Source organism: Rhagoletis zephyria, unplaced genomic scaffold (assembly GCF_001687245.7).
Source record: "Rhagoletis zephyria isolate East Lansing unplaced genomic scaffold, Rhagoletis_zephyria_1.1 Rzeph_scaffold_00039, whole genome shotgun sequence".
Taxonomy (NCBI): domain Eukaryota; kingdom Metazoa; phylum Arthropoda; class Insecta; order Diptera; family Tephritidae; genus Rhagoletis; species Rhagoletis zephyria.
In genome coordinates, this window is record NW_016157123.1 from 160,754 (window position 1) to 232,842 (window position 72,089).

The 72,089-nt window shown below is 39.5% G+C and overlaps 1 protein-coding gene across 1 annotated transcript; it reads right to left on the reverse strand.

Annotated features, from left to right (window-relative positions):
• Nucleotides 1-18,732: 18,732 nt before the first annotated feature.
• Psc (Posterior sex combs) lies at nt 18,733-54,040 on the reverse strand. Its single transcript, XM_017620602.1, has 5 exons — nt 52,670-54,040; nt 40,795-42,123; nt 37,127-37,217; nt 24,310-24,513; nt 18,733-23,091 (listed from the first exon to the last, which is right to left on the reverse strand). Exons 2-5 carry the CDS (start codon nt 42,050-42,052, stop codon nt 18,912-18,914), a joined length of 5,733 nt encoding a protein of 1,910 aa, XP_017476091.1. The 5' UTR covers nt 42,053-42,123; nt 52,670-54,040; the 3' UTR covers nt 18,733-18,911.
• Between the last annotated feature and the right edge of the window lie 18,049 nt (nt 54,041-72,089).

Consider the following 72,089-nt stretch of genomic DNA (forward strand, 5'->3'; position numbering starts at 1 on the left):
ATATCGCTCAAAATAAAAATCGAATAGTTGGCAACCCTAACAAAAAATATTTTCAAACTAAAGTTTTATTAAAACTCTNCCAAAAAGGTCCAAGGGCGTGAAATCGCGGCTCCGAGGGGGCCAATTGACTTAATCGAGACAGCTGATAACACAATTACCGAACTATATCGCTCAAAATAAAAATCGAATAGTTGGCAACCCTAACAAAAAATATTTTCAAACTAAAGTTTTATTAAAACTCTTTCTTTTGCCACTCATATTTTAATATTTCATTAAAATTGTGTAAAAGCTAAATAAATTAGGCTTTTCAAACAGGTGGCAACCTTCGGCGAAGCATTTTCAAACTGAAATCTTTTAAAGCTCTTTCGCCTGATACTTTGATACATAATTCAATTACCCTTAGAATTAAATTGAATTAAATTTTTTTATCACCTGGCAACTCTCCTAAACAGTTCAGATATAAATCCTTCTCATCATGGGTTTGATTAAATTACCTCTTTTAGTAATTTATTTAACTTAATAATTCATTTAAATTTAAAATTTTCAACAGCTGGCAACTCTCTTCAAACCATCAAACAAAATTTTGATGTTTAAACTGAAGATTTCTTAGCACTCTTTCGTTCAACACCCATATTTTAATACTGCATATAACTAAATTCGGATTTTAAAGCAGGTGGTAACGCTTTTCAAAAAATTTTCAAATTACTACCTTCTTAAACTCCTTTAGTCTGGACTCCTGTGGGGGAACATTTTGTAAATGACCTATGTAATTTCCCTGTTTAAAATTTAATTTGATTTTTTAAACAGGGCAACACTCTCACAGTATTTTTGAACGAACTTTGCAGATATTTATATACGCCTTCGCGTATTATTTTGAACTTAATTTTTTAAAAGGTGGCAACTCTTTTCGAAAAAGTTAAACCTTATTGCACACTTAAAGTCAGAGGCCTTTAATTTGACACCTCACTTTTGAAAATCGAACCAACGGTGTGGTTCTGATGGCATTGATTATTAAATTATTTGAATGCAATTTTTTATCAGGTGACAACTCTTTTCGAAAAAGTAAAACACTATTGCACATCTACAGACCAAGCGCTTTAATTTGACATCTCATTTTTGAAAATCGGGCGAACGGTACAGATCTTTTAAGCTGCACAAAAGATCCCCTCGCGTATTATATATATAGATTATATATATAGATGGTCAGATGAACGCATGCCCGACGACTGGAATTTAAGTGTGCTCTGTCCAATCCACAAGAAAGGCAATCCGGCCATACGCGCCAGCTACCGCGGGATCAGCGTTCTAAGCACAGGTTACAAGGTCTTATCGAGTGTATTATGTGAAAGACTGAAGCCCACCGTCAACGAACTGATTGGACCTCATCAGTGTGGCCTTAGACCTGGCAAATCCACAATAGACCAGGCATTCACAGGTATTTAAATCTTGGAAAATACCCAAGAGAAAAGGTTCGACACTCACTACCGATTTGTCAAAGCCAATTTCGATAGCACTAAAAGGTGCGGCCTATACGCCGCGATGTCTGAATTTGGTTTCAGACAGGGCGACCCCCTTTCATACGCATTCTTTAATCTGATGTTGGAGAAGCCGCAGAATTTAACCACTCCGGCGCAATACTTTACAAGAGCGTACAATTGCTGGCGTATGCCGACGACACCGACTTCATCACGAAAAACAAGGACTACGTCGGATCTGCCTTTTCGAGGTTGCATACAGAAACGAGACGAATGGGTCTCGTGGTGAACAAGGACAAAACGAAGTATCTCCTGTCATCACACAGTCAGATTATTAGCCCAGTTATGCATACTTTGCACTGCTATGCCATTTTTACGTAAAAATTAAAACCCAACAGAATTATACATACGGCACACCGCATCACTATCGGCTATAAGACTTAGAGAACTAGGTATATGGAGAGAAAGAACGATCGGGCATAGCAGTATAATTTCCCGTTTGCCACCTAAGTTGAGGCTGGCAACCGATTACATTCGACCTGAGGTAGAGTTTCACAGGCCTTTCGGGGCCATTCTTCCATCGAGAGCCGACTGGGACGGGGAGCTTGATATCTCTACCTGGACACATCATATGTACACCGATGGCTCCAAAATGGAACGCGGAGTTGGAGCAGGTATTTACTCTGAGTCACTGGGAGTAAAAAGATCAATTCATCTGCCCGATTTCTCGAGTGTCTTCCAAGCAAAAGTATTCGCTATAGCCGAAGGCTGCCGTCTCTTAGAACCTAGTGGATTGCGTCACGGCGAGCAAGTAGCCATTTTCTCAGATAGCCAGGCGGCCATTAAGGCCTTACTCATTCGAGGTATATGGTATCAAAATGGCACTTAGCTGCTACTTGGGCGTAATAGTTTTCCGCCACCATTCTAACCTAACCTATACATGTGAAGTGCTATGCGTTTGGGTAGCCGCTTACACGCAAAGCTCATTTAAGAAATTCCTTATGTGACAACTCTCATACAACGCTAATTATACATAACTGAGCTATAAGCGTCTTTGCAGCCACGTCACTGTTGACAGTTACAGGTTTCATTTTCTAAACACTCTAGAAAGACTACTAGATATGAATGCCGGGCGAAACCAAGATCACAAAAAGTAGCCAAATTTTTGGCATGTTCCTTTTGTTCCAATCGGAATGTAAAGTGTAGCCACGTTCTTATATTGCCGCAGCGGATATCGCGTTAAATACTTTCAGGGCTTTAGCCAGCGGGTCTATGTCGTTGTAACGCTAATACACGTCTTCGGTATCCGCCGTCGAATAACAGCAGAGATACTTATAGGCCACTGCCTATAGATGATCACAAGAAGTGAGGCTAAATTGGTTTTGAAAAAAAAGGTTAGAAAAAGTTATACCATATAAAAAACGAAGTTAAAAAGAAGTCAGTTCCTTTAAATAAATTTTTAAATCCTTCCCAAGAAAACACAAATTACCATCTTGCAGGTTGATAACGGCTACATTACTTCAAGGTATGCAAAATGGATTTCAGTTAAGGATAAGAAAAACTAAAAAATTTGCGAATAGAAACATGATTGCTTTCTTCATCAGAGTGCACTAGTACCCTGCAAAAATCGCGACTACTCCATGCATGCGTGTAAAGAGTACTCCCTAAGGACCAAAGAGTACTCTAAAATTAACCACAATTCATATAAAAAATATGGTCCAATTAACATTGCGATGTCCTAGGGCAGGACCATATACTCCATCCCTGCATTACATCAGAGTAGCACAAAACTACTCCAACATATTAACAATGGCATTGTTGTTATATTTTTTCGTTTGTACACGCTTTTGTTCTTCACTTCTCAAATGCTTTTTCGAAATTAATAAAAACCAAGACAAAAATTAAAAATTACATGTTGCCTCTGACGGTATTCGAACCCGAACATGCTGGGAGCTAAGAACTAACAGCGAGCATCTCTACACGTTCAGCTACAGCCAGACATGCAAATGTGCTTTCAAATGCTCAACTTCAATCACATTTCGTTAAAACACGAGCAGTGATCAGATAACAAACAATAAGCTGGCGCAGAGACACGAGTTGGTCCGCTACAGCATCACAGAGGAACACTTTTGTAAGTTTTCCAATTTACCACAAATAGACTACATGGTCCAACGATTTTTGCAGGGTAATACGCCACCAACTCAGTTGTTTCAAAAATACAGTTTAAAGTATTCTTGTTTACAACCTAAGAAAAAGCTAAGAAAGTACGTTCTCAAAAAAATTATAATTTGCACTCTTATTGTAATATTTCAACAGTAAACAGCAGTTTCTGAAATATTAAGTATTTTTAGTATGGTAATTATTTTCCAATTGGCGTCAGTTGGCATAGAAGAGAAACGACTGGCGTGCTCTGTTCAACTCTGCGAAAATCGCTTAGGCGGTTACAACGCCAAATAAGTAATGAATAGTGGCGGTATCAGCTATTTATATATCAGCGTAATGAACCAAATGCTATTGCACTCGATACTGGCCAGGCAATGTCTGACCTCCATTTCATTCAGGTCGGGCTACTGCCTTATAATGTTCTTTTAGCGAGGCTAAATTAAAAATATTTTGGCTCGCATTTTACGCAATAGGCAGCATTCGTAATCCGTTCTCGAAATTTCACGATTAAGTAATGGTAACTATCGCCTAAATGTCCAAATGCGCCCCTTATCCGTGATAACCACCGTAACTTAACCACGCTTTTCTCACACACGTATTTCGGCTTCTCTTATTCTATTATGGGGCTTTCGCACGAGGCGATTTTTCAGACAACTTTTGTCTTCAACTCACGCAGGGTCGCCATAAAAAGGCGTTTACATTGTTAGACTTTGCATTCTACTTTTGGTTGAACGGCCTTTCAACTAATCGCTTTCAGCAAAGTTGGTCGCCAGTCAACATTTAGCCATTTAACTTTTTTTTTTCGTGCAACCCTGCGTAAATTGAACGCAAAGTTGAACGCAAAACCGCCTCGTGCGAACACAGTTTTACGGAAATTACTTCTCGTTTACCTCTTGAGCTCCCTATACACAGCTCGCGTGGTACCCGATCGCAGCTTGGACCTGTAAGTGGGATATTTTATCTCTTCAGCTCGGGATAGCTGAAATTCTACTAATTCTTGAGCGGCGGTGCGTTATGAGTGCGAAAAGTGGTTCTATTGCTCAAATATGTGTGTCGATTTCTTGATTTGGTCCGAGTCGATGTTTGGCCTTCTTTCCTTCGAAACTAACAATAAGTTATCAAATCTTACAAACTACCATTAAATTGAAAATTTCTGCGGTAATGCTTAGACATTTTTTATTTTTTCATACGTATATATTTATTACAGTTGTTGCGGCTGTCGGAATGGACAAGATTCCGAGCAGCAGGTTCGCTGGATATATGTTCCAGAGCCGAAATTTATATATTGCGATATCGAAATTTATTATATTGCGCATCATTTGATGATATCGGAGAAATCCTTTATTTTTAGTCTTTTTGCATATCTCGGGCTAAGTAGATCTCTCGGTAGTCGATTTGGATGGTTCATTAACCGTGCTGAGTAACTGGTGCTTAGCCCTCTTATGTCCTCATGCACCGTATTTATGTACATTGAGATCTTTGTGGATATTCGTATTTTTTATGTACCACGGTGCTCCGCATATGGCGCGTAAAATTTTTGACTGCAGTCTTTGAAGTCTGTTCAAAATGGAATTGCACGCTGTGCCCCAAAGCCCGATTCCATATGCCCAACATGGTTTAATCAAACGGGGAAATGCCCCAACTTTAGCATGTTATTAAAAATATGTAACAAAAAATGTACGGCAGTTTGTGGAAGCTCCTTTATCATTTCACCTGTAATCCTATCGTAACCAGGCGCTTTATTCTTCTGAATACCATGAACCATTTTCTTAATTAAATCTTTCTTTTTAACCCGAAGCGGCTTTGTGGTAAGGCTACTGAGGGGTAATGAAATATTGGAAGGATGAGACCCTTCATTGGGTCTAAAGACTTCTGAAAGATGGCAGGCGAAAGCGTTTGCTTTATCCTCATCATTCCTCGCCCCGTTCTGAGTACGTAATGGTGCTTCTCGAAGAATGGGCCTCTTCGCATGCTTCAGTGTTCGCCAAAGGGAGTAGTCAGTCTGTTTCGAAGCAGACAAGGGCTGAAGGATTGACTGGGTACTTCTTTCTTTTTCTACCTGCAACAACATACGTAATTCCTTTGTACACGCATTTAGTCCCGGTTTAAACTTAGGAAAGCGAATTATTTGCCATTCCTTTCTTAATTTGCGCTTTCTACTTATTATTAAGTTAAGAATGTTTGGGGTGTGTAGACCAGGGCAGTAAGAACTGCGATGTTTAATAGAAGGATTTGGTGTTGAAATTTCTGCGGCCTTAACTATTATATCGATTGGGTCCATATAGTGTTTTTTTTTTCAATCATATGTCATTTTGACAGTGACAGCTCTTTTTCGCTGCAGCATTAACACCAATAATGATGTCCGCCTCGGAGAATCACTCGTGCCAACAAGTGCTACTTTGGGCTGAGTAGGCTATTGAGAAGTAAAGTCCGCTCTCGTCGTACAAAGATCACACTCTATAAGTCACTCATTATGCCTGTGCTGGTGTACGGCGCGGAGGCATGGACAATGAAAGCATCTGATGAGGCAGCTCTTGGAGTTTTCGAGAGAAAGATTCTGCTGAAGATTTACGGACCTTTACGCGTTGGTGATGGCGAATATCGCAGACGATTTAACGATGAGCTGTATGAGCTTTACAACATAGTGCAGCGAATTAAAATTCAGCGGCTCCGCTGGCTTGGCCATGTCGTTCGAATGGACAGAAACGCTCCTGCTCTGAAAACATTCAACGCGGGCCGCGATGCTGGTAACAGAGGAAGAGGAAGGCCTCCTCTGCGTTGGAAAGACCAGGTGGAGAAGGACTTGGCTTCACTTTGCATTTCTAATTGGTGTCAGTTAGCACAGAAGAGAAATGACTGGCTGGAAATAAAGAAAAAGAAGTGGTGGAAACGCCACACAGCCCATGCCACAATCGATCTTTTGCGCGCCACTTTCGGTAATCTTATCTTATCAATTAAAGAATCGGGCCATTAAAGCGAATATCGAGCAAGCCATTTATGAGATAGAGCCAAGGTCTTGAGCTGTTGGTTCAAATTACCAATTGTTACTTTCAAATTACAAGTTTTTTGTTACTAAAACTAATTTTAAAAGAGTTGGGACAAATGACTCTGTTCGTCTTTCGGGATATGTAGATTTTTCAGTATTTCTTGTTTTAAACGGGACACGTCGGAGTCACCCCACTATCTTTCGGTCATGACCTAAGGCTGCAAACGGGTTGGTTACCGCATCGCGAACGAAAGAGGACGAAGGAGTAGGTGTTTGCATTTTTTTTTTTGCAGCGCATGGCACTTCCTAAATCCCAGGGCCGCGGCAACTGTCGGGCTCTCCTAGCCTAGAACCGGTCCTGCACTCACGTGTATACAAATAGCATGAAGCCGCACATACACGTAATATTTAACCAAAAAAAAAATCACCTTGTGAACGCTTGCATGAGTAACTGAGTAATCGCATATGCACCTTTGAATTTGGCAAAAATTTGTTAGGTATTTTTGTGTTCAAGGGGATGAAATCTTCGTGTATGCACACGACAGCCCTGTACTCATTCGAATATGTACAATGTACATACGTATGTACATCGTACGTATGTCTATATGTACCTTAATCCATAAAATTTTGTGTGCTTGTAGCAGTGGTCGCACTTCATTAATAAACGATTGCATTAAATTAATGAATAAGCTGCTGATTAAGCACATTTATATACATATGTATGGTATGTACATATATTGGTGGTGGATGTTATGTAGGCATCTACATACACCTGCCCGATTATCGCTTCAATTACTTGAAAATTATTTTGTTTTCAAAATTGAATGCAAGTATGTAATTGGATTTCATATCTTTTTGTAAAAATTATTTATTAGGGGAAATAAATACATATGTATGTATACATATTACGTATTCAATTGTAAGGGGTTGCAATGGGATAAAGTTATCCTTTTGGATAAGCGTCCCCGTCCGTGCACTTTGGCAACATGTGCAACCTCTGTGTGGGTTGCTATAAACGAAACCGGGTAGATAGATCCTTGAGTCTCAGAAGAAGAGACTTCTTGTACATATAGGCACTATTGCGAAGTTACATCAGTTTTTCACAAAACCATACATTAATTTTGTACTGGTACCGCGATCGATCTTCTCTCATTGTCTATTTGGCAACTGCGAAGGTTAATACTGTCCAGAGCCCATCGCACAGCAGCTCAGCAGCAGCACAGTTGCCTCTGCGTACCGTACAGTGTCCGGCGAGGCAATTCTAGTGATAAACGGAGCGGTTCCCATTGATCTACTAGCATCCGAACTCAAGAAAATGTGGGAGCTTAAGGCGCACAAGAATCCAAGTGACAACAAAAGGGATTGAGTAAGAAACGAGACACTAAGACTATGGCAAGATAGGTGGCAAAACGAAAGCCGCGGCAGATGGACGGCCAGGCTAATAAAAGACCTAAAACTGTGGACCCATATAATCTGCAAGACCTGGTAGGACCAATTAGCCCAAATAACGTCATCCAAGCCGTGCTACATATCGAAATTAATTGGAAGTACATAGCTAAATATGCAGAATACTTACTTAGAGTCAAAAAGCGGGACCTGGACGCAGGTGCACCGAGGGAACTTTAGTTAAAGAGAAATATGGAACGCCACCCTGAAGCAATGCGACTAGTGGTCCCAGGGACATATCATTGTTGTGACGACAGCTTTGATGATGCAATAGACATTTCCCACCCCCTGCCCGCGAAAAAAAACTGTGAAGGTTATGTAAATTAAAATAACCATCATGTTAGATTATTTTATAAAAAAAAAGTTCCGGTCCGATTCATGCATTCGCAATATTTCGCGGCAAAATCTAAACCTCGCCCGGTAATCACTCTGTTATACAGCTTGGACACTTTTAATGTGGTAGGGATGAAATTGATTGTATTTTAAAGATGTGAACAGTGCGTCCGGCGATCATTCTCACTGAAGTCGATGTGCCTACTTTCATTTCCTCCAATACAACTTCAATATCTGCCGTTGCAGGATGTCCTGTCACGCAGCCACGCTATCCAGATGTGCGAATTTAAGAAAATGAAAGTTAGAATTAGACAGAATTTAAAGAAGAAACGTCTACAAATTAACCCACATAATAATGCCACGTATACTGCGTGTTCTCTGTCAATGTTCAAGGGACTTTTCCAAGATTTGGCGTATTGTGAATACCTGGTCTGTGGTGAATTTGCCAGATCTAAAGCCACACTGATAAGGCCCAATCATTTCATTGGCGGTGGGCTTCACTCTTTCACACAATACGCATATTCACATAAAAGTTGATGCATGCACCTTATTAAATCCTCGCCACCGTACTTGGCAGGCTGTAAGCTCCAGCAGCATTGTTGTTTTTTTTTTAGCCGCGTTACTGCTATACGTACCTCGTCATAGTCAGGCGGTGGAACATCGACTCCGTCATCATCGACTGGGGGCTCGGGTTCATCTTCTCCGCAACTTTCCGTGCTGCTACCATTCAGTAAGGTGGAAAAGTGTTCCCTCCATAATTTAGGTACGTTCTGAACATCGGTAACTTGGTCGCCATTGTTTTTCTTACAGGAGTATGCCCTGGTCTTGAAACCTTCCGTAAGTCGCCTAACTCTCTGGTAAGTTTTTTGGGAATTCATCTTGTCATCCAGCATTTCAAGCTCTTCGCATTCACGAATTTCGACCTCTCTCTTCTTATTGCGGCAAATACGTCTCGCTTCCCTCTTCTGTTCCCTATAGCGGTCCCACATAGAGCGCGTGGCGCCATCTTTTTTCTCTGCAGATTCCTGACACTCCTCATCGTACCAGTTGTTCTTTCGGGCTCGCTGAAATCCGGCTACTTCTTCGGCGGCGGTACTTAACGAGCGGAAACTGTGGTTCCACTGCTGGCATATGTCGGTTGGTTGAAAAGTGCTCTCTGAGAGCAGGTGTGAGAGTCGAGTAGCGAATGCAATGGTTGTCTGTTGTGATTGCAGCATTTTGAGTCGATGATTGGGTTTCGGAGTGTACCTACGTCCAAAACAATGGAAGCGTGCCTTCCGTCTATCACAACATGATCGATTTGGTTTCTCGTTTTTCGATCCGGAGACAGCCAGGTAGCTTGATGGATCTTTTTATGCTTGAACCTAGTACTGCATACTACCATGTTTCGGGCCCCGGCGANATTGCAGCATTTTGAGTCGATGATTGGGTTTCGGAGTGTACCTACGTCCAAAACAATGGAAGCGTGCCTTCCGTCTATCACAACATGATCGATTTGGTTTCTCGTTTTTCGATCCGGACACAGCCACGTAGCTTGATGCGTCTTTTTGTGCTTGAACCTAGTACCGGCGAAGTCGATGCGGATTATGGCTAGACGCTCGTCCACCGGGGTGAACGTCAGTACTCGGCGACGGAGTCTCTCCCTTACCAAAAATCGAACACCGAATTTGCGCTCCTTTATATGGCTGTAGTAGTAGACGACGCAAGGCCCCAGATATTTTTGCCTTGTCCCGTCCAACGCATTTTTTGAAGGCGGTGACCCACTGCTGGGACGGGCGTGTTTTAAAAAGCAAATGCACATTTATATAGCGAGCCGCTTGCTCCAAGGCATGCGACCGCTTGCAGCCGCGCCCACTGGTGAACAAACACTGCAGACTTCCGTGAGTCCTTAAAACGAATAAGTCGGAGTGGCCCCACGGAAGCTCCCTGTCTTTCTGCGGTGACCCAAGGGTTGGTTATCGCATCTCGCACATGGGTTGCTCACGTTGCCCAGAGTATGCGTACGAGGACGCAAGAGTCGGGATGGGACGACTATACCCCATTGCACTCAATTGCAGTAAACATTAAATAAAGAAATGTAAAATAGCCAAAACTTGTTAAAATGTCGCATCACTAGTTGTTTGCCAGCCACTGTATGTACCTACATATATACATATGTATGTGTAGTTATCCACTTGGCATGCGTGCAATTGTAAATTCAATGTTTCACCACAAATAGCGCGTAAAATACAGACCATTTTAATATCCGCTTCCATTTATCAGCGACATCAAATCGAGCAATTTATATTATGTTAAAAACGGCGAAAGTCCGCAATTCCGCAATTCAGCAATTTACTGTCACACAATTCTAATTGCAAACCATTACTCCAGTGCAGTTCAGAAACGTTGCTTGCCTCATCGCTTGCCTCGTCGCCCGCCTCAGCGGCTGTCATACATACGTCGTCGACACTCGAACTGGCTACCCACTTATCTACAATTTCCACGTTTTTCCATACACGTAAGTGCTCATTAGCATCAGAGCTCCCCCGCCCCGCTGCTCCATCCACAGCAAACATACAGACATGCACATACAAGCATGCCACATTTGTACTGTTGTAAGACAGAAAACGAGTCAGCCTGCCAACCCGGCTATACTGCCGCGTTTATTTATTCAGTCTCGACGCTAGTCAGACCCCAGTCGCTCATAGCGACAAGAAAACAAGAAACAGGATTCATGCGCACATGATTTCACAATCGCGCCACCGCATAAAGTACTCATAGCTTGGCTGTTTGCTGTTCGCTGTTCGCTGTTCCACGCAGACTATACATATACTGCTTCTGATTCAGCAGCGACAGTCTCAGGCACAGCTTCAGCTACGGTTTTCAACATCACCCATTCGACTTATAAATTTATACATGCATACATATGTATGTACATACATATAAAAATGTACTTACTTGGCAATCGACCCGTACTGGTAGCGGCACTGGCACTGCTGTTGCTTTTTACGTTGACTGAGATGACTTCCGGTTGATGCGATGCGATGCGATCACAGGTCCACCATGTACCAAAAGTGTACCAACGCAGCGCGATACCTTGTAGAAATACATACCTATGTATGTGTGAATGCGAAGACTTGGTAAACCGGTGAGTAGGCTGGTGAATGGCTAAGTGTTTGCGAATGGCTCTTGTCCCGAATTCGTCTAATGATGCCCCCGCCACGTACACTGGGCTTCCTTTGCGCTCATTATTCCCACATACGCGTACCCATTGCTCAAGTTTCGATTCGCTCCTTGTTATTGCTGTTTTTGCTTTTGTTGTTATTATTTTGTCTTCTTGCCTCTCCTTGTTAATATTATACATTCGTATCCATTAACTTACTATTCGCTTCACCATTCCATCACGAAGCTTTAATACTTTTTGTGGCATTAAGAGGTTTGCTTGAACTTGTACCTTTAATGATTGAGATCCCCAGATGGTATCTCGTAAATATTCTTGGTACGTATGTATGTACATACATACATACATACAGCATAAATGTTTACTTGTTTCCAAATCTGTTCTGTTGATACGATGCGAGGACAAGGCTTTATTTTATGTATATCATTTATTAAGTAAATCACGAAATTGCTTCGTAGAATTTCATTCGTATTGGGTTTCGTCCTGAATGATTAGCAGCTTCAGCGGACATGAGAAAGCCTAAAAGTTCAATCAAACAATTCCTAAAAGAAAGGAATCAAGAAGAAATATAAAAGCATTTCCTATAAGGCCAGTATGCAGCTCTCAAGAAAACGGGCAAGAAAAAAAAATTGCCATTATTTCGGGTGTGTGTCCAAGGAATTTTGACGTCTGATGCAGACCAGACTCACTCTTTCCTCAAGAAATAATGGAACAGGCATATATTTCCGTTGCAATCATGGGTTGCCTTGAGCTCTTTTTTCACAAAAAAAACTTTAGAAACCCTAGTGGAAAGCGTAGCAAATTTCTTAAGAACTGCGTACTGCCTCAAGAAAATGTTTCATAAGAAAATTTCTTAGCCATTTCTATTTCCAATTACCTCTCTCCTGTGCGAATTTTCGCCAGTTGCTCTTCCCGAGTGCAGACAGATCCTTCTGCACTTGGTCCTTCCATTTTGTTTGTGGGCGCCCTTGCTTTCGTTCTACCGAGTCGAAGGACCTTTTCACCAGCCAACGCTGTATCGTTGTATTTTTCAAAGAGTTCATCATGCCATCTTCTCCTATAACCATCGTCCACACGAACGGGGCCCAAGATCTTGCATAGAATAGTTCTCGGGAAAGCACCCAAAGCTTCTCATCTTTGTTGCACATCGTCCAAGTTTCTGCGCCTATAGAAGAACGGCCATGACTAGAGACTTGTAGAGCGTAATTTTTGCTCGTCGAGAGATGGCTCTGCTTTTCTATTGTCTACCGAACCCAGAGTAGCACATCTTGGCAAGAGTTATTTTTCGCTTGATCTCCAGGCTGACGTTATTGGTTCTGTTTAAGCTGGAGCCTAGGTAGACACAGACCTTCACTACTTATAGCTGCCAACGGTTTAATCACCGCTAGACCAACATCGTAAGCTTCTTTTTCTAAACTGGAAAATGCTGCGGTTACGTCCCTTTGTTTCAGACCGACGATGTCAATATAATTTGCATACACCAGCAGCATCGTGCTTTTGCTTTGCATATGATGCCGCTGCGATTCTGATTGGTAGCTCTTATAACGCTTTCCAGCATCAGATTGAAAAGATCTCATGAGAGTGAATCGCCTTGTCTAAAACCTCGTTTGGTCTCAAACGGCGCGGAGACCTTCTTCTAAAAATGGACGGAGCTGAAAGTTGTGGCTCAACGTTATTCTACATAGCCATACTAGTTTTGCGGGGATACCAAATTTAGACAGGTCATCGTAAGCTTCTCTTCGTGTTATCAAGAGCAGCTTTACGATCGACAAAAAGAGATTAAAAAGATGATTTGCATATCAAGTGTAGGTCGATGCATGCATTAAATGTTAACTATATACATACATATGAATATTTCAGCTTGGAATACTCTGCAGTAATCTGTGAGTCTTGAAAACTCTATCAAGGCAGTTTCTGGAAAAATATTTTCGATTCATCTGTGATGGCCGAAATCTCGTTATCGCTTCGTTCCCAGTCGCTTCTGTGGGGGAAATGGAATCACAATTTGCTGTCACAATCAATTGCCGTGATCTAATAATCGTCACTTTTTGAGGTGAAACTTCTATAGCGGCGGTTGGTTGGTAGGGAGTAAATTGCCAAATTCAACGGAAATTGCACACGGAAATAGTGAAACGCAAACTCCACACGGAAATGATTGGGACGGAATCAAGTGCTTCTTAAACGTATGCAAATGGTATTAATTTGACAAAAACGTGCTAATCAAAGGTTAAAGAATAAGACTTAGATAAAGACCAATATAAGAATTAAAGTGAAGGTGAGTACGTAAACAGATAAAGAAAAGGATAATAGCCCAGTTATGCATACTTAGCTTTGCATGAGAGTTGTCACATAATAATCTGTTAAACGGGGTTTGCGTGTAAGCGATTACCCAACGCATAGCACTTAACATGTAGATATCTGTTGGGTTTTGATTTTTACGTAAAAGTTTTTTAGCAGTGCAAGTATGCATAACTGGACTTTAAGGGCAAGGGTAAAAATATAAACAAAAACAAAGTTGCGTAAAGATAAATGCAAAAATGAAGATGAAGGTAAATTTAAACACTTTACTCTTATAAGGGCAAAGGGAAATATGCAAATGAACAAAGTGATAAAGATAAACGTAAAAACAAAGATAAATATCAGGAAAAAGATGAGGATGAGGATACCGATAAAAGTAAAGATGAAGATAGAGGAAGAAGGATTAAAATACAGGTAATTCTATAGAAAACGATAAAGATAGAGACACAGAGACTCAACCTTGGGAACTATTTCGGGATTCTTTGAACTTATCGATATAATAACCGATATTTTTATCGATTTTAATATAGATTTTGTTATCGATTTTTCTGTCGACATTTTTATCGATTTTGTAATCGATATTTCTATAATCGATTTTGTTATCGATATTTCTATAATCGAATTTGTTATCGATATTTTTATTCATTTTGTTATTGATGTTTTTATCGATTTTGTTATCGATATTTTTATCGATTTTGTTATCGACATTTGGCGATATTTTTATCGATTTTGTCATCGATATTTCTATATTCGGTTCTGTTATCGATATTTCTATCGATTTTGTTATTTTCATCGACTTTGTTATCGATGTTTTTCTTCGATTTTGTTATCGATATTTTTATCAATCTTTTTATCGATACACATGATGTGATATCATTTGACAGAACATCACATGATATGACATAATTTGGCATGACACTACATCCTATCACATCACTTCACATTACGTCACATGAAATCACATCACATGAAATGACATAACATTCCATCTTATCACGTCATCGAAAAGATAAAAACAAAGATGAAGACCAAGGTAAATTTAAACACTACATATGGATATATTTTGGTTATGAGGCAAGCTAGATATGTCCCGTAAGTTTCACTTCTCCAGTGTGGCCCAGGCGCACCTACTTTTTTTTTTACTCTACCCCGACTCTGTTCAGAATGAAATTATGTTATTGCCAGTTGTTCGCAGCGTGATAAACGCCCTAACGTACTTTTCATGAAGATGTCTTTAGGTGGAATGTTAAGTACTAGTTGCTGAAGTGGCATGCTTCAGTATTTCTTTTCCAAGAAAGCAAGAATCGAGAGATAACAAAAATTTTTTAAATTGCTGGAACGTTTTAAGTAACCTAGTTCCCAGAGTCATTTTCTGTACAGGGTTACAATTTTCCTAGCACCCGGAAATTCTCAACTTAGACATAAAAAATCATTTTCACATGACTTCGTGCACTAAATCATTTCAGCTCAGTTATTTGTAAAGCAACTTTAAGTTTAAATCTGATTTTAGGGGAAGAAATATTTTCCCTTCTATTTAAAATTTTTCGTATTCACACTTCACACCCTTCAATTATATAACTACATTTTTGTTTCAAGTCATCTGAATGGACTTACCGAATACACTTAATTTTTAAGTAATTTCCTTAAGTCTCCTCTTCGAAAAGTTTTGCTTTAATGGTATGAGTACAGACAAATGACTCGCATTATTGTCACGGTAGAGCGGCAGCATTTTATTTATATTGAAGTCGCGTTTATGAAGGAGCAGTCTCCCCTAATCACTTCGCGAGCGTCACAGCTCAAATACTTTGTTCCACAGTTGAGTGTATGGATTTATGATATAATGCTCCCAGGAGAATACAACAAATCCATATACATATATGTATGTATTTCTCCAATACATACGATGTACAAATGAACGCGCAGTTGTGAAAGACATTTATTTTAATATTTAATGCAATTGAGAAAATTTATGTATGTACATTAAGGTGGGGCTTATAAGTTACTTAAAAAAATTTATTACTTTTAATGGGTACTCTCTAGTGTGGTTGCAATCTGTGAAAAAAGGGGGAACTTTCTTTTAAGGCCGATCGTTGTGTGCCGTTTATAAAAATGTAACTCCCGACTGCCTAGGCCCCTTACAGGTCCTTCTGGGGACTTTACAAAAATGGGGAAAAATAGCAATTTTTATTTGCGTTTTTGCTTGGTTGAGTAAATGAGTAATGAATTTTTTACTAGAAAGCGATCCCGTACTTTTCAGTGTTACTCTCTCGCTCTGAGCGAATTTTTATTTTTTGACAGTTTTACTAGTCCGAGTCCGAGGAATACGGGATTGCACCTTATGACGCAGCTGATGGTTTTGCGTAACGTCATTTTTACACAGCCGTATTAGATGCGCGGGGATATCAAATTCAGACACCGCTACATATAGGCCGTCGGGTAAAATTTTTTACTAGAGCTCCATGATACCATGTCTAAAGTCAGTTCGTTGGCGATGGTCTTTAGCCTTTCACACACAAAATATGCTCAGTAAGACCTTGTAGGCAATGCTTAGAAGGCTGGTCCGTAGCGGTGTCGCCCTTTTTTTGGATTGAGCAGATCAGACTTTAATTCCAATCGCCGAGCCTGTACTCATCCGACCATATTCTGCATAATAGTTGATATATTCGCCTATCGATTTCCCGCCACCATACTTCAATAGCTTAGTAGGCAGTTCGTCACCTTGCCATTCGTTTATATGGACAATGTTGAAAAACGATAAATAGGCTTCAAGGGCTTTCCACAGAACCATTCACCGAAAGATATATTGGTCTGTTTCCGTGGGCGACAGAGGTGCCATGGTTAATAAACCGCTCACCGAAGAGCGATCGCATGTTTTTGTTGCGGCACTACTAAACCCCACCTATTTTGGTTTATCCATTAATCATTGTCATCGAGGTCAACTAACGGTAGGCCCAAGAAACAGGCAGTTTCAACAGGGTCGGCCTAATGGATAGAGGTGTTAGATGAGTGATATTGAGCAGGCATGTGAAGAGGTGGAAGATAGCTGTTGAGGTGGCTACAGTTTCCAGAACGTAACTGGGCAAGGTAACGCAGGTCTCTCTTGGCAGTTGAAGCTGCATGTCGGAAACAGGTGGAGATTGGCCTCCGATCACGGTATTCATAGGCCGGGAGTCATGGTAGATGGTGACCGACCCCCTATAAATACCATTGATTTCTCGTCGGTACGTCGTCGGGTCCAGTGGTTGGTCGATGTATTTCTAGACCTCGTTCTTGTAAAAGAATAGATGCCCTCTGCCATGCCTGGGTGGAGTCTCCTCCTCTAGCAAGGGTCTGTTTGGGTGTTCATGTCTCGCATAATATGTTCTAGCTACAGAACCTGAAGTTCTGCGGGAGACTCTGAAAGGCTTCAGACCTTATCGACTAAAATTCATTCAGAATTCTTTCAGAAAACGTTTGACGAACCACAGAAAGGTTGTGGACCACATAAGCTCGGATAAGATCCACGTTTTTCGATACCTTCAGCTCGGTCGGTACATTAAAATCCAACATATTACGGTGCCACCCAAAGGGTTCAATAGAGTCCAGAGCTTTTAATGCTGCTGACACCGGGACCAGCATAGCCATTCTAGAACATACATCCATTAGTAGTCTATTAGACTCTGCAAGTGTTCATTTGAGGAACTAATACCTTGTAGGACCTGTTAAAGGATAATTTTGCTGGCATTTTGTCTATGAGTTGTATGACAGGATTCTCAAAGCATAGATTTAAACCATCAAGCACCCATAAAGTCTTGAATTCTTAGGCTAATTAAATTGCTGGGACATAAAGCGCTCCATCAAGATTCATTGTCAATTGCTTTTGGTTAGAGGTGGTATGCCTGTCAGGAATCGTAGTACTTTCGTTGGCCAGGTGAGCATGGCTCCTGTAATGGCTACACAGACTAAGCGGTGCTTGACTTTTGGCCTCTATTTTTGCTGATATTACTACACATCTAATAATCGGTAGTTAATGACCAAAACATCAGTTTGGGTGATATCCCCCATGCTTTACTATAAAGAGTCTGACAGCCTTGTTGTTAACAGCTCGGAGATGTGACTTTCAGTTGAACCCCTTTTACAGGATTATTCCTAGACAATTCGCCTCTCGTGATAATTCAATCTCCCCAATTTCCGGTGGTAGGCTTGTAAAGCCAAATAAAAAGATGACGACGCTCGAGTGAAGGCTCTTCTTGAGATAATTGCAGCCCCGATTTATGTCTACAAACCGACGCTTAGACTAATGAAAAAGAAACGATTTGTTGTTTTTTTCATAATTTATATTTCAATTATTTTATTGAATTCATTCAAATTTCGCATTCATACGAAAATAGTTTATCTTTTTACATTTAAAACTACATACAGATAAATTTAGTATTTAACATACAATAATGCATTACATACATACATATCTACATATGTATGTATATGTATGTACACATTTATAATTTTAGCGATTCTAAAAATAGTACATATGTATGTATTCATGTATTCGTTTGTATGTATGTATGTATATTTATAAAAATATAATCATTGCATTTTTTCTTTCCATAAAATTTCAGTCAGGGACGGGGACAGAGTTGCTCTGTGGGCTTCTTAAAGGTGAGCATAACTAATTAAATATTTTACACTGCTTAGGGCTAATCAATCTTTTTATTGTATACACTTTGTTGTGATTTTCTTTAGCGAATACGGTGGTAGCGCAATTGCATACATACATACATACATATGAAGAAGCGCCTAGTAATAAATAGGCCAATATAAGTAATACAGTGGATAACAAAAAACAAGAACCAGTTAAACAAAAACAGTTTTACTTACTTAAATACATAATTAAATTACTAATTTTTAAAATTACATACATATATACTTATATACTCATAGAGAAAAAATTTTCCATTTCAAATTTGGATAGCGTTTGTGGCAGCGCCAATGCCTACACGCTGGGAATTGAATTCCATAAGCGCTGCTTTAATCATTTTTTTCATAGCCAACTTCACCTACACACTCACTTTCATTTGGCCCTCGTCGCGTTTGCACCACTGGCAGCGCTAGCGCTATGATTGCCAACGGCAGGCGGGGCATTGACGCTGGCGGAATTCGTTGACTTTGCAGTCGCACTGCTGCTACCCACTGTTGACCCTGGCGTAGCTTTCGGGCCTGCAACAGACGCTGCTTTGCCGCTACCTACAGCGCCGACATTCTCCAACGGCTTGTCAGCCGTGCCGTTCTTCAACTTCTGCATGAACTCATTTAACGCTTCGGCGCGCTGCATGCGCGACAGCTGCTCCAGCATGAACGCTTGCTGGTAGCTGTAGTGGTGACTTAACTGCTGCGCATTTGCATAGGGGTAGAACATTCCACCGGGCTGTGAGGCGGCCGCCGCCGCTTGCGCCTGTGCGCGCAGCAGATTATCCTTGAAGAGCTTACTGAAGTCAGCGCCTAGGTGCGATGGCATGCCGGGCAATCCTGCAGCCATAGCGGCGACTTGGAGCGCTGTTGGCGGTAGATTTGACATGGCGGGTAGACTCGGCAGCGATGGCATGCTGGCGGAGGACATGCCAGGGTGTGGAGGGTGCATCATCTTGGCGTTAACGTTGGCGTTCGGTGATGAAATGGGCGGTGGTGTGACACTGGATCTAGCGTTCGGTGCCAATTTTGAGGACTGTTGATGCGCAGGTGAGGGAGATTTGTTCGACTGTGGCGCACTGCCTTTCCCAGCGCTCAATGCATTAGGCGAGTGGCCGTTTTTGGGCTGCTGATGCGCCGCCTGTGGTTGAGGCTGGTGTTGTTGTGCGCCCGGTGATTTCTTAGGCGGCGTGACTTTCTTGTTTGCGTGCACCTTGACTGCCACACCGCTTGGCGCCGAGTAGGTGCCGATAATATTGGCTGTGGTTACTTTTGGTGGCACGACTTCAGAAATTGCAGACGTGGGATTTTGACGCGGCAAAATGGGGCGGAATTTCTTGCTAGCATCGATACCGCCCGAACTGCTGGGTGACTTGTGTGTAGTCTTACCATTGGGGGAAGTGTTGATGTTCTTCTCGGGACTTTGCATAGGCGACCTCTTCTCTCCACTGGGCTTTTGATGATCCGCTTGTGGCGATTTCAAGGGATCAAGCACTTTCATAGTGGACTTTTGCGGGCCACCGTCGTTTGTGTGCTTTGGGTTCTGGTGAAAAGCAGTCGCGTTCGGTTGCGGCGATTTTGTTGCCGAAGTTGAATTTTGGGAGATAGTTTGCGTTTTGTTTGCACCACTCATTACACTGCCGTATGTTGTCTTCTGTGCGGCCATGTTACTTTGAGGTTTCTGTGTCATTTGTGTTAAATTCGTAGCGCCATAAGCGGCAGATTTACTCTCTGCACAGTCGCGCTTTGCAGGCGAACCCGATGTGGGAGCGTTCCCCGACGGCGGCATAAGCAGCTTGAGCGACGACGACTGCGTTGTTGGGGGCAGTTTTTGCGCGGGCGGTGAAGCCCGTTTATTTTGTTGCTCCACAACCTCGGTTGGCTGATCGGGCAATTTCAGTATCTCAATGTAGTTGTTAACCGGGCTCTTGTGCTTCGGATATGAGGCGTTATTTGCCTGTGATTCGCTATCTTCGCGGGTAATGGTAATCGATAGCGAGGAGGGAATGTTTATGTTGCACGAAGTTAGCAAGGACTTCACTTTCAGTTGTTTCTCTGGCGGATCCTCCGGACTGGGGCTGCGTGCGAAGGGATAAACCCGCTTTGGGGCTTGCATTTGGCTGCTATCCGCTGTCTTCTGGTTGCCGCCATAGGACGGCGAGCTGTTTCCACTTGTTGAACTCGAATTCGGCAACTCTTTCTTAGTTGGGGGCGCTGGAAAAAGTCCGGCCATTTGATTATTGCCGCCACCTAATAAATTTTGCAAGAAACTGCCTGAACCACTGGAGGGACGTGGCGTATACTTGTAAGTAGGCACTGTGGGAATGTTGTAATTCGGCATATACTGCGGCGAGCTGGGCGAATAAATTGGCGAATTGGGCGTGTACATGGGTGTGCGGCAACCGGGTGGCACCTCATTACCTTTCGTTTTGGAAGCGTTGAACAGCGCGAGGTTTAAGTAATTATTCGAATTGCTGGATTTTCCATTCTTCCCGCCCGACTTGTTGGCATTACCCGCTGCCCCCAGCCGCGTTTGGTTGATATTTTGAGGCTGCTGCTTAACAACTGGTGTGGGCGGTGGCCCCATCAGACTATTTTCTGGCGTTATTGTTGTGCCACTGGTGGCTGTCTTCGGCCCGTACACCTTCCCTGATGACTTGGCATTGCTAGCGATTGACTTGATTTCAGTACCAGCATCCTTCAGTAGCTTATTGACGTCACTTGGTATGTTAGCAAACGGGTTGGGACGTGTTGACTTCGGCAGTATGGGTTGGTAGCGCTTTGCAATCGGTGTGCGGTTGCCAGGAGCAGACATTTCGATGCGTGTAAATGGCTGCGTGGGGGGTAAGGAATTGTTTTTATGCGCTGCGGCACTCAACTTGCCGGAGGGCTTTTTTGGCGGCATACCAATCGGCGGGCGCATAATCGCTTGGCTGCTGCTGGTGACTGGTTTGGCGCTTGTGGATGTTGTTGTGATTGTGGTGCCAACATGCGTTGCGGCAGTCAACGAGCTGGTTGTTTTTGGTGGCGGCATAAGCGGCTTATCATTCGCTGCGGTACCAGATTTTGCGGCAGGTGAGCCAGCGGGTTTTGTTGTGTTGCCAATCGGGTTTGGAGGCAACTTTATTTTAAAGTCATCTGCCGGGAGTGGTGGTGATAATTTAGGCTTCTTTACTACATTCTTAACTGGTTCCTTAATCTTACGTTTTGATGGGATGCCGGTGCCTTTGTACACAGTACTTATTGTTGTCTTAAGCGGATCGCGTGCTGAGCTTGTGGGCGACTTTACCACAACTTTGTGTGTATAACCCGAATTGGGGCTGGTTTTCGGCGACTTCGGAGACTTTTCGGGTGATTCGCTCTTGACGGATTTAATCGGTGTCAGTGCAAATGACTTGAGAAATTGAGATTTTTGTTCGTCCTCATTGCAGGTGGGTGACGCAGGTGTGGGCGTCTTTTCCCTTGTATGGTTATTGTTTTTTGCCAAAGGACTTATTTTGGTTTGCGGACTGATTTGTTCGGCTTTTATTGTCAGTGGTGGTACAGTAAGTGGACTGGGAGTTTTGCTTTTGCGCTCACCGCTCGATGAGTGCTTAGGACTTGCCGAATCCTTATCCTTTTTACTTTTCAGCTTCCACTCCTTTTCAGGGCGTACAGACTTGGTAATCTCACGACGATTTGGATCAGACATATTTATAATGGTAACGCTGTTATGCTTTGACAGGTCAATTTTAAGCTTAATATTTTCAACCTTCCGTTCATCACGTGGCGGTTCTGCAGCTTGTTTTAGCGCTTCCTTAGCTTCTTTAGCTTCCCGTTTCTCTTTGGAAGTTTTCGGTGAGCTGTGTGAGTGATGCGCATTCAGAGCTTTTTCCGCTTTCTCCGCTTTACGCTCCGCTGAAGACCGCTTAGTCTCTGTGGTCGAGCTGACTGCAGGCATTTTGGAGGTGGTCTTTGGCGGCTTCACTGATTTCGTTGCTGGTTCAACACTCGACTTTATCTTCTTTTCTAAAACCGCTTCTATTTCTTTTTCTTCTTTTATATCATCTGGCGTTACGAGAAGTGGATCCGTAGCATTTAGAGCTGCCACAACAACGGGTTTCGGAATTATTATCATAGCATCCGGTACAGGCGTGGTGCTGGTGGTGGTGATCGCTTGTGGAACTTCAACAACTACGATTTTCGGCGGCGCATTTGCCATCGTTGCCGGTACGTCCACAACCTCATCCTTTATTTCAACCACTTCTGGCGCAGTTACTGGCACTATGGCCGCTGGTCTACGTGCTTTAACAATTGGTCGTAGACAACGTTTCACACGAAAGTAGAAACGCATTGGCGCATCACGTTTCCATGTGTAAATATACGCTACATCCATGAGCGTGTAGTGATCGAGCAGAACGATGGTCTTCACCTTGTACATGATGTCAATGTTGAAACGCTGCGCATCAATATCGAATTTCCCATGTACGAATTTCTTCAAATGACCAACAGTGCACATAGCGGGACACTGCAGGTAACGTGGCTTCAGCAATTCACCATAGCCACTTTTTCGTCGAACTAGTTCGCTGTAATGGGAAGAGAAGAGGAGAGAGGAAAGGGAACATAGTTGTAGTTGTGTGTGGAATATGGAATAATATGTAAGCATTAGAAATTGTATGCATTTTTGTAATGCATTAAATCGATATTGGAGATATCGAAAAGCAGAGAAGTAGTATATTCTAAATACGAGGGTTGATCGAAAAATCAGTGACGCTTTGAATTTGCCATTGAGTAATTTTAAATGCAACACTGTTGCTTTCAACTATCATCTGCCAAATACTATACAAGTTTGACCAAACTAAGGCATTTCGTTTGTTTTTTTTTTGACAACGAAAATGTAAAAAGTTAATTCCGTCTGCAGCTAAACCAAAGAAAGGTTTAATAAATTCAATGGCTAAGGAGTAGTTTAGGAGTGGTGGTCGGTGTTTACACGAGGCAATTTGACAGGCAACTTTTAGGTGAAAGCAACAATCGCCTGGTGTGAACGGCCTTTCAATTAATTTGTGCCAATGAAACTGGGGCCATCCAACTTATGATTCAACTAATCACCTCTAAAATTGCTTCATGCAAAAACCGTATTACTGAATTCCTAAGTGATCGGTAGGGGGAGCGAATAAATCAATTTCTCAAAACTGCGTGGTCAGCAAATAAACATTGTCAATAATCAATGCGATTTTTAAAGTATGCACAACACTATACTAAATATGTAATTTAATTGGATAAAAAACTGCACACTCAAAGTCTTTCTAGAAAATTATTTTCCGATCAGAAAACAGTTTAACATATGTAGTTCAATGTGTTCATGTTACGCAACTATTCCGCACTATTAGAATTTGGAAATTGAAAATTTGATTTTTCCGCTCCTCCCTACTGAGCGGGTTAATCAAATTTTAAATTACTATTTGGATACGAGAAATCAAAATTATTCTCCAGATATAGCCTCCCAATGACTATTTTCCGTTTCCAAATCGAAGATGTGGCTCGTTGGTAAAAGATTTGGGTCGATTAAAAAGTAGGGTTGGGACTAACCCCATACCCAGTCGTGCAATCGTTTATACGGATACAAACCGGATACCCGGAATATTCCTTCCTCTTTGATTATCCGGATATTCAAAAAAGGTCAAGTATCAAACTAAACGAATAATATATAAGGAAATAAAACGGTAGTTTCAAAAAAAAAAAAATGTATTCGAAAACGCACTGACTTATCCACCTAACCTCGTGCATTGATATGCTGTACTTACTCTGTATCCGCAAACTCCAGCGACAATGACATATAGTCAGAAGGGCTAAAGATGAGATGCTCCGTATCATCACCACGTTGTTCAGGTGTCGCCATGGCAGCCTCTTCCGGACGATCTTTGTAGAAAGCGCGCTTGCGCATAAGTTCCCGCTCATAGAGGCCGGGTACAAGTTTGTAAACAATGGCCTGCAAAGTGGTATCAGGTCTGCAATAAAGGCAATTAAAGAAAAAATTATAAACAAGAGCAAACATATACTTTACATAACCTAAAATTAGTAGGTATAAGTATAAGACAATTTTAAACCTTTGCATGAACCTCATCAAATCAAAATTTCCAATTTATAGGAAGTCTCAGTTGAACGCAAAAAAGCTTTTTTTTAGTTTCCCTCTAGTATTTTATTCGAAGTATTTTACCGGCCTAGCCGACTTCCCTAAAGACGAATTCTATTGTTTCTCATTTTCTTTCATATAAATTGCTTCAGAATTTTTTTTCAACGACGAAAGACGGTTATTTTCAAACCAGACATTTGACTTTCTATTATAATAAGCAGGTGGCCCAAAACTGGCACCAGAATGAGGGTGATTCAAAAAGGATGGAAAGAGATATTTATAGATATTTTCAGACAATCCAAAGATTGTTTTAACAACCTTTAACCATGGCAGCGGGAAAGAGTGAACACTGGGTACCAATGAACCGAGTTCGGCCACGAATTGGCTACTCTTCTAATCTGTTCCTATGGAAACGCCTTTCTTCGAGACTTCTTAATGCGGAGTTGTTTTGTTATCCTTTGGCCGGAAAGGGCAAGAGCAACTTTCTATATAGAGCTGACGTCTGCTTACTAGCAGGTTTTCGTTTTTATCGGATCGGTCTGTCCACAGAAATGGAATTCCGCCTTTGCCTTAGAAATGATGAAACATCCGAGCACATTAGATACGCATTAGATAGAATAATACAACTCTCCTGGCTGAAAATAAGTATTAGAATAATTTCGGTTCTAGAATCATGTGCGTTCACACAGAAAGCCGAGCGGCGCTGAACTAAGCGAGGCGGAGCTTTTCTAATGGACACGGCTGAAAAGTTACTACACAAATTACCGTCATTAAAAATCGGCAAAAATATTTGCTCAATTTTATTCAAAATATTAGTTGTAAAATTCGTTTTCGTGTGAATAGTTTAATATCTCATTTGCAGCAGAATCGTGAAGCTGAACAATTAATAGAAAATTCAAAATCAAAAACTGCTTTACTTTCAGCTCCAAAACGCTTCCGAAAAAGCTTGCTGTATGAACACTTAAGTACAGCCACAGCAATTTGAAAGCTTCACTCAGCTCGGAACGGCTTCTCTTGGCTCGGCTCCGCTTTCTGTGTGAACGTACTCTAAAGTATTTTTGCCGCGCAATTTCGAAAAACTTTTGATTTTTTTTTTGGCCGACGAAAAAAGATCACGCTCCACAAATCTCTGATCATGCCCGTCCCTTTATATGGCGCGGAAACGTGGACGATGTCGCACAAAGATGAGAAGGATTTGGGGGCGTTAGGGAGAACAATTCTACACAAGATCTATGGCCCTGTTTGCGTGGGCGACGCGTACCGAAGAAGATGGAATGACGAACTGTAGGAACTTTTTAAAGACATGAACTTAGTTAAGCGCATACAAATACAACGATTGCGGCGCTTAGACATCTTGTACGAATTAGGGCATTCAATACCGGGGTCACGGGATTGTGGCTTCGGGATCCGGTGACGTTTACTGTTTTTTTTTTTTCAAATAAATTAATATATATACAGGCTTTTCCACTAAGGTGCATTATGCTCCGCATAAAGCCAAATGTGGCGACAATAAATCTATGTGGTTCCATTTTTTGATAGCTGAATTTATTGCTAAATTCCTAAATTGTGATAAAGTCGAAATCCCAAAAAATTTCGGGTTAAGAATTTTTCACATCCCGAAGTTCCGAGATTGTTGAAATGCTTCGGGATTAAATGCGGACGACGCTTGTCCCCGCTTGGGATGAACAACTGGAGTAAAACTGCAAAGGAGAGAAGCAACTGGCGAAGCTTTTTGATCTCGATGCAAACCGACTAACGGTTATAGTGTCAAATATGAAAGAATGATCAAAATACTTATTTTCCAAAAGTTTAAGGATTTTTGACGAGCTTTAATTTATTGTCATTACGGTAGTATGTTAGATTGGTAGGGACTGAGATCTGGTGGTTAAGTACTTGTAAAGGTTCAGTTAGTCTAGACTTAATTTACCTAGCGGAACTAACGCAATATATTTTTGTTCAGGAATTTTTTGATATGGCTTAAAAGCGGCAACAAAGTGACAACCAGCTAAAAAGGAAAATACAAAAACAAAATATTTTCTCTTCCGGCTAAGTTGACGTTTGCAATAATCATTGGCGATTTCCTACGTAAATATGTTAAGTCTAGACTAACTGAGCCTTCAAACTGAGCTTTAAAACAGTTCACTGACCATATTTCTAACGTCCACCAAAATTTCTTCTTCATCAATATCTTCTTTAACTGGAAAAATACTAGTGATGTGCTAAGTCGATACTTTTAAGTATTGATCGATACTCTGTACCGAAATATTTAGGTCTCTAAAAAAGCGCACATAGGCCAAAAATATGGAAAAACCGTTCAAGGAAGACTCGCTTATCAAAAGCCGAATGTAGGGGCAAAGAGAACTTTTGATATATGGGGGATTCACAAGGGTGTCGTAAGTGTTGTATTGTTGTATATCGTAAACTTTAAAAGCTTAAATAAATATTTTGTTTAGATAACTTGAAACCACAACCAACTATGCACTGCATAATATGACTTTAATGGTATATTGCGAGTCCCCTTGATATATTTTCAGGCATTTAAAGTTTACGACTTACAATAATACGCCACTTACGACACCGTTGTGAATACCCCAATTGTTTCAAATGAAAAATGTATATGTATATTAGGGCGGGTCGAAAATCTAATTTTTCTCAAATCCCTTGGTAATAGTGAAAATATATTGTATCATGAAGTCAATAACAAGCCTGCAAAATATTAGTATTTTATTTTAGTTGTAAGAGCCCGCGCATCGACCGAAAAGTGACCCACAGCACACTACTCGAATAAGACAAAATCTTGTTAAAAATTCTGGGTTCGGCAAAAAGGTTTGGTGCGTATTATTAGATAATCAATCCGTTTACGCAAAAGATAAAGTCAAATTTCATTTCTCGCAGCCCTTTAGCTTATGGTTAATCCCAAGGTTATCTGTTTTCAATAAAATTTGAATTGTTCTCTTGATAATTGCACTGGCCTATAGTCAAAAGATTTAAAGAACAGCTTTAATATTGATGGCGTGCATTTAGGTCGCTGGTTCCAAATATTCTAATATTTTTTTAATATTAGCAATGGTTTGCGAATTTTTGCAAATTTAGGAACAATTTCGGTAAGTCTAATAGAAAGCCATTATTTTCCCATCATCGTGGAAAAATTTTGTTTATGCAGATGAGAATGGAAACACTGAACAGGCACAACTTCTATAAACGCTAATTACTTCGCTCATGTTTATACATACAATATAAAAATTGCAAATATAGGAAAATGACAAAAAAATTTGTTCAACATTTTTTTTTTATTTTAAAATAATTTGTTTATAATCTGAACGATTTTCATCATATTATTATCATAAATCAGTAACAGTAAGTCTCGCCTTCAATTTGTTAATTATAACGTACCGATCGAGTAACATTTACCAAAGTTATATCGAAAAACTTAAGTGGATCTCCAGTTTTTTTCTAAAAAAAATTCTCTTCAATTGTATATATAACCTTTAAATAAATTCAAGCTGAATGCAAAGCAATATCGTCCAATTGGAGAGTCCTCAAAAGGATTTCCCAGAATATGTTAAATACTATTGCTTTTACCTACAGTCACATTTTCACATCATGGAATTAACTAAAACTAGTATCGCCCCGTTGTCGAAATTCGACCACTTCACTTTTTTCACACACTTTTTCATTTTGCCAGGGAAGTGTTTTAGGCCCACCAGCACCTGTTAATCGTCTAGCTCGCTTACACATACTGTTTGGTGGAGTAATATACATTCTGTTAAATAATTTAAAAATTCATAGATGGTGAAACCAAATCGGGCACCTACCGGAAAATAATACCTTTCGAACAAAAGAAGAATCATCCAAATTGGTTGAGAAACATAGGAGCAGTAGGGAGGAATAGATTTGTATGGGATTTCGTTAGCGTATTAATATATAGATAGTTATGTATATCTAAACACTTATTGCACGTCCCCTACTTTCATATAAAAGCAGAATTAGAGACCGCGAACAATTTTCAAGACTGCATAAATGGACTTAAAATGGGCGTTTCTCACCCTAATTGTATTATGTTAATGTATGTATGTAAATACTTATATGCTTGAAACTACTATTAACTTATCAAACGATTCCTAATATTTGAAAATACTTGTTTGACTTGATTCACCACAATCTTGAAAACTAACCAAATCGGCGTGACCAAGTCCATGGCCCACTTAATATTATATAAACATCCGAAAACATTAGAACGTTTAAATAAATCTCGTCTCACTTTTTTGAATTTTTCACTTCAAAATGTATATGTACATTAGACTGCATCACCAAAAAAATTGCGGTTTTTCCGGAGGGATTACAAAGTTTATTATATTTTAAGACGTCCGCCAAAATATTTCGGAAAAATATTAAGATTTAAGCGAGCTGGACCGATTTGAAAATACCTCCAGAAATGGAGTTTTTTATGAATATAAATAGTTTCTTAAAAAACTTTCTGAAAAAAGTCCTCCAGATGACAAAACAGATTAGGATTCAAAAATCTGCATAAAAATCGGTATTGAAGTATTGCGTACCGACAATTCAGCACATCACTAAAAAAATACGGATAAAACTGTTTTCATTTTGCTTGCGTACATTGAGCAGAATCAACAATTTTCTGGCTCTCCTGAACGTTTGCGATTTTTTGAGTTCTGACTGTTTTTGATTAAGAGTGCGATAATAATTAAATGGAAAGTATGTACATACATACTCAATTCCATTGCCACTGGGTAATTTTTGTACTTTTCGTGGACTGTTAGCGTGAAATAAATGTGTACATGTATGTATTTCAAACTAATCATTAAAATGTTGTAATTAATTTGAAAAGTTTTGAGAAAAAATTGATTCGATTTGTCTTAAACACCCCTAACTTAACCTAAAATAAAAAATAAAATAAAAAATCGTTGAAACGCATAAAGTCAATACGTATCCATCTCTTCCGCCAGTCTCAAACAAATCTTGAAAGTCAATGCCCTGATAATCCAAACAGCTATAAAGTTTTGAAAACCTCGTTTAATAGCATAGCTTTCGCCCCATTCAGAGCGGACAAGCTACAGACATACAGTGACTCAAACAAGTGGCCACGACCACTTGTTGATTTATTTTTTTTAATAATAATAATATCGTCACCTGAAATGCAAAAAGACGTAGCAAACATCGTCGCTGAAATACAAAACGTCGTAACTAATAAAAAATTCAAAATTCAGTTTTTGATTTATATGATGGATTTCATCGAATTACAATTACCATCATGATACAAAAAAGAAAGTAGTTCCATTATCACTTTTTCCTCGCCATATTAACAACCTGACAATTAAGCAGATTGTGACATTTCGTGCTACCATATCCAATTCTAAAATCCTTCAAATCGTATTATAAATTGTTTGTTTATTTAAAGCATTTTGTTCTTAGAATCAAAATTTGAACAAGCAAGCGGTCTTTCGCTGGATATGGTTCGGTTATTTGTACAATGATTTTGGGTTATTTTGTTCACACGCGTAACCCAAATAAAAACACTAAATTGTTAATAAATTCGGGGTGGAATATGCACTTTTTTGTAAAAAATACTGTGTAGCCGGAGTTGGGCAGTTTAAGGTTATTTTTTTCTAATTGCGGCCGAAATAAATCCTGTGGTTGGCGTAACCCGAGTTTACATTTCCTGGCATAATGCTAATTTTACCCCATTTTCAAATGGCTACCCAGCGGTCAGAGAGGTGAAGGGTGACTTGACTTAAAGCTTGGACCGTTCTCTTTCCACTGGGTGTAGTCGTCAATTTTGTTTCACACCCCCTCCAATATTGAACAGTAAATTATATTTAAGAGATTCGCAAGCTACCATAAATATGTATATCAGAAACAATTATCTTCGGTATAGAAAACGGTAATAGTCCTGGCTAGATACATTGCAAAATAATGAGATGACAAAAGGGCACAATTTTTATAATACTTACATATACATATGTATATGTTTACTAAAATTTAATTAATCTAAAAATAAAGTCTTGGGAAGTGGTCATCGTATGAAGTGTAAAACTTAAATATTTTTAAGATAAGATTTGAATTACTTTTAAGCGATAAAGGTTATTAGAACTATTTTGTACATATCTAATCCCAAATTTGTGATATAAAATCTCCTTTACCAAAAAACTTAAATTGGGTAACGTCGCTTCGAATTCTTAACAATTTAGCAATTGCCAAAAATCTGCTTTTTAATCAAACAGTTGTTTAGTGAAACTACCTTCTTTTTTGTAACATGATGCCCACATCATTTTATGAAAAAAATAAAAAAATATTAGTCACGACTTTTTCCATTTCAGTTACGATGTTACGTCTTTTTGCATTTCAAGTGACGATATTCACAATGTTTTTCAAGTAAATTTTATTATTATTTTTTTTTTATAAAAATATTGTCCAAGCTTTAACTAAACCCATATAATTAAATCAAAGCTTCAAACTTTATACACAATTTAGAAAAATTAAACAAATATTCATACAAATTTCAAACCTTTTAATTTGAATCTTTACAACATTTTGGGAGTGCAGTTTTGTTGCCCATACAATTTTAGTCCAATGAAATGCACGTTTAAAGCGGCTAAAAAATTGCATTGATTTTTGATAATTTTTTGGTTGAATTTTCCTAAATTTTTTATAAAGTTTGATAGTTTCATTTATACATATGGGTTTGGTTGAAGCGTTTACAATGTTTTAAAGAAAAACAACAAAACAAAAAATAACTTGGTCACTTGTTTGAGTCACTGTATGTATGAATGAAGAATATGTACATTTGTACCTTCTAAGCTTGCGACGAGTGCTTTGTATCCGGCGGGGTGATAACTAATGTATTCAAATGTAATGTAGTGTGAAAAAGTTTATGCCTTCTCGAGAATCAAACGAATCTGCTAAATGCATGGCATTGAAGAACGCAAGTGTCAGTCTATGATTATTCAGGTATGTATAGATATGTATGTAAGTACATACATATGTATGAATACATACATATATGTATATGTATATAATAAGTACTACGTCGGTATGTAACATAAGTATTTCGCCCTTCCTAATCACAAATATTTCAGCAATGTTTCATTTGAGTACCGCAGCATGTATTTGGCTAATGCAAAGCGCAAATAAGCAAATGCTGTTCGCACAGCAATTCGTACATTTGTATCTATGAATGTATGTATGCAGGTATGTCTACATATGCATATGGATGCATGCACTGGGTACATAAAAAAGGCATCAAAGATTTTTCTGACGACGTCAATGGTGAGATCAGTGCACGGACTTCACCACTTTATTGATAGATCTACTACCTTTTTAGCTGTATTTAATTTTCTACCATTTTTACCAACAAAGGCTAAAAATCGACCAATATTTTTTGGAGAGAATGCAAACAGATTTAAATCAAAGCAGTGTATATGTACATATTTTGCCATCGAACACACCTATAATAAAAATGAAAAGTTAACTCTGACCATAACCAATTTAAAAGTGAAACAGCATCTCTATCAGCTAATCGTACATTTTTGTTAGAAAATGACAAACGAAAGGTCCGCAAAGTCCAAGCATTTAAAATCTAATTAAAAAAAGAGGTGGAGAGTAGGCCGTGATCGAATCCAATGCAAGTAAAAATTGTTTGTGATATTACGGCATTTGGTAGCGAGTTCGCTCTTTCAATTGAAATAGTATTTAAGAGAACACAGCTGTAATTTTATTTCATTCTATTCGCAACGAATTTCGTTCGATCACGAATTCCGGGATTCGGCCCCCGCTTTATGTATAAAATATACAATCAAAAAAATACAATATTTCCCAAGGCGAATCATAACAAATACATACATCATTTTGTGGTAACATCATCTTATATAAATTCGCCTTGATTTATCGCATATGAGTAAAAACTATCTAATACTGTGTCTTCAGAAGTCGAGAGACTGACCAGGGCAGCTACCAATAGTAGGTGTGTAAACCTTTACACCTGCCGTGTATCGCGATCACTCTGGCCACGGCTCGATGAACGAAGAACAAGGAGTCTATTAAGGCTTTCAAAGTCAAACGTCAGGCTTCTCACAGGAATACTAACGGGACACTGGACCATTGGCCACATGGCCGCCAGGTTCGGAGCCCCGCATAATGATTTCTGTAGAAGCTGCAGGGATGAGGAGGAGCGAGAATTCGTCCAGCACTTCCTTTGCGAGTGTCCAGCACTTCGAGGAAAACGCCTCAAGTTTCTTGGGGACCACTTCTTCGAGAATCTGGATATCTTGGGGAAAGCTCCTCTGGAGCTCACAATGGGCCTCTGCGGCCTCCGAGTGAACTCTTATTCAGAGCTGCCCGTTTAACCTAACCTAACCTATATAATACTGTTTCTTTTAAAAAAGCTACCAACTTCTACCATTTTTTGTATGTGAAATCTACCACTATTTATTAGTGGATTTCCGTACACTGGGTGAGACAACGTACCAACAACAATGTTGTCGTAGCGGATGGTAATGGTGATGCTGTTGCTGATGGCAAGCGACGTGGCGGGTGACTTTATCAGCTTGAAAAAGTTTAAAAGAATGGAGCGAAACGAGTGAGTGTCTGTTGCCTATTGTCGCTGCAGGAATCTCGGTAGCAATGACGACAGACAATACACCACATTGCATTTCGAATTCAACGCACATTCGATATAACAGCACAACAACAACAACGTAACAATGATAACGCAAGCAAGTAGATGGTAAAAATGGAAAAGCATAAAAAAGAAAATCAAAAAATGTAAATAAAACAATAAACAATGCCTGCAGCACTCCGCCGACCCACAGCAAGCAGTGGCAGCGAAATGGAAATACGGGCAGCAGGCAGAGTGCGTTTGAAAAGCAAACGTGAGAGCGTAGCACTACCAGCATATACACAACGGCGAGTTTTTTATAAACATTTTCCTTCTTTCCATTCATTCTTGTGCATAGCTTTTTGCATTCATGCTTTGCTTGCACCTTCGTCGTTTCGTTTTGGGGTTTTGCCACTCCAACTTCATATTTCTGTTATTCTCATTAAATCTGTTTCGCTACATTTTTATGTTCGCTGCTTTCGGTTTTTTTCTACTCGGCACTTTAAGGTGTTGAAACACAACTGAGAATGGAGTGACTTCACCTAGTGCGCGTTGTTGCTTGAAACGAGCTGGGAAACGAACGGAATCTGTAGGAAACGGCACATTAACTTTGGAGCAGCTCACTTTACTGGTTCGTAGATACGAGACTTGCAGCTGTGCTCGCAATGCAAAGGCCAAATTGTGACGGCCCCAACGCTTCTGTAATACCACATACACATACATACATACATACCTATACGTAAGTGCATGCCGTCGGCAAATCGAAGCGAAACCCCGCCCGCCGGTTAATTGTGAGTGTTTATTGCGCTGCATGAGGCATCGAAGAAACATAATGACGACGCTTCAGTGGCAGGGTAACGTTGTCGGCAACAAGGGCACAAGCAGCAGACACACGAAATTCCCTACCAGAAGAAGTAAGGGTATGCTCGCAAGACAAAAAGATAAAAATAAAAGAAATAAAAAGAAAAAACACGCGATTCAACTGAAATTCACTTAATTGGCATTTTGATTATGTTTCCGGAGAGCGGGATTTATTTTTCCCTCCAAGGTAAACTGTCGTTTGTGCGCGAACGACTTATTCCTTTATTTTATTTTACTTTATTTTTTTCTTTTCCGTTGCTTTCACGTTCTTTTACTCCTGGCGAACATCGTCCCTGTTATTTTTGCATTACAACACACACGCCGCCTGCTAGCAAGCCACAGCCACACATGCCACATTACATGGTTGTAGATGCCGTTAATCAGATGATATCAGCAAAAAAAAACGAGCTTGTCCCGGAATTGCCAAGCTGAAGGGGATGCAATGCAGTGTTAAGATTTCGGCGTTGAAAAGAGGGTGAGTTCGCGCACAAGTAGTTTTTGGATGAAATATTTTCTGTCAAGATGAATGAGGCGCGTATTTTATCTACTACCGGACAGGGAAGACGTTGGATCAAGGAAGAACCAGAGAACAAAATAAAATTCGAATTGAAATAATTGGACGGATTAATAAAGCAAAAATAAATGTATGTATGTATGTAGTTAGCTTGAATTAAATGTGCATGGGAACATTTGAAGATACGAATTGACATAGAAGCTTACGAATATACGTGCATTAGGGTGGATCTCCAATAAAAGATGCGGTTTTTCCACTGGAATTATAAAATATATTACATTTTAAGATTTCCGCCAAAATATTTCGGAAAAATGTTATGTTATGTTATGTTATGCCGATTTTTGAAGGTATTTTCAAATGTTTTCAGCTCACGTAAATCATAATACTTTTTCAAAATATTTTAGCAGAAACCTTACACCCAAATTAATAATGTCACTTTATAGAGCTCTTTAAATCTTTTTTATTTTTTATAAATATAAGAATTAATATATAATAAAATGTATAATTACAACAGAAAAATAGTGATTACTTTATAGTAGCAACTCTGCAGTGATTATGTATGTATGTACGTTAGAGTGCATCACTGTCCATACAAAGAAAAAATCGGTATTGTTTTCACTTCGGAATTATGCAATATATAATATTTTAAGGACGTTTTAAGCTTATACTCTTCGAAGGAGTTGATTTTTTAGAAAAAATTTCAAAAAAAAAAGTTAATTATATATATTTATGAAAAACTTTTTGGGAGATATTTTCAAATCGGTCCAGCTCATGTAGATCTAAATATTCTTCCGAAACATTTTGGCATAAGTATTAAAATACATATAATAAAGTATACAATTCAGGTGGAAAAACAAGAACTTTTTTTCACGAGGCACCTTAATATATGTACATATGTATCTCAGACATAGGGAAAGTACAAAAACTAGATGTGTTACTGAAACCGGGCAAGCCGGGTTAGTTTGAAGTGGCTTCCACTGGCCACACTAGCACAGAGTGCGGGATATTTGCATAACAAGTGTTGTAACGGTCTACAACGTTAGGGAAAATACTTCCCACGTATATATTTTTTACACACCCAAGTTTAAACGCCATACTTGACAACATGCATCTTTTTGAGCGCAATTGGCCCATCCTTTGCAGCGTGTTGCTTGGATAAATAAGCAATTGCGAGATGGTGGCACCAGACGCCGCAGCAGTATTTGATCAAGGCCGTGACCTAGGGCCTTAGCACTGCTAGAAACAGCATCGCGCCACCTCCCGACGATCGGTACATGACGGTAGGAGGTTTGGTGAGTTAAACTTTCACATTGACAGTTTAAGATATTGGGGTCAGGCTTTCCATGTTTAAACCTCGTAAAAAAATAAACACATTGAGGGTCAACTAAATAGAAAGCTTACATTTTATTTATAAAAAAGCAGTTACTTGTTCTGAAAATTTTAAATTTGGTTGGAAATCATTTGCTTCGTCTCAACGAGACATTAACTAATATATATAGGTAACTACCCAATTTGCCAAACGACGTCGTAACGACTCCCCTGCAGCCCGCAAAAACGATATACCAGCGAACTGCAAAACGATGCTCAAAATTTATACCAGATTTAAAGTAAAAGTACAGTTTTATACCAAATTTAAAAAAACTTCATACCCACAAATTTTATTTTTTTATGAATAAGGCCAATAGAGTGAACTGTACCTTTATAAAAAAAATATAAAAAAATAAAAAATTATATGAAGAATATTATGAATACTGAAAAAAAGATGTAGGCGGCTCAGTTTTCTGAGTACAAGTGTACATTGTGGATTCCATATTCTGTCATAATAAAAAATTGTCATAATCAAAACGGTTTACTATACAAATGACTGACTTTTATTTATACTTAGATATATAATAATGTGGGCGTGGAACTTGTCCAACCCAGACCGAAGGTTCCTCAAAAAACTCGTGGGTTCGAAGAAACCGATTCGTTTTGAGTTCACCCAAATGACTTCCCCAGACCAACGTCGCAACGACTTCAATTCGATGAGAAAAAACAACGTCGGAACGATGTTGAATTTTGTATGGAAAAAACGACTTCGTTTCGAGTTCACCAAAACGACTTCGCCAGAGCGACGTCGCAACTACGTCATAACGACGTCGTCTTCGCCCTGTGGCAAATTGGGTATTCACACAAAGACTTTGAAGCAATTTCGTCCTCCCTTCTAAAGCTCGAAGCATTCGGCCTGGATTTCATGGCCATCTCTTTTACTTTACAAAGCTAATAGCCATTTAATTGCAGGCAAAGAATAATACAAAATTTTTACTTAATTTAATTTGTAGCACAATTTATCGTAAAACTTTATTCTCTATTAAATTTTTTATCACCCACATAAATGCCTTATACTAAAAACACATACATACATGCGCGTTTATATATATAAATGTGTCCATACCTACATACATACATATGTACATACATAGTTATGTATAAATAATATGGCAAGCAATGCCTACTCACTTGATATTTGGCTTGGCCGTGTTTATCATCATTTCACAGCGTGGGCAGTACTGCTCCGTCCGTAAATGTTTGATCAGGCAACTATGACAAACTGTAATGAAGAGAGAAGAAAAATAAATTAATTATAACATTGCTTTCATGTATGTATATTAGGGTGGTCCTTAAATGTAGGAAGCAAATTTTTTACATCTGATTTCCTAAGCCTCAACCCCTGCGTCGATGGATCTAAGTATAGCCGAAGATATCATATATGAATTTTGGGCTCGTTTGGGGTCGGTTAAGACGTGTCGCAGAGGGGTCAAAGTTCAGATTACCGTATGAAGACGTCTTAACCGACTCCAATCTGGACCAAAATTTATAAGTGATCTCCCCAACTTTAGTAGTATCGAAAAATATTTTTAATTTTTTTGGGGCCATAGAGGCATCTGGATTTTGACCCCTTTGCGACACGCCTTAACCGACTCCAATCGGTTATACTATGTGATATCTTTGACTATGGAGTATCGATTTTGAGTATTAGATGAAAAAAATATTTAATTTTTTGAGTCTCTATAGAGGAATCTGTACTTTGCCCCCTGTGCGACACACCTTAACCGTCTCCAATCGGGAACACAATTTATATGTGATATCTGTGGATGTGGTATTACCGATTGAGGGGCTGAGACTGAAAAAAATCGTTTATTTGATTTTTCAAGGACCGCCCTAATGTGAATAGATTAGGAGGGCTCTCATTTTTCGAGTTTAATAGAGGTTACAAAACGTTTGAAAGTTTCATCTATTACTTAATATCATTTCTGATCTAAGGGCTTCAGGAGTCAGGAGAATTCGGTTAGGCTTTCACTGACAATTGTATACGATTGGACTTAGAAGCTATATATAAGTCCGCGTTTAGGAAAGGCAAGCGGGTATCATGGATAAACTTCTGCTAGAAAGTGGAATGCCGCCATGAATTGTCGAGATTTCGACGTTTCTCGCTAGGAATCCTGTTCTACCTTTCCGCTAGAGAGCAGTAGGGAGTCACTTGGGTTACTGAACCAGTGATCGAGCATGAAATCGGAGGGTCTCAATCACCTAAATTTATTGAGCGAATCGTTGCCTTCTATGGGCTATCAACTCAATCAACCCCTGCAAGGTTCTGGCCCCCGGGGCATCATATTTGTTCAGCTAAAAAATTCAACGCGGGTGTGGTGTTGCTAGCCTGCCGCCATTTACGCGAGCTTTTGAAGCAGGAGATAAGTCCCAAAACTTTGGAGGGTGTGAAATTAAATTTTTGTACCGAAGATATGCGGTACGTCCTCTAATTTTTCCGCCTAAGCATTTCAGACGAACAAATCTTTTACTATTCCTTTCAAAGACCCTTGAGATTTTGATTGAGATTCAATCAGCATGCTCTCGCAAAAGGACCATGTGGCCGAAGCCTTCTTAATATCGAGGACTCTTTTAAAAACAACCTGCCTAAGACCTTGTCAGTTTTATCCATTGCATGCTATGTGACAGAACCGTCGGAATATAGAGGGGTAGCGCATCTATCCAGAACACAGTGAGTCTAGGGGAAATTCTTTCACTATGTATATATATACGTCTAGCTCAGCTCAGTAAGCGCTGGACTAAAGCATTGGAATGGACGTGGCTAAGGCCCTTCAGGCTTTAAGCAATTTAAGTTTTATGTGTCGGCGTGAGCGATTAGAGCCATAAAGCCTAAAATGCTGGCATGGAGATCTATTTTAAAACATTCAGGCCACGAGCAGATCGAAGATGGTCTAAGGATCGCTTTAAGTTAAAAAAAATTTTAGTTCTCCATACTGGTGGGTACGTCCGATTGAACATTAAACCCATACTGTAACATCTGCATGGTAGATGATGAGGTTGAATAATCTGATTTTATCTGCCCAGAATTCGGGACGTCAAGACTTAAACACCTTAGCGTTAGCGCTCTTTGTACTATTGTAGATCAATCGGGGCGACTGTGAAATCTCAAGATTCTTATGGCCGATAATCAATAAGAGTCGCACTGAAGAATTGGTGACGCCAAACAAATCTGCATTAAGGGTTCTTGCCGGCCTCATCATAAGACACTGTGCTATAGCACTTTGGAGGGCGAATAAATTTTTTTTTTTTTTTGCAAACGACATACCAACCAGCACCCTCTTAAGAAGTTGTAGAGATGAGGAAGAGGGATCTCATTTTTGTTGTTGGTATTTCCGACAGGGTAGCAGTGTGATGTAATGTGGAACGATTTTCCGTCATCCCTTGTCAAATTTGGTTTGTAGACAAACCGGTTTCGGCGTTGTGCCATCTTCAGTGTCATTTTTCGTTCGGATCGATTCACTACTTCTTGTGTCAATGACCAGTTCTTCAGACAAGGGCACTCATAGAGAGAATTCACAATGGGAAAGTCTGCTACCAAGTGGAAGTACGAGTTATTCGTACTATCTTACTTCTGATGAAGTTCCGGGAGTAGTCGCTTGCGGAAATTTTTTGCGGACCTGCAGAGTCTATATATGTATAAACGTCACCGGTCGATCCTCTCCCCTTGTCCCCATCCCCATTTGACTCCTCTCCCAATCCTTATATGGTATCACAAAGACTACTTTTTATTTCGAGTCCAAGTATGTAAGTAGTAGTGGCAGCCATGCAACCACAACTAACCTAATCTTCTTTATACGAGCTGCCCTACAGCCCTAAAAAAAAAAATTAAAAATGAATTTGCTCATGACCTACATACAGTTACGGTCAAAATAATAGAATCAAGATTCAAAATGATGCTATTGGCAACTTATCTTTATCTTTTTTTTCTGTTAATAATTTTCATTTAAAATATCGGTCGACCTATATGAGATACCACATACTTAAACAAAAGTTTCAAAGCTTGTACAAATTTCAAAAAAAAAATTAATCGAACTTAAAAAAATTGTCATCAAAATTTAAAAGTTTTTAATCAGAATCTTAAGAACATTTTCGGGTATGCAGTTTTGTAGCTCAATCAATTTTAGTATAATAAAGTGCAAATTCAAGTCGCTAAAAAATATCGTTGATTTTTTAATTTTTTTTTTGCAACGGGTGTTCCGCATTTTCTTCCATATAAAAGAAAGTTTTGTTCATGCGTTACATGGAAGAAAACTAGCAACACCCTCGACAAAAAAATTCTAAAAAATCAACGGTAATTTTTAGCGACTTCAAACTTGCACTAAAATTGAATGGACTATAAAACTACATACTCGAAATCTTGCTAGAAAATCTAATTTAAAAAAAATCAAATTTTTAATGAACAGTTTTTTAAGTTTAATTAGTTTTTGTGAACTTTGTGCAAGCTTTGAAACTTTTATTTATGTTGTATCTGATATATGTATGTAGGTCGACCCATTTTTTTAAATAAAATTATTAACAATAAATAAATAAAGGTAAGTTGCCAACAGCATCATTTTGAATCTTGATTCTATTACTTTGACCGTAACTGTATGTAACAGTAATAGCCACCCAATACGCCAACTAAACGTATGTTGCTAAGTGAAATAGCAGCTATAAAATAATTGCCAGTTAATTTCACCAATAAGCTACTCAAGGACATCGACGACATGCTTATTGAAAAATCAATTCTCATTTTCCCTCCTAAAGCACTTCATAAATCTTAGTTAATTTTATTAGGTCTGTAGGTAGGTAGTACTTACATGAATGCAGGCACTCAACAATGGTTGTGGCATCGATAAGGTAACCATTGCACAAGTGACAAATTATATGCGGATTCATGACGCTCAATAGTACTTTACGCGGCTTATCGACAATCAGATTATCCACAGACGCATCGTCGGTGGGAACGAGTGCGTCAGCAGCAGCAGCAGCAGCATTTTTGTTGTTGGCTTCCGCCAGCGTCGTAGCTGTATCCTTGCGATTTGTTGAGGACGTTGTCATTGTGGGAGGTGCCGATGTTTGATTAAGCGTCGATGACGTTGCTTTTGTTGTTGTTGGAGATGTTTCCTCCACCTTGACGATCACTTGTGGATCGCATTCCTCCTTTATTTCCACACTATCTTGATTTATAGTCGACATATTTGTTGTTGCTTTTGCAATTGTTGCGTCTGCTGCTTTAGCTGCTGGTGTTGAAGTGACACCATTACAAGTAATGGTCGGCAAGGCCAACGGATCCACAGCTGGCGAGGAAGGTGGTGGTGGCGGCGACGAACTTGTAGCAGTCGAGGATGTCGACGATGTTGCCGTTGTCGGCTTAGTCGTCGGTGATTTAGTGTTGCAATTAGTTCGCGCAGACGACAATTGTGACGACGTGCCAACAACACTGCTACTAGGGGGCGAGCAGAATTGCGCCTTGTTCACGCTATTTGGAAGTGCGCCATTAACGGTAGCCGGAGTGGTTGTTTGGGTGAAGGACAACTTTGTTGTTGCGTTTGTTGTTGTTTGTTTTTGCATATCATTGGTTTTGGCCTTCATGACACTGTTGGTATTTTTGTTCGTTGGTTGTTGGTTTTGTTGTTGCTGTTCCTGCTGCTGCTGCTTCATTTGTCGCGCACTTCCCATTCCCTCGAAGCTCATGCCACCCCCATTGCTGTGCTGCATTGTCAACTTATGGTTGCTGTTATTGTTGTTATTGTGACTTTGCTCAAATTTGCCATTGGCATTGTTGTTGCTGTTGTTATTACAATTGTTGATCTTGATGCTATTGTTGTTGTTGTTGTTGTTGTTGTTATAGTGATGCTTATTCTTGCTGGCCATACTGGTGGCCGTGCCACTTCCATGCAGTGCGCGCGAAGGTGAACCTTGTTGTTGCGAGGACACCGTTGCGCCGCGGTAAGGTGGCGAGGTTTTATTTCCTCCTGCTGTTGCTGTTGTTGTCGTTGTCGTTGATGCGGCTGGTGACCGTGTGGGTGCTGGTGTGGTGCCCACCACCGACGTCGCTCCAGGCACTGGTGGCATTGTTGCTCGATATCACACACACACACACACACACAAACGAGCGTGAATTCACCAACAAGCGAAAAAATTCACTGCAAATAAAAGAGAAAAATAAATATGTTAGAAAATGCGAGTGAAAAAGTTGAATTCACATATTCGAAGGACTGGACCGGATGAGTGGAATAATTAAAGAGGAATAAAATGTTTTTGGAGTTGTTAAACACACAGCCATATATATGTATGTACATACATACATTCGTGCAGACAACCATATGCTCTGCATTAGCTTATGGAATTTATATAAAATCTGTGGGGACGTTAATAAATTTTAATTTTTGAGGCACTTTAGAGGGCGAATGTATTTTTATTTTTTTTGCAAAGGATGGTTTACTTCAAAGTGCAGCACACTGAACTAGCTAAGCTAGTGGCTGGCTTTAAAACCTGAAGGTAACTACTGTGTTTTTTTATTGTACACAATAAATTCTTTTAAGCAGAACAACACTATACAAAAAAGGACAAATACTGGAAGACATTTTTAGGGTTTTTTGCAGGGGACATAAAATAAGAAAAAATATTTTTTTTTAGTCAAATCAAACAAAATTCTTTTGAATTCCCTTGATAAAACGAAAACCCAATATCTACAACAAAATTTTTCTTGGTCCTCCTGAAAAAACCTCGTTCTTGCGAAATTTTCCAAATGGTTCATAGATGTAACGAAGAAATTATGAACTCGCCAAAAATCATTAAAGTTTTGCTAATAGAGGCAGCTTACTGATGCTGGTATGTACATTAGGGTGCCCATCGAAAATGCTTTTTTTTTTTGAAATTTCAAGACGCTACCCCCTAATTTTATTCGCTTTTTATTAGAAATATTATTGCCTATTTTTAAACATTTTTTAAAGGTCATTTAGAGGTCGCGATCTGTCGATTTAAGACAGAAAATACGATTTTGTAGATTTATGAGTTTTTGAATGACTATTTTTGATTCGATTTCAAAGAACGAATATGATCTGAGAAGAGGATATATAGGCCTTTAAAATGGTATATAATAATCTATTGTCGTACTAGGCTTGACCTTTGAGTTTTTTGGAATTACCGTTACGTTGGTGGAGTGCGTGGTTTTTAAAAATTATCGATGGTCAAAATTAAAAAAAAAAAAATAGGAGAAATATGGGTATTTTTTTTAATTTCCCCGATAAAAAATCCCAACAAGCCTAGTCCGACAATAGATTATTATATACCATTTTAAAGGCCTAGATATCCTCTTTTTCATCCACAGGAGAACAGAAACGTCCCTAGTTCCTCCTTATCTGGGGATAACTATTAAGGGGGTCCTTTCCAACGCCAGGTCATCAGCCACGCAGTTTCCCGCGACGTCACTGTGACCCGGCACCTAAACTAGCCTTATTAAGAAGTACTCCGACGCGATCGAATCTGAGAGGTCAGACATTACTTTACCGATTTCGAGGCCCCCATCACACCCTTTAGCAGTGGGTCTACCGCTTTCTTGAAGGCAACTATTTCTACCTGAAAGACATTGCAGAAGTCCGGAAGCCTGGATTTAGTTTTGGTGGAGAGTTTCCGACAGAAGAAACCTTCACCCACCCTGTCCCCAAGTTCGATCCGTCCGTGAAGATGTTTACTACTCCTTCTTTTAGTAATCCCGCCCTACCCAGTCCTTTCATGGAGGAATATAGGTAGAGAAGGAGCTTCTAGGAGCCCTTTAGGAGGCGCTGTAATCTATGTGTTTAAAAAAAAAATAAAAAAAATAAAGTGCTTAGTATATTTAAGTAATATACATTTTTGTAAATCTAACATAGTATTTACCTTTAATAGATTTGTAAGTTTAATTTATCAGCTCCTGTTTTTGACAACAACAGAGGGCGCTAGCGTTAGAAAACTTCTGAGGTACAAGTATTGAACGAAAAAGCGACTTTTACTGTGTTACAAAAAAAAAGTGTCAAACATTAATTTTTTAGTGTATTACTTTGAAACTTAGCAGTTTTTTAACTACTAAACGTACATAAAACAGAAACAACTTTTAAGCGATTTCAAAAAAAGAAGAATGTTATCAATTCGTCGGAATATTTTTTTTTTATATGTTGCGGCATAACTTTGGACCACGTTAACCGATTTCTATAATTCTTCTAATTTTTTTCAAAGGGGCTCCTCCATTGTGCGACTTTTTAACAAGTTTTGACTATTTTTCTTTTGTTTATTAAATGTTTATAATTTTTTTTTACTTTATAAAAGTATAGCTCACTATCTAACAAAATTAAGTAAAAATTGTAAACGTTAACAAAAGTTCATCAAAATCGCAACAAAATAAAAAAAAATCTAGGTGTGCGGTTTGGGTAGCCCATTAAATTTGAGTATAACAAAGTGCAAGTTTGAAGTACATAGCTGGAACTAACCGTTGATTTTTGCAATTTTTTTTGCACACGGTATTGTGCATTTTTGCCTTTTATAAAAAATTATAAAAATGGCAAAAGTCAACGGTTAGTCCTAGCCACTTCAAACTTGCACTTTAATACCAATTTTATTTATAAAAACTCGATTTTTGGCGGTATTTTCAAGGATGAGCAACATCCATTTAAGAGAATTTTTAAGTGAGAGCCTGTAAGTTATGTTAAGTTAGCATAATCAGACCATAAGCCTTAATATTTTTCCTAAATGTATTTTTTTTAGATTTCCGATGGAATATCAGTACCGTTTTTTTTTTTTTATGGAAAGTGATGCGCCCTAATGTACTTATCGACTGCTGCTGAGTGGAAGAGATCGACCTATCTCGGCAGCCAGTTCGAAAACGCCCTATGTATATCAAAAAACTTTTTAAGAACGCCCTATTTCAGAATTCGTTTCAAAAATGCCCTATCTCAGCTGCCGATTCAAAAACGCCCTATCGCAGCACATTTTCAATACATTTTGAAGTGAGATAGGGCGTTGTTAAACCAAATTTTGAGATATGGTGTTTTTCAATAAAAATCTGAAATGGGGCGTTCTTGAAACGTTTTTTGAGATAGGGCCGTCGATATTTACATATTGTCACCCTATTTTAGAATTTGATTGAAAAACGCCCTATCTCAGAATTCAGTTCAAAAACGCCCTATCTCAGCACATTTTCAATGTATGTACATATTTTCGTTTGAGATAGGGCGTTCTTCTACCAAATTCTGAAATAGGGTGCTTTTCAATAAAATTCCGAGTTGGGGCGTTCTTGAAAAGTTTTCTGAGATAGTACGTTTTCACACTGGCTGCCGAGATAGGGCGATCTACCAATCAGCCATCGATATATCGTACTTTTGATGCAAGACTGTGATAATCCAAAAAATATACATACAAGTTTTAGTTAAGTACAAATGCATAAAATTTCATAGCTTTATTGAATAACGATGGCTTATTTTTCGACTTTACTTTTATTAAACTTCGAGTTAACTTCTTTATCGTTACGAAGACATTGTATATGTATATGTATATTGAAAAAAAGCGTGGTGTAAAGGATACTTTTGCAAAAAGGTAAGGAAACTTTAGAAAATAACCTGTGTACTTACTTACACACTTATGTATGTACTTATAACCGGAAGAAAGGTCAAAGGACAGTAAAACAAGATAGGAAGTCCGCAAGAATTGGACAAAAAAAAAAATTAAAACGAAACTAAAAACTGACAGGAAAAGAAAAAGGCGAAAAGTTTATTGCAGGCAGCTTGAGGCCAAATGAACAAAAAAAAATGCCAGTGAGTGACAGGGAATATTAGTGAAGGGACAAAATTTTCGTTTACTGGCAAAACAACTTTCAAGTGAAAGCATGCGGAGAAGACACAAAGTGTACAGTATACATACATACCTACCTACATACATATGTAAGCACATACATACATATGTACATAGGTAAGTACTAGAACTCGCACAAAGCTGTCTCGCCCCAAGCCCAGTGTAATGGCCCGTGGCCCGTTGGCCCACGCTGAAATACGGGTTTGCCCTTTTAGTACACCAAAAGCGAAAGACTGACAACCCCTATACCCAAAAAAACCAGACCGAAAACCCAAAGACAACAACTAAATACATACATACATATGTACCCTTTGTATGTATATGAGTACAAGCGCCAAGCGCCAGCACCAGACAGCAGCAACACTCAGCAGTTGCAGAACGGCAGTAGCAACTTTAATGTCGAACGATAAGAGAATTCGAAAGCAGTCACAGCTGACGACGCGTCGTCGCAATCGCTGCCCTCTGTCACTGCCGCAGTCGGCCTAAAATAACATGCATACACACATACATATCTACTGTATGTATTTATAATAAAAAATCAGTAAAGTGATGGTAAGCTAAACTGTGGAGCAGAGGCGAAACAGTCAAACCGAAATACAGCCACTTCGACCGAACTGAGACTGAAATGAGCCGACGACGCAACGAAATGGAACAGCAGCACAACAGCCAGTGTGGTTAAGTTGTAGAAGCTAAGGGGAGCGAAATGCAAAGGGTGGTTGTCGGCAGTATCTTGCACTGAGTTTATACCATGCTTACTTACATAAATTCACACTTATGTATGTATGTACATATGTATGTATGTATGTGCCTGTAATTTTGTGATTGTGGCTGTTCTGTGCTCGTTATTTTTGTTGTTTTTCAAGTAAATTTCTTGTTGCTACAGCTGGAGTTCGTTGCAAGCGAGAAGGCCGCACTGGGAGTGTACATATTTACATACATATGTACATACAGGGTGTAGTGAGGTGGAAAGCACGAAGCAGCATAAATGAATTCGAAGACATGCGACAGTGGGGCTGTGAAATGGAAACATCTACATACCCAATTTGCCATAGAGCGAGGACGAGTTCGAAACGACGTCGTTACGATGTCGGTCTGGTGAAGTCGTTTGGGTGAACTCGAAAAGACGTCGAAACGAATTAATTTTTCTATACAAAATTTGTATTCTATTTTACTAAAATTTTATGAGTTACAAAACTGCTTTATATTTTTTTCTTTTAATTCAGATTGAAAAGTTGGAAATTTTTAGGAGTGCTTGCTGATTTTTATTTTTATTTTTTTTTTTATATATGTATATTTCACAGAATGTGAAATTGGATTTGTATGGTTTTTGTTAAAGATTTTGAGCATTGCTTTTTCTATGCATATCGTTTTTGCTGTTCGCCGGCGAACTGTGCTTTTCTTCCGACGGCGAGTTCGCCGGCGAGTCGTTGGCGAACAAATTGTTCACCAGAACGAGTCGGAACCGACGTCGTTACTAAGACGTTTGGCAAATTGGGTAGGTACATATATCAAAGTATGTATAGATATGTAAGATTGTATGCATGTGTTTAGAAGGCATATGTACAAACGTATGTATGGATGTATCTATGTATGTATTCCTGCCGCTGATAAGTAACGATAAAGCAAATATAGGCATACAAGTTTGAACAATGCATATGTGTACATATGTACATACAAGTGTAAATATGCATTTAAATATATGTACATATGTACATATTTATGTACAATGTAGGTACATATGTAGATATGTATGTATGAATATTTTTAGACGTTTTTTTGGTGTCAGCAAAATTAAAAAAAAAAACGGAAAGAAAAGTGGCAGGATAAAAAGGACATCAGTAAATGAGAATACACACATATATATGTATGTACTTCAGAAGATGGCAAAGAAGTGGAAATGTGAAATGCGAGCTCACAATTCCAATGTGTTGCAAAAGCAAACTTCCCGTCCCATGGACGGATGGACGACAAGCCAGACACAAAGGCACAGTGCAGAATGTAAGCACAAAGCGAATTCGCAAACGCGGTCGACAGGGAAGGTACAATAACATACACACATAACAACATTAACAGCACAAGGAACTCGAAAACAAACGCATATTAACAGATGCAAAAGCAAATGCGCGTTTGTATGTATCTACAAAGTAAATGCAAACAAAAGTACATGCAGCCCTACATACATTTTTTATTTAGTTCTATACATAGCACACTTTCAGTCATACAAACCAAATTGCTTTTGCTTGCAAACAGAAAGTCTGCCGCATATGCTACGTGAAATGCAGAAGCCAAGCCAAGGACCAAATGAATAGAGCAAAAGCACGAACAAAGGAGCCAGCAAGGAAGCAAACACAACTTGCACAGTGGGTCCATTTCAGCTTCTAAGGAATGGAAAACTAAATCATTTAATTTATCTTCTGCGTGATAATATTCGTAGAAAATTACATTTCTATACAAAAATTACTTCATTTTAACCTAAAACCCTAAAATAAAATATCGACCGATGAGTAGAAGATCGACCTATTCCGTAGTCAGCTCGAAAACGCCCTATCTCAAAAGAACTTTTCAAGAACGCTCTATTTCACAATTTTCTTGAACGTCTATCTCAGAATGCGGTTCAAAAACGCCCTATCTCACTTCAAAATGTTTTGAAAATGTGCTGATATAGGGCGTTTTTGAATCGGTAGCTGAGATAGGGCGTTTTTGAAACGAATTCTGAAATAGGGCGTTCTTCAACCAAATTCTGAAATAGCGCACTCTTAAACAGTTTTTTGAGATAGAGCGTTTTCGAGCTGGCTACTGAGATAGGTCGATCCTCCACTCAGCAGTCGATATAATGTTATTTATTATTAGCAACAAGCCAAACCATATTAGATAACCCTAAAGTTTAAGTGCACAGCACATTGTGGGGCGGAAAGACTTTTCTTCTGAAAATTGCATGTAATAGCAAGACACTTAGTTAAAATTAAACAAGTAAGAGCAGCGCTGTCTTCGGCTATGCCGAAGGCTTCATACCTTTCATGAACATCTGAAAATTTTACTTTGACAGATTACTGCATTTGAAAAAATTTATGTATTTACAGAATACATACATAGATAGAGGAGATACATATATTTATGAAAAACCATATCTAAACAATCGGAGGTATGGAATATATACCTTATATTATCACCAATATAAGTGATTTTAACTGCTATGTGATCGGTATGTAAACCGATAACACAATTTAATGGGTTTAGACTCCTACATAAAGGAGTCGTAATAACTGGTATCTGAACAATCAGAGGTTTAAGAGATAAAGTTTATACATCATATATTTTGACGATTTTCTCAGTAGACTTTGTATTATTATTTATAGAATAGCTTACGAATTTTGGCAGTCCAAATAAAGGAGTTTGACAGTAAAACCCCATATCTGAACAATCAATTGTATGGAGGATATAAATAGGCTACCGTGACCCGCTTTTTGTTAGTTTTACTGCAAACTTTCTGTTGGTAAAAAAATATTGCGAAATTCATGTTTCTAGCTGCATATATGGAGAAGTTATAACACAGAATCACGAATCTGAACAATCAGTTGTATGGAGGCTTTAGGTTATAGCGACCCGATCTTCGCCATTTTCACTGTAAGTATTTTTTTGATAACGGGTGGAAATATTGCGAAATGTTATGTTTCCAGCTGCATAAACGGAGGAGTAATAACGAAAATTCTCATAACTGAACAATCAGTTATGAACAATATATGTTATAGAGACCCGATCTTTGTTCCTAGCTGCATAAATGGAGAAGTTATCGGAAAAAATCTCATATCTGAACAATCTGTTATATGGAGGCTATAGGTTATAGCGACCCGATCTTCGTCATTTTCACTGAAAGCATTCTTTGATAATGAGTGACAACAGTGCCGAATTTCATGTTCCTAGCTACTTAGATGGAGGAGTTATAACGAAAAATCATATATCTGAACAATCAGTTGTATGGGGGCTATAGGTTATAGTGACCGGATCTTTGTAATTTTCATTTTAAGTTTTCTGTTGATAATGGGTGGAAGTATTGCAAAATTTCATGTTCCTAGCTGCATAAATGAAGAAGTTATAATGAAATATCTCATATCTGAACAATCAGTTGTATGGGAGCTATATGTTATAGTGGTCCGAATCGTCCGGTTCCGACAGATGATTAATACATTATAAAAATACATCCACCTGCCAAATTTCATCCGGATACCTCGAAAACTGAGAGACTAGATTGCATGCAAACAGACGGCAGACGGGCATGGCTAAATGATCACTNGGAGGTATGGAATATATACCTTATATTATCACCAATATAAGTGATTTTAACTGCTATGTGATCGGTATGTAAACCGATAACACAATTTAATGGGTTTAGACTCCTACATAAAGGAGTCGTAATAACTGGTATCTGAACAATCAGAGGTTTAAGAGATAAAGTTTATACATCATATATTTTGACGATTTTCTCAGTAGACTTTGTATTATTATTTATAGAATAGCTTACGAATTTTGGCAGTCCAAATAAAGGAGTTTGACAGTAAAACCCCATATCTGAACAATCAATTGTATGGAGGATATAAATAGGCTACCGTGACCCGCTTTTTGTTAGTTTTACTGCAAACTTTCTGTTGGTAAAAAAATATTGCGAAATTCATGTTTCTAGCTGCATATATGGAGAAGTTATAACACAGAATCACGAATCTGAACAATCAGTTGTATGGAGGCTTTAGGTTATAGCGACCCGATCTTCGCCATTTTCACTGTAAGTATTTTTTTGATAACGGGTGGAAATATTGCGAAATGTTATGTTTCCAGCTGCATAAACGGAGGAGTAATAACGAAAATTCTCATAACTGAACAATCAGTTATGAACAATATATGTTATAGAGACCCGATCTTTGTTCCTAGCTGCATAAATGGAGAAGTTATCGGAAAAAATCTCATATCTGAACAATCTGTTATATGGAGGCTATAGGTTATAGCGACCCGATCTTCGTCATTTTCACTGAAAGCATTCTTTGATAATGAGTGACAACAGTGCCGAATTTCATGTTCCTAGCTACTTAGATGGAGGAGTTATAACGAAAAATCATATATCTGAACAATCAGTTGTATGGGGGCTATAGGTTATAGTGACCGGATCTTTGTAATTTTCATTTTAAGTTTTCTGTTGATAATGGGTGGAAGTATTGCAAAATTTCATGTTCCTAGCTGCATAAATGAAGAAGTTATAATGAAATATCTCATATCTGAACAATCAGTTGTATGGGAGCTATATGTTATAGTGGTCCGAATCGTCCGGTTCCGACAGATGATTAATACATTATAAAAATACATCCACCTGCCAAATTTCATCCGGATACCTCGAAAACTGAGAGACTAGATTGCATGCAAACAGACGGCAGACGGGCATGGCTAAATGATCACTGAAGTATACATTTTAATAGGTCTATCTCTTCTTATTCTGGTACTTACAAACATCGGACCAAAGTTATAATACCATTTCATGCTCATGAAAGGTATAAAAAGGAGGAGGTTATAAATTCGACCACGTTTTATTTATCGTAAAGGTGGGACCCAAGTGCAATTGGAAATTGCTCTAAAAAATCCCGTTGAGTTAGCATGAATAAAGTGTATTCGTATAAAAATTACATCTTTCGGAATTCATTAATTAATAAAACAATTAAAAATAAAATAAGATAATAATTGGCTTCTAGCTTACAACTTATTAATTTTTATTATTGGGTCAAAAAGACCAAAAACATTGTGGGAATGTGTAAGTACGGAACAAAGCAGAAATGTTAAGCTGCCAAGAGAAAAATATGTTCAGTAGAATTTTTTTACTGCAGTTTGCACAACCTCCTTTGGCAGTAACTTCATCATATTTCATGCACTGTGCAAGTAAATTTTCACGAGCGCCAGCTCTGTTAATGTGCTTCAGCTGTATTTATTAACAACCATACAAACGAGTCATAGAAGTTCGGTTTGTATACGGAATGAAGGGAAAAACGCAAGCTGCTGCTAGCATACTTCAATATATAGATAGAGTTGTTGCAGTTGCTTTTGTATGTGCCAAGTCTGCCGGCGTTTCGTTGTCACTACAACATTGCATGGCTGTTATTTGCTTTGCTGTTACTTCTGCTCGTTCGTTACTAATGTTGTCGCGGTCGCAGTTGTTTGCTGGCTGTTGTTCTTGTTGTTTGCGGGTGATATGCCGCATGGCAATGGATGGATCTGTCGAACAGAACACAGGCAGGCAGGCAGGCAAGTAATCTGGAAAGCCGTTACGGGGACGAAATGAAGCAATGTAAAAAAGCAAAGCGAACGAACGTAGAGCAAAAGCAGAGCGCAGCGATAAAAAATACCCATTAAAGCGATTGGAGTTGGACCTACAATACGAGATATGTGCATACATATGTACATATCTAGGCATGGATGTATGTATGCATAAACAAATATGCATATGTGCTTAAAAGGTATTGAAATAGAAAAGGGAGCAAAATTAGCAGAGCTACATACATATGTATATATGCGCTATGGATGCATGCATATATATATTTTCATATATATACCCTTATGTCTATATGTATGTATGTACACATGACGTTCGCATGACGAAATATGAAACGAGAGAAAACGCTGATGAATACATTTCGAAAGCAAAAAGGGAAATAGGAAAGGTTTTTTGTTTACAGCAAATTGGATGGTAAAATAATGGCGAGTAGTGGCAGGGAGTTTGGCAGCAAAAAGATTGTAAAGGCGGTGGTGGGTTTTTGGTAGCTGATCGTGCACAAGTTTCATATTTCAAATGTACAAATAATAAAAAGGGGCAAGGGATTCTTTTCCTTTTACCTTTTAAGCACTTAATGTGCGCCGACTTGCTTTTGGTTGCTGCTACAACGAAGGACGACTACCACCACTGATTGGCAAGCATCATACTGCTGATGCCAGCTGCTGATGATGAGGTGGGAAAATAGTAAGTGAATCCGGACGCAGCACGCATATGGTAATCCATTAAAGTTTGTTTATAATCCAAATGTGGGCGCCAAAATTCAAATTCATATGAAAATATTTGTTCACTGATTGCTAATTAATGCGGGTTTGCACTTTTATTTGGATACTTAAATTGTTTTTTTTTGTTTATTTTATTAACTGCACTTTTATTTGGTGCATTTAACACTTTGCAGAAATGTAACGCCAACTCTTTTAAAATGCACTTTGCACAGATTTTATTGCAATTTATTATTCTTCAGCTTTGTTGTTATATTTTAAAGAGCACAACTAATTCAATATGTATGCACTTTTAACTAAATTGCATACCAAGTAGACGCGCATATCAACCACCTTTTCCACTTTATATTCTTATTCATTAAAATTCATCCGAACAATGCACTGCGCGCACACTACTTTTCCAACTATGTACTTCTTTTATTCTCTTATGTTTTGAGCACACTTTTATCACCTTACTTTGCTTCTCATTACGTGCGGCACAGCAAACAAATGCACGCACACACACACACACAGGCTACACGGTTCGAAAACTAAAATGCCAAAGGTAGCAAGTAGCTGCTAGCTGCTGCCTGCCGCCGAAAAACGTGACAGCCGTATTTGAAACACTCCGAAACGAAAAATTATTATCAGCGCAAGCACCCTGGTGGTAGCGGGGTACGTGCGTGTGTCCATATAACGCACACTGTGAGTTTCATACGTAAACAGCGTTGCTAATGCGACGGTGCCACTAGCAAACAGACTTCAACGACTGCTAATGTTGCTGCTGCAGCGACAGCCACGGCGCTCAAAAAACATAGATATTCCACTCTGCAGCAAGCAAATGTGGGCTTACGCACACACATTCACATATGTATATGCATGTACACACACACACACACACACACACAAAGCGCACTCAACGGCACATGAACAGCTTCATTTGACTGCGCGTAGCTCTGCTTCTTCTTCCTCCTCTTCACTTATATTTAGTCAGTGCGACTAGTTGAAATTGGTGACTTTGACTAAATTACTTTTTTTTCAGTCGTTACCAAATTTTCTACAACTTATCTAATAAAGTGTAATTATTTTCACCTCACTTCCATTAATTAAAATTTTTATTGCTATCTGCTTATTAGTATTTGATTTAGTTTTTTAAAATAGCACTTGATATCTCTCCCTCAATATGGAAAACGACGGCCACACAATCATTCGGCAAACACTACCGTACAACTCAACGTTTCGCGTAGAAATGAACTCGACGCTCCGACTCGCTGTAGCCGTGAACCAACTCAAAAGCACTCAATTATTATATACACATAAAAAGTGCTTATATACAAGCGTTACTTGTTTATCTACAAGCTAAGCTGCTTATATGTACATATATATATGTGTGTATATATAAACATACAGAAGCATAAGCATATTTATGCTCCACAGTGATGACGTCTTTGTTGCGACTCCCGTGTTCATATTATACATACACATTTGTGTGCAGCCATTCCGTTCTCCCTTCTCTATATACATACAAATATCTAGTGCTCTGTGGCAGCAGCAGCGCCAACTACCTCGCTAAACCACTACTCGTTTATTTACTGCCCATCCCCTTAATTCGTTCTTCATACACTCACCACTCACTCACTCATTCGTATTCCATTTCAGCCATTTACTCATTCGCCTTCGCAATCACTCTCTCGCTCATTCACATGCATCAATGCAACCGCACTCACACCACAGCCTATGAAGTGCAGCCATTCGGCCAGCCCAGTCCAGAGTAACTCCGTTACTCTTCGCTGCGAAAATGCGGTCGCTATGATTTTGGTTCGACAATTTCGCTGCTGCTGCTAGTTCGTACTCTTTTGGTTGGTCTCAGTTTTGAGTGGCAATGTGTTGATTCGCTCTTTTTGGCAAAAAGTTTTTGCTCAGCTTTGCGCCGCCATGGGTGAGTGTACTGGCTGACATTATAATATTATACTCATTATTGGTGGGTACTAGATTGGCACGAGTGCCTAATATGTGAAGTAAATAGGCTGGTATATATATACACATAAGTACTTATTTATTTACTACAGCGTCGCAGCTGCCGTTTTTTATGTCGAATTCATAATTAAGTGTGCTTGTTTTCAATAGCATATTTCTCCACTCTTCTTCTCGGCGTCGAGGTTGCGGTTAATGCTTCAGCTACAGCTTCGACTGTAGCTGTGGCTGCTACAGTTTTTGTTGTTTTTGTATTGTGGTAACTAAGCGCGTCGGTCGACTGTTGATGCTGGAAATGTGAGATGTACGAACTGGTTTGCTGTTGTCGACAGCATTGCTGCTAGCTGCTTTTTTATGCCTGAAAGTAGATATGTATGTATGTATGCATATATGTAAATATGTATGTAGTTGTTAGAGTTATAGCTGTGCTAGACTGTTTTTATTATAATTTGCAGTTCACGTCGACCCCATTGCCAGCGCGAGTTGTTGGGTATGAGACCAAGGGCGAATGCTGCTGAATAAGACTTTACCTATAGCTGATTTGTTAATGTTAGCTGTTTTATCAATTATTATTAAAAATTTCATTCTGGATACGCCGATGGCCAGCCCTCTATTTAAATACTTCCAAACTAGTTCGGCAATGCAAGTCTCGACTAAATTATGTTGCGAAGGATAACGAGCTTGCTTTACTCTTGGTGTCAGGTCACGCCGGAGTACCTGGTAATGAGGCATCTGACCATTTGGCCAGTCGGCTTAGACCAGTCATTCCTCGATCCGCAACCAGTTATAGCACTACCCACTTCTGTCATCGAAACCACCATCAGAAACAGTTGGGCAAAACTCAAGTTGCTTTCAATCTCAGAAGGTCTATTTAGGCTTTTCCCTCACTGAGCTGGACAGAATTCAGACAAGTTGTTGGATTGCTGACTGGTCACTTCACGTGATAGGCTGTGATAGACGGAAATGACAACTCCATTTACTCATTATGCCTTGCAGAAGATGAGACGGTGGAACACTTTTTGTGCTTCTTGCCGACTTGGTTATTTGCCATCGATTTTTATTAGGGATGTGCGATTAATCAATTATTCAGTTTTTTAATTAATTATTAATTATTTGACTAATCAGGATTATGATTAACCAGATCCTGACTAATTACTGTTTACTCAAAAAAAAAAAAAAAAAATCAAATCTGAATAACTTTGTTCACATCTTTCGAGTGTGCTTTCAACCAAAATGCAATTTTTATACATATGAATGTTCGTATGCACATTCATGGCCCTCGCTAGGGCAGGCACCTTGCCGTTGGTGCGGGGGCTTAGTTGAATCTCCATTCAGACCTTCCCTGGACTGGCCCTGGACGTGCTCAGCTTAGGGCTGCTGGCGAACAGCGACCAAGAACTGCCGCCTCCTAATCCAGGGTGCGACGCGACACCGTGCCCATTGGACGGTTTGCAGCCAGGAGGGTAAACCGGCTGTATTTTAACGGCGCCTTCTCGATACTGGGCCGCCTCGAGGCGTAACGGCGCCTTCTCGACACCGGGCAGCCTCGAGGACAATCGATATCCCCACAAGATATGTAGACTGCTACGCTTGGCAGGCCAGACACGCGGTCGTTAGAACAAGATGAAGACAGCTAAAGTAACAAACAAACAAACAACCAACAACAAATCAGCAACAATAAAGAGAAGCCTCTCCGATGCCGAAGCAGCACTCTTCATTGAGCACGAGAGGGATGACGATGAGCCCTCCACGAGCAGTGGTATCTTCCACGAAAGGGCGTTGAGGGACACTGATGACGACCAGGGGTACAGGGGTAAGCACCACAGCGATTCGTAACGCGAGCGCCACAGGTCTCCAAGCCAGACCGGCTCGATAACATCGCGCGAATCCATGCGGCGGGACAGAGACCGCCATATGGATAGGCGGGCGAACCCGCCTACAGTTCCGAGGTCGAGGGCAACCTGGCGCCCTAGACGACCGTCAGCGATTGGGCCTCAGCGGCTCCCAAACGAGGCACTACATTCGGTACCTAGAACAAGGCAAAACTCCCGAGGTAGCCAGGAGGATCGCCCCAGCAGGAGTCGAGCAGACGTGGCAATAAGCGCGAGGGAAAAACGACCGCACCCGCAAATGAGCTTAAGAGCGGGCAGCACCAGCAGCAGGGTACAGAGGCGTCCGGGTGTCAGACCACACCCGCGGAAGAGCGGGCATTACAGCGAGAAGGCAGAACGCAAGCCCACTGGAAAGCGGAGTGTTGAACCCCGTGATTCGGGCAGAGGGCATGACAGGCGCGCCGACGAGACCGCACCCAGTGAAAAGCGGAAGAGCGGGCATTACAGTCGGGATGAGAAGCACCGAGACCAGAGGAAAAGGGTAAGTGGTTCCGGTGAGACCACACCCGCGGAAGAGCGGGCATTACAGCGAGAAGGCAGAACCCAAGCCCACTGGAAAGCGGAGCGTTGAACCCCGTGATTCGGGCAGAGGGCATGACAGGCGCGCCGACGAGACCGCACCCAGTGAAAAGCGGAAGAGCGGGCATTACAGTCGGGATGAGAAGCACGGAGACCAGAGGAAAAGGGTAAGTGGTTCCGGTGAGACCGCACCCGCTGCAAAGTGGAAGAGCGGGCAATTAACCTCCAGAATCTGGCTTCAAAGAAGCAGCGTGAGCTTCCATCCCCTCCATCATCTAGACCCGAGGGTAGGCACTGAGGCCCAACGTCTGCGCGGGGCGGCGAAGGGCAGACGCACAGCTACTCTGACGTGCTAAGGAGTATCAGGGTGGCGGTTCTGCCCAAAAACTATTCCGCGGAGGCGCTGAGTCCAGATGAGTTGACTACCCTGCGGGACGCCATAATGGACGAGGTGTTCAAAGGGTGCAAGCACCCGCTGGCATTCTGCGGAGTTTATTTCCGTCCAGGTATGCTCCTTGTGGACTGCAAGGATGAGGGCACGCCTAAATGGCTTGAAGAGGTTGCACCAAAACTAGGGAGCTGGAAGGGAGTTGTACTATGTGTCAAACGGGGCGACGAAATACCACCCATGCATAATATGACCATATTCCTGCCGAGAAGTGCTGACAGATCGGCAGATTATGTGATGGGGCTGCTAAGGGCGCAGAACGAAGGTCTTAACACACCAGAGTGGAGCGTCATCTCGAGCAGCATTGAGGATGCTGGCCTACGTCTAAACGTGGGCAAGTTTCTAAAGTTTCAAACCCGCTAGGCACCAACCAGCTAGTATCAGCGGCTCTTGCACAGGGGCAGGTCCCCTCAACGCAGGAGCTGATGGAGGGACTAAACCTGAGAAGGCTTGCGCTCGACGGGAAAAGCGAGAGCGACCTAAGGCTCTCGGACCTTGACGAGCGAAGATGAGTTACTTACCGCCCTTGAGAGTTGCCCAGATAAACCTGCACCATGCAATTGCAGCCTCAGCCGTGATTGCTAGCAGGTTTTCTACGGACGATCTGGGCATTATACTCATTCAGGAGCCGAGGACTAGCCGATAACAAGGTGATGTGGGACCTCGCCACAGAGAGGCCCAGAGCATGCGTAGTACTTAGAAATGATATTGATTATTTCCGCATTACAGAGTTTTTAACGCAAGATTTGGTAGCAGTGCAGGTGACACTTCGGGTGGATGGAAGGCCCTTTGAATTAGTCTTCGCTGCTGCATATTTCCCCGGGGATAACAACACCATACCCCCGGCAGAGGTACAACAACTAGTGGCGCATTGCCGGAAGACCCGACTTCCTCTTATCCTCGGATCTGACGCAAATGCGCACCACGTGGAGTGGGGGAGCACCGACACAAATAAAAGGGGTGAGTCCTTGTTAGAGTACCTACCAAGCGAAGATTTGTGTATAAACAAGGTTGGACACTGTCCAACGTTTGTCACCAGAGTAAGACAGGAGGTCCTTGACCTCACTCTAAGCAACAGTTTGGGTAATGATCTGATAACGCAATGGAGAGTGTCCACGGAGCCGTCGTTGTCTGATCATAAAATTATCCAATTCGTGCTCGGAGCGGAGGCCACGGTAAGCCCTCCGGTGAGGAACCCCAGGAATGCAGACTGGGAAAAATATAGGAAACTATTAGTTTTTAACCTACCCGGTATAGAGAGGCAACATAGAAGAGATGGCTGTATGTCGCTAGAACATAGGGTTAACAGGTTGACGGACATACTGACCGACCCCTTTAACTTTAGCTGCCCAGATACCAAGCCAAAGGGGAAGGCGAAATCTGCGTGGTGGTCTCGGGAACTCTCAGCTCTCCGCAAGGAGGTGCGCAGGCTATTTAACAAGGCCAAGCGCACGGGATGCCGGGAGGAATACTCAGCTTAACTAACGAGCTACAGCAAGGAGATAAGGAAGGCTAAGAGAGCAAGTTTCAGAACCTACTGTGAAGGCATCTCGAACACTCCAGCGGCCGCGAGGTTACACAAGGCTCTTGCCAGAGGAACGGTTGAATCGGAATTAGCATTAAAGCGTCCGGATGGGACCGATACAAACAGCAAAGATGAGAGGGCAGCCACTCTGCTTGTAGCTCACTTCCCGGAGGCCACTACCTTAGAACAGTAGCCGGAGGTCCCGCGAACTAGACCGCGACCATGTGACTGGAGACTGGCAAGAAGTATTTTCAACCAGGATGCAGTCAGGTGGGCGCTGGGTTCGTTTGACCGCTATAAGGCCCCAGGGGTAGATGGGATCCGTCCAGTTATGTTGCAGCAGGGTGGAGAGAACTTATTTAAAACCACACCTAGCGGACATAATGAGAAGCAGCCTCGCGGAAGCTTATGTCCCACAGGTGTGGCGGAGGGCACGAGTAATCTTTACATTATTCAAATAGGTTTAAGATTAACAAAAGGATGGTGTGCTAAGTTAGGCCTTAACATCAATCCGGCCAAAACCGCCATCATCCCATCTACCAGGAAAAGAGCCCTGCTGGGTATGAGGGACATAACCTTGGAGGGGGTCGTGGTCGGCGTCGCTAGCGAAGTGAAGTATCTGGGAATAATCCTAGACACCAAACTTCTATGGAAAAAGCATGTGGACGCGATCAGCTCCAGGGCTACGAAAGCGGAAGCGAAGCAGGAAAATCCTGGGGTTGTAGCCCCAAGATCCTATGATGGCTTTACATCATGATAGTACAGCCAATGATTACCTATGGGGCGGCGGCTTGGGTCTCAAGAACTACTCCGACCACGGTGAGGCAATCACTCACCAAGCTACAACGAGCTTAGGAGAGAGAGGCTCACACTAAGGAATTTTAACTGGCGTAGTTCGGCAGGAATGCGCCAGGAAAAGAGTTTACTGGGAGGGTTAACAAGAAACGATTTCAGGGCTTAATAAACCTCCCAAAAGAGAGGCTTAGAATTTTAACAGGTTTCCTTACAGGACACTGCAGATTTAGGGGTCACCTCCATAAGCTGGGCATATGGTCGAATGATCTTTGTAGGTTCTGTGACCTGACCAGTGAGACGCCGTTTCACATTCTCACCGAATGTGAGGCAGTCTGCAGAAGACTTGAGAGGAGTTTAGGCTCGTTGTGGCCACAGCTCGAGTACATCCACACCCTACCCCCGAAGGCACTATTGAACTTTCTGAGGGAGCTGGGCTTAGATGAAGTGATGTGAAGTGAAGAGGGTACAATAGATCACCAGGTCGCAGTGCACACCTCATATTAAATATCTCTCTATCTATCTATGCACATTCAAAATTTTTCTTGTTAATAAAAAAAATGCCAAACAAGTACGTACTATGTAGTACATACTACGGAAATATTTACATATATATGTAGCTCCTTAAAATGAAAAATACGTATACATATACATATATGTACGGACATTACATATGTATGAACATACATACGAATAAATTGTTTTCTATTTTTGTATACATACATATTTATGTACTATGTACATATGTAAAACAAAATATAACAGCAATTACTTAGATTTCTGGTTAATCAGGTTATGATTAATCAGTTTGCTGATTAATCAAATTAATTAGATTCTGATTAATCAATATGTAATTACTCGGAAAATAAGTCAATTTGATTAATCAAAAATAATAATTATTTGATTAATTAATTAATCGGCTTTCGATTAATCAGCTTGTTCGATTAATTGATTAATCGCACATTCCTAATTTTTATAGACTCGGTCTTTTCTCTATTGTCAGTTTCTGAATTAAAATTATGGCGTAAATAGATTCGCGGTTCTGTTCTTCAAGTTTTGTATTTAAAAAATGTGATTGACAAATATTTTTCGCATCACTTTAAAACTCGGAGTGATACAAATAATGGCATCAACACAAATAAACTATTTTCCAAATACATAGTTAGTTTTAATCTTCACATTTTTTGACGAGCTTTATGTTAGAAATGAGCATCAGGGCATGGGCGTAGCCAGGTAGGGGCAGGGAGTGCTCGAGCCCCCCCTAACTTTCAAATTTTCCTTATAACGGGTGATTTTTTAAGAGCTTGATACCTTTTTTTTTTAAAAAAACGCATAAAATTTGCAAAATCTCATCGGTTCTTTATTTGAAACGTTAGATTGGTCCATGACATTTACTTTTTGAAGATAATTTCATTTAAATGTTGACCGCGGCTGCGTCTTAGGTGGTCCATTCGGAAAGTCCAATTTTGGGCAACTTTTTCGAGCATTTCGGCCGGAATAGCCCGAATTTCTTCGGAAATGTTGTCTTCCAAAGCTGGAATAGTTGCTGGCTTATTTCTGTAGACTTTAGACTTGACGTAGCCCCACAAAAAATAGTCTAAAGGCGTCAAATCGCATGATCTTGGTGGCCAACTTACCGGTCCATTTCTTGAGATGAATTGTTCTCCGAAGTTTTCCCTCAAAATGGCCATAGAATCGCGAGCTGTGTGGCATGTAGCGCCATCTTGTNTGCCCCCCTCCCACCCGGCACCCTGAAATTGTGCATATGGAAACTGTGCATACGAAATAATGCATATGAAAAAAACCGAAATAATGCATATATGCACAGTTTCGGTTAAAACCCGCAATAATGCATATGAAAAAAACCGAAATAATGCACATGAAAAAACCGAAATAATGCATACGAAAAAAACCGAAATAATGCATATATGCACAGTTTCGGTTGAAAACCGTAATAATGCATATGAAAAACCCGAAATAATGCATACATGCACACTTTCGTTTGAAAACCGAAATAACGCATATGAGAAAAACGAAGTAATGCATACATGCACAGTTTCGGTTCAAAACCGAAATAATGCATATGNAACAAAAACCGAAATAATGCATGCATGCACAGTTTCGGTCGAAAACCGAAATAATGCATATAAGAAAATACCGAAATTATGCATATGAAAAAAACGAAGTAATGCATACATGCACAGTTTGGGTTGAAACCGAAATAATGTCTAAATGCACAGTTTCCATATGCGCAATTTCGGTGCCCCCTCCCACCCCTAAATTTCATTCTGGCTACGCCGATGCATCAGGGGGTCCACCGAAACCAGTAAAGTATTGAAATGGTCTACGAGAAAAATAAGTTTGGGAACCTCTGATTTAGGTGAATCCTTGCGGTTCTATAACTGTGTCCATGTTGTCTTTGAAATTTGTAAATTTAATTCATAACCAAAACGATATTTGCTGAAATTAATTTTAGTTGGCAACAGCCGTTGAGGCGGCTCTTGGAGTATTCGAGAGAAAGATTTTGCGAAAGATTTGCGGGCCTTTACGCTTTGGCGAGCGAGTACCGCAGATGATGGAATGATGAGCTGTATGAGCTTTACTCCGATAAAGACATAGAGCAGGGAATTAAAATACAGCGACTCCGCTGGCTCGGCGATGTCGTTCGAATGAAAGTATTCAACTCGGAACCCGCTGGTGGTAGCAGAGGAAGAGGCAGGCCCCCACTGCGATGGAAAGACCAGATGGGGAAGGAGAAAAAGAATCTTAGTTCGATAAACTTGGTGAGAATAGGAAGATTAACCCTTCATATGAACATGAGGGCCAAATGAACCCCACATATATATTTCATATGCGAAGGGATTTTTTGTCTAGGACAAAATATCTGCACCGTGCGCTCGATTTTCAAAAATGGGGTACAAAATTAAAGCGCTTTGTCTGTAGATGTGCAAACTGGTTTTATTTTTTCGAACAGAGTTGCCAGGTGTAGAACAATTGAATTCAAATTATTTAATGAGCAATGCCATGACAACCGCATCGTTCGCTCGATTTTTCAAAGTGAGGTATCAAATTAAAAGGCGTGGACTGCAGATATGCAATAAGGTTTTACTTTTTTGAAAAGAGCTACCATCTTTTAAAAAATTATATTCAAATTATAAAAAAAAAATCAATTATTACAAAATGGGCATCAATGAAATGGCTTTGTTTCTTAAATTAACTTTAGGAGGGTTGCCACCTGTTTAAAAAATCAAATTCAATTTGAATTAAGGGAATTAGTTAAAAGAAATATATGGGTGCCAATTGAAAAGGGGTTGAAGAGGGCTGCCACCTGCTTAAATTGTCGAATTTAGTTAGCTTATCCACAAGTTATATGAAATACCAAAATATGGATGTCAAACAAAAGAGTGCTAAGAAGCCTTTAGTTTGAACACTAAGAATATTTTTGTGGTGTTGGAAGAGGGTTTCCATCTGTTTTAAAATTAAATTCAAATTATTAATTAGAATCAAATTATTAATTAGAATGGGGTTTGAAAAATCTTTATTTCTCAACTATATTTAGTGGGGTTGCCACATGTTTAAAAAACGAAATTCAAATTCATTTATTAGTTAGTTAAAATATGTATCGCAATGTCCGACGAATGATATTTCAGAATGTCTTAGCCCGAAACTACTTTAGAAAAGTGTTGCCACCTGTTTAAAAAGTCAAGTTTAATTAACTTTTATGCTAGTTATTTTAATAATAAAGCGATAAACTGATATCTGACTTCAAGTGTTAACAGTTAACTTGTCAAATCAATAGTTCAAGAGAATTTATTAAAAGTTTGAGCAAAACGAGTTAAAATTTCCCACCCGTCCCTCTGGAATGCCCCAAATATAAGTGCAAAGATGATCTCTTATTATTATATTTTGTAAAAATTACTGCGACTGCAGTGTGAATGAATTTCAGTTCCTTAATTTAAGTTTAGGATAAAAATTTTATTTTTTGAAATAAGAAACGTTTTATCGCTACATCCCAAAGAATGGTTCGGTTCTCACCCTGGTGCGAAATAAAGTCAATTGACACTATTACCTTTTTAAAAACGAAATAAAATCCATTGACATTATTGCTCTTTCAAACATTAAATTTGCTTAGCTTCAAGGCGGCCCCCGTCAGCACACCACGTCACGCTGCGCCGCGGCCCCCCTTCCCGTCTCCCCACGTGCTGTTACGCAGGTAGATTTATTTTTTGTATACGTTGAAATAAAATTTTTATATATTTTAAACATCGAGGGCTTATATTCATTAATACCCTCTAGGGTATTGCCCTTACGGGGCAATGTTTATTGTAAGAACAAAATTTTTTTCTATGAATCGACATACTTTAAGCATTGTTGACGCTATTTCCATTTGAATGAGGAAATAGCGTCAATGACTTTATTTCCAAATTTTTGTTGACTTTATTTCGCTTTTGAAAAGGTAATAATGTCAATTGACTTTATTTCGCACCAGGGTCACCGGATATGCGCCTATGAGATTCCATAGGAGGAGTAGCGTACCGCACAGAGAGTCCTAACTGTGCACCTTGCGGACTTCTGGCTGGAGCGGTATCCCCGCCGTCGCACAGTGGTCCAATGTGCAAAGCTAGGGTTATTTAATTAAATTTTTTGTTTGTAATTTTTCAATAAAATTTTTATCAAATATGCAAGAATATTGTCTACTTAAGAGTAAATACAACTTTGTTTGAAAAAATTTGGCTACATATAAACATAACGGTATCCAAAAGTTATAGTAAGCAATAAAGAAACTTTGTTTTAACTTCATTTCTTTCTCCGTCATTGTTTTAAGTAAGAAAATTCAGGAAATGTAAAAATTATTACCGAAGTGGACGCACATATTTTTTTGGAGCTGATAAAGCTTTAATCTTTTTGGTGAGTACCAAATTATTATTTTTTTGTTTTTGTAGAACAAATCTTTCTTATATGGCGCAATATAGATCACTTACTATACTTATTCTCTCAATTGATGTATATACTAATAGAATCCACAAAAAAATTCTGCGGCTAGCTGCGGCACCCATACATTTATTTTCAATTTTCAAAATGACTCCTAAAATTTCAGGACAGGAAATTTTTGATTTTTGGCTGTCGATCTCTAAAAATGAAAGACTTGATGGAATAATGGATTTTGTAGAAGGGAATATCAGTTTAGGATGTAGTGGTAGAATCAAATTTGTTAAATTAAAATCATACATGCGAAGTTAATTCAGAAAGTGGACAAAAGTTTTCCGAAAAAGAGAGCGGTTTGTTACTACAAATAAAGATTGGCTCGAATTTGAAATAGACTTGTCACAATTTGTGTTTTCTAAGTTTGGTAAGCCGACATTTTCTACTGGTAGGCCAGCTAAAAGTTTTGAAGATTGTTGCCAAAAAGTTAAAATGAAGAAAGCTATTGAGCTTTCGAAAGTTATCGAACCAGATGTATTTCTTTTTGGCCACTGAACTAAACATGAAATCTTGAGCTACGCTACTTAATGAGCTTTTAAGTGCTTCTCCAGAAAGAGGTACCACTATAAAGAAGATCATATTGGCAAAGAAGAGTCCTAATGGTATTTCGCCTGAAGAAGCTCTCGCACTAATAACACCGGCACACAAAAAAAAATTTGTGTGATGTGCATTTGACCGGACCTACCTATGGTTGTGTTATTTCGAACCGCAGAATCCGAATTTGAATTCAGTTTGGCCAATATACCTCCTAGATTTCGAGAAAACTTCAAAAACCAGTTTTTTATTGCCGATTTTCACTATTTTTACGGTTTTTTTTTCAAGTTTTCTCGAAATCTAGGAGATATATTGGCCAAACTGACTTCAAGTTCGAATTCTGCGGGTCGAAATACATAATCATAGGTAGGTCCACTCAAATGCATATCACACTAATTTTTTTTTTTGTGTGCCGGTGTATTCGACACAAGCTTATGAAAGCATCGGTATCGTTTACTTACTGTGGGCCATTTTCTAATGTAAGCAGTAAAGTTGCCTTCACTAACTGGGCAGATAAATTGTTCCTCACTTTGAAGTGTTTTGGTTTTCTTATCTTACCGGTAAAAATAAATTTGTTATTCCGTAGAGTGAAAATTCAATACAATACATTTCCGAGAGTGAAACTTCACTACATTCATCATATAATTTCAAAGGTTGGCAATGTAACATAAGCAAATATAGAGCAAGAGCAATTGTTAGCAAAAACCAAAACCTTGGTTAAAATATCTAATATATCTGACTCATGAACCAAAACCGAACCAAAATTTAAAGTTGGGTACACATTTTTAGAGGATGCATCGGGTGAGCAACAATTTATCGCATCGAGAAATTAATGCGCTGATGTGAAAACGAAAACTCGTATATCGAGACGATAAAGAGGCCGGTAATCTAAAGGTTAGATGAGAAAACGGCCCTAAAAGTTGTTAAGCTTGATCTGATTTTTTAACAGTTTTTTTTTTTATTTTGTACATATATTAGGTGGCTGATTCGGATCCGGCGTCAAGAGTGTATATACATAACGGACTTTCTTTTTTTAATTCATCCCAAATAGTTAAAAAAGTTTTAGGTATGTGCGCAAGTGCTTATAAAATGTACCAGAAATTGACGAAAAATTTAACGATTTTTTAATTATATGGTTGGTAGGCGTGGTCGCTATTCGATCCTGCCCAGTTCATGAGCAGAAGTTGTTAGTCATTCAGACATAATTTGTGCAAAATTTCATCCCGATATCTATCTTACTTCTTAATATAATAATTAACAACTTCCCTGTCCAATGAGTCATATGTGACTCACGAGAGCGTGTTGAAATGTTCATGAGTCACATGTGACTAATTTTTGTGTACAATTTCGGACAAATTTTTTGGTGTGAAAGGTACGCGATATTTTTTTAAATGATACGTGGACGTACGGCAAAAAACCTAACGTAAAAATATATGAAAGAAAATTTCGAGTTTTTTCCCGAAAGTTCTCTTTTAGTAAAAAGAAAAGCGCACAATAAATAGAGGTTAGGTTAGGTTAGGTAAGCGGGCTGCCTCCGCATGTGGAGGCACACTTGGACTCGACTAAGCTGTCCGCTGTGATGCCCTCAGAGGGGGGAGGGAAAAAGGGACGCAGGGAGGGGAAAGAGGGAGGAAGCTATGGGAGAAGGACGACACCTATGGCTTTTTGCCGGAGAAACGCTCCGTGCTCACAACGAAGCTGTTCAGTCGACTGATGTCCACTCCCGAGAACTCATGGGGAGTGTGAGAAAAGTGCGACCCAAGGTGCTTAAACCTTAGGCTCGCAAAGGCGGGGCACCAGAGCAGCAGATGTTGAGATGATTCCACCTCATTATCCTCCATGCAGCTGGTGCAGTAAGGGTTATCCGCAACATTCAGCCTTACAGCATGGTTACCAATCACACNGTCAAGAGTGTATATACATAACGGACTTTCTTTTTTTAATTCATCCCAAATAGTTAAAAAAGTTTTAGGTATGTGCGCAAGTGCTTATAAAATGTACCAGAAATTGACGAAAAATTTAACGATTTTTTAATTATATGGTTGGTAGGCGTGGTCGCTATTCGATCCTGCCCAGTTCATGAGCAGAAGTTGTTAGTCATTCAGACATAATTTGTGCAAAATTTCATCCCGATATCTATCTTACTTCTTAATATAATAATTAACAACTTCCCTGTCCAATGAGTCATATGTGACTCACGAGAGCGTGTTGAAATGTTCATGAGTCACATGTGACTAATTTTTGTGTACAATTTCGGACAAATTTTTTGGTGTGAAAGGTACGCGATATTTTTTTAAATGATACGTGGACGTACGGCAAAAAACCTAACGTAAAAATATATGAAAGAAAATTTCGAGTTTTTTCCCGAAAGTTCTCTTTTAGTAAAAAGAAAAGCGCACAATAAATAGAGGTTAGGTTAGGTTAGGTAAGCGGGCTGCCTCCGCATGTGGAGGCACACTTGGACTCGACTAAGCTGTCCGCTGTGATGCCCTCAGAGGGGGGAGGGAAAAAGGGACGCAGGGAGGGGAAAGAGGGAGGAAGCTATGGGAGAAGGACGACACCTATGGCTTTTTGCCGGAGAAACGCTCCGTGCTCACAACGAAGCTGTTCAGTCGACTGATGTCCACTCCCGAGAACTCATGGGGAGTGTGAGAAAAGTGCGACCCAAGGTGCTTAAACCTTAGGCTCGCAAAGGCGGGGCACCAGAGCAGCAGATGTTGAGATGATTCCACCTCATTATCCTCCATGCAGCTGGTGCAGTAAGGGTTATCCGCAACATTCAGCCTTACAGCATGGTTACCAATCACACAGTGATCAGTAAGCACTCCCACCAATAGTGAGAGATGCAGCTTGCTTAGTCTCAAGAGCTCCCCAGACCGCCCCCAGTCCACCCGTGGCCAGAAAGACTTTGCCACCTTGTACTCTAATACCAAGTAGGTATAGAAACAACGATTCGAGTAAAAAAAGTAGTTTTTATCGAAACAAAAGCATCGAGTACATACTCGTATTTACTTGTATCGGAACATCCCTAAATGTAACTCAAAAACAATGTGAATAATTGAACGTGGCAAAGAAACTGTTTCGTCCTACGTCCATGAGTCACATATGAGTCATAAAATAAAATAACAAAAACAACTTAAAGCAGTATATAACAATTTATAAAAATTATATGTTATGGTATATATGGACGTTCTTTGGCATATTAGAGCAAAAAACCTGTGGACGTGGGACATTAACAAAATGCATTGTATGAGGACAGGGAAGTTGTTAAATTACCCTAATAGAGCAGATTGGACCACTGTGCGTCGTGTCTTCCTCGATATATAATACCATAGTTTACAGCGAGGTGTAAGATGCACGCTAGGCCTCCACCATTGACTCGCTCATGATATGGAAAACTTTGTAGGCGGCTTAACGCAGGCGAAGTTCAACTCTTCAGAAATTTCAATAGCTCTGTGCACATGGCACATTTAAAATCGGATGTATTAAAAACGTTTTGGCATACACGAAAGTCCATAAACATCTTCTATTTGCTTTCCAACGATGTTCAGTTCCAGTATAAAATCGTTCTTTGAAGATTCGCTTCAGCCAGACAGTTGAAACTTGCTGGAAAAGCAATAACTGCCACAATTGGCCGAAACACTTGTAGGTACATATGTAGTTAGGAAGCAGTGCTCGAGAGTAAGATACATACGTTACTAATAAGGCCATGCGTCCTTTTCTCAAAATACGAGGTGGCAACAGCAAAAAAAAACATTCCATATTCACTCATTCTCAAGGATATTTGAGTGCTAGTCTCTTTGCCCTTGGTTTTTGTTTCTGTTATAACGCTGCTTACATACCTACCTATATGTGTATGTACATACATATTTGCCTACTTGGCTAAGTACTTTATATACTAATTCTGTATACTCACCTAAGTACCTAAGTAGATACAAATATACGTAGATACATATGTACATATCTGTGCATACATACATTCATATACGCACTATTAGTAGGCAGATGAAATTTTACACCAGCCTCTTTTGCCTTTTAGCAATAAATTGAGTGCGTCCTCATTCTTTACTCGTGCAAACATTCACTCAACGATTTCACAGTAAGGGTATTCTCTGAGTCTTGCAAAGCCCTTGCACGGTTGCACGGTTTGCAAAGCTGTCCCATACGAAAACCGGTTTTTACCGTGCAATCCGTGCAATATGTGCACCATGCAAGGCCTTTGCAAGACTCAGAGAATACCCCAAGTGTCTATCTGCTAGAGGCAAAAAAAGATACTGTATGTACTACATACAAATATAAGTAAATACATAACTACAATGTGCATTCATACATTGCCATATATGTATGTAAATATATCTAAGTGTCAACAAACATCCTTTTTTGTACGTATGCACATAAGTGTGGAACGGAAGAAAAATTGCGTTTCGAAACTCTAATGGCCCACAAATATGTATATGTACATACCTACCTAGATTTTTTTTTTAAAATAATTTTTTGAAATTACGTAAATTGTTTAGAATTTTAAAAAAATATTAGAATTTCCATCAAAGAGGGGTAGCGGAAACTATTAACCGATTTCCAAAAAAAATGGGGTATTCTATTGGCGTCCAGAGGCAACAATCCCCCGCTAAAACAAACAAATTTGTTTCCTTTCCACCCTAATGCACATATATTCCCTATAACTTTCAGTCAACACTGTATTGTGTTCGTACAATAGGGTGGTATGCATGCGAAAAATTAAAGTCGAAATTTCTATGCTCTCACCCCCTAGGATTGTCTATCAGGTCTATTCTGCGCTGGTGACGTAAATTTTGTAACCGGTAATTAAAGTGTCTGTCAATTTTTAAACCTTTTTCGCATTCTGTGCTCTCTTGTAACCGGTAAATTTGGTTACCATCTCATAAGCTGGTAACAAAATATTGCCCCGTGAAATATGCAATACAGGAATTTCAACAAATCTTCATAGCTGAATTGGTGAATATTTTCACTGCATTACCAACGTACCTAGAATCGCGGTAATAAGAAGTGGTAACATTTTTTGGTAATAAATATTTCCGGTCACAAAATCTTCGGTAACGTGCAGAATAGACCTGTATATCGTAAAAAATATAACTCTATTTTTTATTTTGAAATCAAAAAATATTTAGAGGTCGCTCAAAGCGCTCAAAATTTTCCATGATGTTACATACTTTATATGAGAAAAAAAAAAAACTATTCGTAAAAATAGTATATAATTCTTAAAAAAAAATTATATTTTTCGATCGAAAAACTCTTTCGCTTCTGGAGATTGCCACTAATAATAACCAATTGTTTATTTAACAATTTTTTCATAGTGTCTATATTTCATACATAGGTCAGCCAAAAACCCCAGTAAATGCAATGGGGGTACCACTAAAAAATCTTCAATATTAAAAATTGATTACAGAAACAATTGGGTATTATTATAAGAGTTTTCCGATATAAAATACATGATAAACTTTGAACGCTTCTAGCGACCTCTAAATATTTTTCGAAAAATTTCAAAATTAAAAAAATAGGGATTTATATTTTTTCTATATGGAGCAATCCTAGGGGGTGAGAGCATTCAAATTCCGACTTTACTCTTTTTTTTTCGCCACCCTAATGTACATATATACATATTTAACTACCCATATACTCAACGTATGTACATATGCCTGAGACGGGGGGCCGTAAACTTATTTCAACAAACTTTTCAGAGCGAATATTAGATGCATAGGTACATAAAAGTGCATGTATTTATGTACATACATAAATATGTATGTATATACAATATGTGTTTAGCACATATGTACATACGTATGTACATACATACGTATGTACATATGTATATTATGTCCATACTTATCTGCGTAGATTTGTATTTTATAGTTCAAGAAACTTAACACTCCAACTTCATCCACCCACTTTTGGTGGTCTACATACATGCTGCGCATACCAACCAACCAACCTTTGATGTCACGTATGTACACAAAAATAAATATATGTACATATTTACACACATACATACTTATGGACACATGACTACGAACAAATGCTCCTAAAGAGCACACAGTTGGTGCAAACAGAAAATTTGATTAATGGTGAGGGGATAGGTTGTGGCACTTTGGTATTTCGTCTATTTTTAATTATCCAACATTTCGTTTTGTGCGCGTCATTCGTTGCACAAGAAGAAGGGTGGTTACAAAATACTTAAAAGCGAGGTGTAGAGTGTACATAACTAGCAAAAGCGTGAGCGTAACATATAAGTACATATGTATGTATGAATGTATGTATGTACATATTTACCTACTTAGGTACTTACATTTTTTAAATAAAAAACAAAAGAAATGTTTTTATAGCTGCATATAGAGTAGATATGTATGCATATTAGCCTGGGCCGAAAATCCGCTTTTTTAGAATTTCGATTGGTAATAGCAAAAATATGGTGGTTCCTTACATGGGCGTCGCTACGTAGGAGCAGGGGCTCGCCCCCCGCCTCCCCTAATAGCAAAAATAGGGTTCTTTACATGAGCTATTTCCGTGGAATTAAAAAGATAGAGTTATTAGGTATTATTCATAGTTTGAAATATATTTCACGAAAGCAAAAAATAAAAA

What these genes read in the sequence shown, in the direction of transcription:
- Psc (XM_017620602.1), bottom strand. Translation starts at nt 42,052, where the DNA reads ATGCCACCAGTGCCTGGAGCGACGTCGGTGGTGGGCACCACACCAGCA. An exon ending in ACGGCCAAGCCAAATATCAA is followed by an intron (nt 24,514 to 37,126) that starts GTGAGTAGGCAT and finishes CCTTTATTGCAG; the next exon opens with ACCTGATACCACTTTGCAGG. An exon ending in CTGGAGTTTGCGGATACAGA is followed by an intron (nt 23,092 to 24,309) that starts GTAAGTACAGCA and finishes TTCCCATTACAG; the next exon opens with CGAACTAGTTCGACGAAAAA.